General features: G+C 39.8%; 1 protein-coding gene and 1 pseudogene across 1 annotated transcript; both read right to left on the reverse strand.

Moving 5' to 3' along the window:
• Positions 1 to 24652: 24652 nt before the first annotated feature.
• Positions 24653 to 28353, reverse strand: LOC140883710 (putative disease resistance protein At1g50180; annotated as a pseudogene).
• Positions 28354 to 42692: 14339 nt separating this feature from the next.
• LOC140862642 (uncharacterized) lies at positions 42693 to 46568 on the reverse strand. The gene is made up of 5 exons (XM_073265676.1): positions 46438 to 46568; positions 44252 to 44400; positions 43782 to 44164; positions 43552 to 43663; positions 42693 to 43393 (listed from the first exon to the last, which is right to left on the reverse strand). The coding sequence occupies exons 1-5, from the start codon at positions 46566 to 46568 to the stop codon at positions 42693 to 42695; spliced, it is 1476 nt and encodes a 491-aa protein (XP_073121777.1).
• Between the last annotated feature and the right edge of the window lie 25521 nt (positions 46569 to 72089).

The following is a 72089-nucleotide window of genomic DNA, read 5'->3' on the forward strand; positions in this document are numbered from 1 at the left end:
GAAACCATTTCTTAAAACACATCATGTACTCTGGCCAGAGATTCGTCACACTAATATCTCCTCAGATTGCATAGGATATCCACACTCGCAAGTATGTGGTGAATCCTTGACAACAAAGCATCGAATCCTATATGTGTCGTAACTGTACCCAATCCCGACACCTGATGACCCCAATAGAGTCGGTAATGTTAGAGAACGCGGCGATCAGATCAATCAGGATTGATACCCAGTGCAGCGGAAGTTTAAAAACTTTATATGGAACGATTCCATAATGGGTATCAAAACCTTACGATTAAATTGTGTGTGTAAAAATTAAATAACAATTATAAATTTTTACCTCCAATCTCGAATCGAGATTATGGACACCAACAGATTGCTCTGCTCTTGTTGTATATCCCTGGAACTGATGGACGAACTGTTCTTCAATCAGGTTCACGAACGGATATTTAATCCCTCTGATAGATTGCACTAGAAAATCTATCAGAAGTTTCTACGAAGAGATTAACGAATTTGATCCGTTAAACCAGACTGTAATTCAAAATTCACAGACTGGATTTTACCGAGCAGAGGGGGAAGGGGGCGGCCACTACTGAGAGAAAATAACTAGGTTTTTCGAAAATTTGTGACCTGTTGTCTAATTTTTGTACTGCAATAACTTATTTATAATGTAGGCCACTAACAGCTTAGGGCCCATTAGTCATAAGTTCAAGCCCAACAAGCAAAGCCCGCATGTTCAGAAATTAATATAAAATTCATCATTACTCCAATTGATAAACCGATTTCACCAATGTGCACAAAAACCATTTCTGCACCTTTTAAAGTCAAGATAAATTTTTCTGAATCCGAATTCAGTGATTTCCAAAAATGCCCATCCCTATGTCATTTTAGGAAATCTTACTCCTCTACTCTTAATTAAGAAGTCCCACTTCTTTGTTCATTAAATTTAACTCTTTAAATTTAACTATCTCAACGGGGATTAAAAATCCATTACTCTGTGTGACCCTCAATGGTTCAAGGATACAGCTAGCCGTGGGCTCACAACTCCTTGTGACTCGGAACAACAATTTCCGACTTGCCCATCGAATCATGGTATGAGCGCCTAGCAACATCGCCCTATGATTCCCTAGGTATCACTGATAGTGCCTGCAAGAACCAATAGATTTTGGTTAGCGTACAGTACGGTCCCTTCATCCATATATCCCGATCGAATCAACAACCATTGGTATATCGAGAGTCGTTCGAGATTCGATAACTATGCAATACATCTTGAAGATCAAATAGTGACATCGCATGTGTTACTAAGAAACCATTTCTTAAAACACATCATGTACTCTGGCCAGAGATTCGTCACACTAATATCTCCTCAGATCGCATAGGATATCCACACTCGCAAGTATGTGGTGAATCCTTGACAACAAAGCATCGACTCCTATATGTGTCGTAACTGTACCCAATCCCGACACCTGATGACCCCAATAGAGTCGGTAAACGAGTCAAAGCACAGTACTAGCATATAGAGTCTCAATGATGTTTCAAGTAATAAGGACTAATGGTGTACAACCAAAACGCGGACTTTATCCACTTGATAAGTGATAACCACTTGGAAAGTCCGGATAGGGTAGTTCGATCATTCATCGTATGAATATCCATTTGCATGCTTCGAACATCTCTATGTTCCTTACCAATGAAACGTGGTACTCTGCATCGCAAATGCTAGTCTCAAACTCGAGCGATTCTTATCCTTATTATCGGACGGCTCAATCGACTAGGAACAGTTTAGAATATACAGTGACTATAAGATGTGTTTCATGATAGCCATCCCTATGTGCTACCACATCTTACATACACTATAATATATTCAAGGTCTTTATCAAAACAACAATAGTATATCACAATATAACAATATGAAGAAAGATAAAGTCATTGCCATTAATAAAAGTGTAAATTATATTAAACAAAAGATTGTTTATACAAAGAGTCATCAAAGCCCTTAGCCACAAGTTGGCTCACCAGGCACCCACTCTTTCAATCTCCCACTTGCCCTAAAGCCAACTAGTCATACTACGTAGACCCATTGCTTCGCGATGTTTGTCAAATAATAGTCCTGGCAAGGGCTTAGTAAGTGGATCAGCGATATTGTCTGCAGAGGCCACTCTTTCGACAGTGATGTCTCCTCTTTCCACAATCTCCCGGATGATGTGGTATTTCCTCAGTACGTGTTTGGATCTTTGATGAGACCTTGGTTCCTTTGCCTGAGCAACGGCACCCGTGTTGTCACAGTACACCGGGACTGGACCAACAACTTCAGGAATTACGCCCAACTCTTGGACGAAATTCCTCATCCAAACGGCCTCTTTAGCAGCAGTTGATGCTGCAATGTATTCTGCCTCAGTGGTGGAATCCGCTGTGGTGTCCTGCTTGGAACTCTTCCAAGAGACAGCACCGCCATTGAACATGAACACAAATCCAGAGGTTGACTTCGAGTCATCCACGTCACTTTGGAAGCTAGAGTCGATATAGCCTTTCAATTTTAGTTCTCTTCCTCCATATACCATGAACATATTCTTAGTCCTTCGTAAGTACTTAAGAATGTCCTTCACGGCTTTCCAATGCATTTGACCGGGATTAGCTTGATATCTGCTCGTGACACTCAGAGCAAATGCTACATCCGGTCTGGTAGATATCATCCCATACATGATACTACCTATGGCTGACGCATATGGTACATGTGTCATTTTCTCTATCTCTTCATCCGTCTTGGGACACATAGACTTGGATAGAGAAACTCCATGACACATGGGTAGATGTCCTCTCTTGGACCCATCCATTGAAAACCGTTTCAATATGGTGTCGATGTAGGTTGATTGAGTGAGTCCTATCATTCTCTTAGATCTATCTCTATAGATCTGAATCCCTAGAATATAGGATGCCTCACCCAAATCTTTCATCGAGAATCTACCTGATAACCATATCTTTGTTGAATGCAACATCCCTACATCATTCCCAATGAGTAGGATGTCATCAACATAAAGTACTAAGAATGTCATAGCATCATACCTTATGCTCGTTTCCCATGGATGTGTATCCCTCAGGCTGCGTCATATAGATTTCTTCCTTAATGTCTCCATTAAGAAAAGCAGTCTTCACATCCATTTGCCATATCTCATAGTCATACCAAGCAGCTATGTCAATAAGGATTCTTATGGACTTGAACATTGCAACTGGTGAAAAGGTTTCATCATAGTCAACTCCTTGTCTTTGAGTATAACCTTTCGCCACCAATCGCGCCTTGTAGGTCAATACCTTACCATCAGGCCCAAGCTTTCTCTTGTAGATCCATTTACACCCTATTGGAACAATTCCATCGGGAGGATCTACTAAAGACCAAACTTGGTTTGTATGCATCGAATCTATTTCCGACTGCATAGCTTCAAGCCATAAATTTGAATCCGCATCAGAAATTGCTTCCTTGAAGTTTCTTGGATCACATCCAACATCGGGTTCATCTTGATCCCCTTCAAGAAGAAGACCATATCGAATAGGAGGTCTAGAAGTCCTCTCGGATCTTCTAGGTACAGGCGTGTCTATCAATGGTTCCTGAGGTGTAGGATCGTTATTTTGTATTTCGGGTTCTTCTCGAATTTCTTCGAGTTCCATCATCTCGCCTTTCTTATCCAATAAGAACTCCTTCTCCAAGAAGGTGGTATTCCTTGAAACAAACACCTTTGTTTCAGCAGGATAATAGAAATAATATCCGAACATGGCTGAAATTTCCGCATTCTGGATGGAATGAACTTCATCGAAATTAATGGTCAGACAAGTCTTTTGGATAGACATTCTTGAGTTTTTCTGCAAATAAAGTATTTGATCAATAGTTTGTGAAGAATGCAGAAGCAAAAAGTGAATATGAGTTCAATTTGCAAGACAAGTTGTGAGAATTCTTCGGATACCCTACAAAATAACATAAGGTGGATCGACTATTCAACTTATCTCCCACTATCTGCTTCACGTAAGCAGGACATCCCCAAATCCTCAAGTAGGAATACTTAGGAGCTTTTCCATTCCATAACTCGTATGGTGTTTTGTCCACTGCTTTAGTGTGGACGTTGTTCAATAACAATACCGCCGTTTCAAGCGCATAGCCCCAAAACGAAGGTGGAAGCTCAGTGAAGCTCATCATGGATCGAACCATGTCCAACAAAGTTCGATTACGACGCTCCGATACACCATTCAGCTGAGGTGTCATAGGAGGAGTCCACTGAGAGAGAATCCCATTCTCTTTCAGATAGTCCAAAAACTCGGTACTCAAGTATTCTCCACCTCGATCCGATCGAAGTGCTTTAATACTTTTACCTAGCTTGTTTTCTACTTCAGCCTTGAATTCTTTGAACTTTTCAAATGCTTGAGACTTATATTTCATTAAATATAAATACCCATACCTTGAATAATCATCAGTAAAGGTAATGAAGTAGGTGTGGCCATATTGAGTACCAACTCTAAATGGACCACAAACATCTGTATGGATCAAATCCAACAGATTTTGACTACACTCAGGTTTCCCCTTAAAAGGAGATTTAGTCATTTTTCCTTTCAGGCAGGATTCACAAGTAGGTAGAGAGTTAATATCAGACATATCAAACATGCCCTCTCCCACTAGCTTGTTCATCCTCCTTGAGGAAATATGACCTAGCCTAGCATGCCAAAGGTTTTCCGGGTTTTGGCTATCGATTTTCCTTTTGTTTGTTGTTGCCGATTTATCAACATAATTTATTGGAACGTCTTTTAGTTTTAAGTTATATAGATCATTTTCAAGTTTTCCATTTCCAATCAAACATTCATTCTTGTAAATATTGCAAATTCCATTCACAAAATTCCAAGAATAACCATCTCTATCAAGCATAGAAACATAAATAATGTTTTTAATCAAATCCGGAACAAATAAAACATCTCTCAAAAGTAACTTAAAACCGTTCTGCAAAAATAAATGTCTCCTATAGCTTTGGATTTATCTCTGGAACCATTCCCGAGCCTTGACTGGGTCTCACCCATCCTTAGCCTATTACTTCTTGTCATTATTTGCAACTCATTGCAAATATGAGATCTACATCTGGTATCCAATACCCAAGAAGTAGTATTAAGAAAAACATTTTAATGTAAAACATACCCTTTGCAGTTCGCAACTGCTTGAGGTATTCCTTGCAGTTACGTTTCCAATGACCGGGTTTCTTGCAGTGATGGCAAACTTGTTTAGAATTGTCCAATTTTGCATGTAACATTTGGCCTTGAGATCATGGTCCAACCATTTCTCTAGTTCGGCCAACCTTTCGGCAGTTACATCAGCCGAGGCTGTTTTCGGAGAAGCCTTTTCTAACACTTTAGAAAATTTTTTCCGAACTTAGGACAATCTTAACTTATGGAATCATTCTGTATTGTTTGCGTCAGTAAGTTTGTTTTGTTGGAGAATAGAAACATGTGGATTACTGAGATGAAACAGACAATTATCGATGATTGTTTAATTAATTTACTAAGACATAAAATAGGCGAAATTTATTTTATGAATCTCACTCCCACTATTTTAACGATTTCACTACCCTCTAGTGAAAACGGGAAACTGTTTTCCTTAGTGAGAACATGGAGTTCAATTGACAAACTATGGTCCCGAATAATATCAGTCAACCATAATTTTCAAAAGGTAGAGCCCAATTGCTTCCAAAGCAACCTCCACGTTTTTACCTCATGTCCAATAAGGGCCCAATAATATGACGCCGTTTATTGTGACATGTCAAGATTACCCATCAATATTAAGTTGTGATGGACGGTCGCCATGTGGATCCCCCAATAATATGAGCCGATCCCATGGGAGTTCCACCCAACTTACAACATGTGTCGATCCAATGTACAGCTTTCCGACGAACGGGCCCCCCCATAATATGAGCCGGACCGTATCCGCGGGTAGCATCTCATACATTGATCGTTGATGGAAGGTAGGAACATTTAAACAAATTTAAATTTCCTTTATTTATCTTGATATCAATTTTAAATCATATTTAAAATGAGGGATTTTATTTTTTGAAAATTTGTCTCATCATTTTTAAAATTTTGTATGCTTGTCGGATTCACACAATTTTGTCTAAAACATGCATACAACTATAATATCACATATTATATAGGATGATCGATTTCATTTCTAATCGACCCGTGGTTGCCAATCACGAGTCTTAGTCAAATCCTAGGTAATATGCAGTATGCAATGCAATCCTATTACATTGAGCTTCCAATTTACATTTCTTCTGTCTTTATTGTCTGCTGGGCCCACCACCGTCTTCAAATCTTCTTCTCCCACTAAATCTAATGTATTTACAATAAATAACAATGACAAGTAGGGGATACATTTTTAAGGGGTGGGAACGGGCCATAAACCAAGCCCACTTTTATTACATATGACAATTCATATTGGGTTATAAACCAGGCCCATTAATAAATCCAACAACAATAAAAACAAATGTAAATTCCTAACATACACCTACAAAATTGGTCATGGCAATCGATCATCCTTATCCAATAACATTTAATTCAAAATTAATTTATTGGATAACATGCAATGGCAATTTAAATTTAAAAGGATAAAATCATATTCCATATATAAAATCTTATTTTACATAAAAAATCATATTTTATCTTTTTATCAAATAAAATCATATTTTATCTATAAAATCCAATTTTATATATAAAATCATATTTTACTCAATATATCCATAAGATCATATCTTATCATCAATTGTACCAAAAATAATTAATTTCAAAATTCAATTTAACGGATAAAATATTTAAATTTTCCAAAAATTCAAATTTATCCAAAAATCAATTTTAAAATTTTCGAACTCGAACAATTCGATCCGACGCCTCGTGGACCAATCAAAAACAATTTTCGATCGGACCAAAAATAGAATTTTAACATGTTAAAATTTAATTTAAAAATTAAAAAATTAATTTTTTCGCGGGCCGCCCAGGACATTCTCGGGCTGCCCGCGCCCCCTAGGGATCGGGCCGGGCAGCGACGATCGCTGCCCTGGGCAGTGCCGTGCGCTGCCCTGCGCAGCGCCCAGCACTGCCCTACGCAGCGCCCAGCGCTGCGCTGGGCAGCGCCGTGCGCTGCCCGGGGCAGCGACGATCGCTGCCACCCCCGGGCAGCGATCCAATCGCTGCCCAGGTTTTTGCCCGAAAATTTTTTTTTTATTTTTTATTTTTAAATATTTATTTTGTTTAAAAAACCGAGGCTTAAAAATTTTTGTACAATCGATTAATTTAATCGCTTGATCTGAGCAACCTGGCTCTGATACCACTGTTAGAGAACGCGGCGATCAGATCAATCAGGATTGATACCCAGTGCAGCGGAAGTTTAAAAACTTTATATGGAACGATTCCATAATGGGTATCAAAACCTTACAATTAAATTGTGTGTGTAAAAATTAAATAACAATTATAAATTTTTACCTCCAATCTCGAATCGAGATTATGGACACCAACAGATTGCTCTGCTCTTGTTGTATATCCCTGGAACTGATGGACGAACTGTTCTTCAATCAGGTCCACGAACGGATATTTAATCCCTCTGATAGATTGCACTAGAAAATCTATCAGAAGTTTCTACGAAGAGATTAACGAATTTGATCCGTTAAACCAGACTGTAATTCAAAATTCACAGACTGGATTTTACCGAGCAGAGGGGGAAGGGGGCGGCCACTACTGAGAGAAAATAACTAGGTTTTTCGAAAATTTGTGACCTGTTGTCTAATTTCTGTACTGCAATAACTTATTTATAATGTAGGCCACTAACAGCTTAGGGCTCATTAGTCATAAGTTCAAGCCCAACAAGCAAAGCCCGCATGTTCAGAAATTAATATAAAATTCATCATGACTCCAATTGATAAACCGATTTCACCAATGTGCACAAAAACCATTTCTGCACCTTTTAAAGTCAAGATAAATTTTTCTGAATCCGAATTCAGTGATTTCCAAAAATGTCCATCCCTATGTCATTTTAGGAAATCTTACTCCTCTACTCTTAATTAAGAAGTCCCACTTCTTTGTTCATTAAATTTAACTCTTTAAATTTAACTATCTCAACGGGGATTAAAAATCCATTACTCTGTGTGACCCTCAATGGTTCAGGGATACAGCTAGCCGTGGGCTCACAACTCCTTGTGACTCGGAACAACAATTTCCGACTTGCCCATCGAATCATGGTATGAGCGCCTAGCAACATCGCCCCATGATTCCCTAGGTATCACTGATAGTGCCTGCAAGAACCAATAGATTTTGGTTAGCGTACAGTACGGTCCCTTCATCCATATATCCCGATCGAATCAACAACCATTGGTATATCGAGAGTCGTTCGAGATTCGATAACTATGCAATACATCTTGAAGATCAAATAGTGACATCGCATGTGTTACTAAGAAACCATTTCTTAAAACACATCATGTACTCTGGCCAGAGATTCGTCACACTAATATCTCCTCAGATCGCATAGGATATCCACACTCGCAAGTATGTGGTGAATCCTTGACAACAAAGCATCGACTCCTATATGTGTCGTAACTGTACCCAATCCCGACACCTGATGACCCCAATAGAGTCGGTAAACGAGTCAAAGCACAGTACTAGCATATAGAGTCTCAATGATGTTTCAAGTAATAAGGACTAATGGTGTACAACCAAAACCACGGACTTTATCCACTCGATAAGTGATAACCACTTGGAAAGTCCGGATAGGGTAGTTCGATCATTCATCGTATGAATATCCATTTGCATGCTTCGAACATCTCTATATTCCTTACCAATGAAACGTGGTACTCTGCATCGCAAATGCTAGTCTCAAACTCGAGCGATCCTTATCCTTATTATCGGACGGCTCAATCGACTAGGAACAGTTTAGAATATACAGTGACTATAAGATGTGTTTCATGATAGCCATCCCTATGTGCTACCACATCTTACATACACTATAGTATATTCAAGGTCTTTATCAAAACAACAATAGTATATCACAATATAACAATATGAAAAAAGATAAAGTCATTGCCATTAATAAAAGTGTAAATTATATTAAACAAAAGATTGTTTATACAAAGAGTCATCAAAGCCCTTAGCCACAAGTTGGCTCACCGGGCACCCACTCTTTCAGGTAAACGAGTCAAAGCACAGTACTAGCATATAGAGTCTCAATGATGTTTCAAGTAGTAAGGACTAATGGTGTACAACCAAAACCGCGGACTTTATCCACTCGATAAGTGATAACCACTTGGAAAGTCCGGATAGGGTAGTTCGATCATTCATCGTATGAATATCCATTTGCATGCTTTGAACATCTCTATGTTCCATACCAATGAAACGTGGTACTTGGCATCGCAAATGCTAGTCTCAATCTCGAGCGATCCTTATCCTTATTAACGGACGGCTCAATCGACTAGGAACTGTTTAGAATATACAGTGACTATAAGATGTGTTTCATGATAGCCATCCCCATGTGCTACCACATCTTACATACACTATAGTATATTCAAGGTCTTCATCTAAACATCTTATAGTATGTCACAACATAATAATATGATAAAAGATAAAGTAAACACCTTTATGAAAAGTGTAAATTATATTAAACAAAAGATTGTTTATACATAGAGTCATCAAAGCCCTTAGCCACAAGTTGGCTCACCGGGCACCCACTCTTTCAATCTCCCACTTGCCCTATAGCTAACTAGTCATACTACGCAGTCCCATTGCTTCGCGATGTTTGTCAAATAATGGTCCTGGCAAGGGCTTAGTAAGTGGATCAGTGATATTGTCTGCAGAGGCCACTCTCTCGACAGTGATGTCTCCTCTTTCCACGATCTCCCGGATGATGTGGTATTTCCTCAGTACGTGTTTGGATCTTTGATGAGACCTTGGTTCCTTTGCCTGAGCAACGGCACCCGTGTTATCACAGTACACCGGGACTGGACCAACAACTTCAGGAATGACGCCCAACTCTTGGACGAAATTTCTCATCCAAACGGCCTCTTTAGCAGCAGCTGATGCCGCAATGTATTCTGCCTCAGTGGTGGAATCCGCTGTGGTGTCCTGCTTGGAACTCTTCCAAGAGACAGCACCGCCATTGAGCATGAACACAAATCCAGAGGTTGAATTCGAGTCATCCACGTCACTTTGGAAGCTAGAGTCGGTATAGCCTTCAAATTTCAGTTCTCTTCCTCCATATACCATGAACATATTCTTAGTCCTTCGTAAGTACTTAAGAATGTCCTTCACGGCTTTCCAATGCATTTGACCGGGATTAGCTTGATATCTGCTCGTGACACTCAGAGCAAATGCTACATCCGGTCTGGTAGATATCATCCCATACATGATACTACCTATGGCTGACGCATATGGTAAATGTGTCATTTTCTCTATCTCTTCATCAGTCTTGGGACACATAGACTTGGATAGAGAAACTCCATGACACATAGGTAGATGTCATCTCTTGGACCCATCCATTGAAAACCGTTTCAATATGGTGTCGATGTAGGTTGCTTGAGTGAGTCCTATCATTCTCTTAGATCTTTATCTATAGATCTGTATCCCTGGAATATAGGATGCCTCACCCAAATCCTTCATCGAGAATCTACCTGATAACCATATCTTTGTTGACTGCAACATCCCTACGTCATTCCCAATGAGTAGGATGTCATCAACATAAAGTACTAAGAATGTCACAGCATCCTTAACTACTTTCTTGTACACGCACGGTTCCTCCGGGTTCTTGATGAAACCAAAATCCTTTATTGTTTCATCAAATTTCTGGTTCCAACTTCTTGATGCTTGTTTGAGACCATAGATCGATCTCTGAAGCTTGCATACCTTATGCTCGCTTCCCATGGATGTGTATCCCTCAGGCTGCGTCATATAGATCTCTTCCTTAATGTTTCCATTAAGAAATGCAGTCTTCACATCCATTTGCCATATCTCATAGTCATACCAAGCAGCTATGGCAATAAGGATTCTTATGGACTTGAACATTGCAACTGGTGAAAAGGTTTCATCATAGTCAACTCCTTGTCTTTGAGTATAACCTTTCGCCACCAATCGTGCCTTGTAGGTCAATACCTTACCATCAGGCCCAAGTTTTCTCTTGTAGATCCATTTACACCCTATTGGAACAATTCCATCGGGAGGATCTACTAAAGACCAAACTTGGTTTGTATTGCATCGAATCTATTTCCGACTGCATAGCTTCAATCCATAAATTTGAATCCGCATCAGAAATTGCTTCCTTGAAGTTTCTTGGATCACATCCAACGTCGGGTTCATCTTGATCCCCTTCAAGAAGAAGACCATATCGAATAGGAGGTCTAGAAGTTTTCTCGGATCTTCTAGGTATAGGCGTGTCCATCATTGGTTCCTGAGGTGTAGGATCATTATTTTGTATTTCGGGTTCTTCTCGAATTTCTTCAAGTTCCATCATCTCGCCTTTCTTATCCAATAAGAACTCCTTCTCCAAGAAGGTGGCATTCCTTGAAACAAACACCTTTGTTTCAGCAGGATGATAGAAATAATATCCGATTGAATTCTTCGGATACCCTACAAAATAACATAAGGTGGATCGAGTATCCAACTTATCTCCCACTGTCTGCTTCACGTAAGCAGGACATCCCCAAATCCTCAAGTACGAATACTTAGGAGCTTTGCCATTCCATAACTCGTATGGTGTTTTGTCCACTGCTTTGGTGTGGACGTTGTTCAACAACAACACCGCCGTTTCAAGCGCGTAGCCCCAAAACGAAGGTGGAAGCTCAGTGAAGCTCATCATGGATCGAACCATGTCCAACAAAGTTCGATTACGACGCTCCGATACACCATTTAGCTGAGGTGTCATAGGAGGAGTCCACTGAGAGAGAATCCCATTCTCTTTCAGATAGTCCAAAAACTCGGTACTTAAGTATTCTCCACCTCGATCCGATCGAAGTGCTTTAATACTTTTACCTAGCTTGTTTTCTACTTCAGCCTTAAATTCTTTGAACTTTTCAAATGCTTCAGACTTATATTTCATTAAATATAAATACCCATACCTTGAATAATCATCAGCAAAGGTAATGAAGTAGGTGTGGCAAAATTTAGTACCAATTCTAAATGGACCACAAACATCTGTATGGATCAAATCCAATAGATTTTGACTACGCTCAGGTTTCCCTTTAAAAGGAGATTTAGTCATTTTTCCTTTCAGGCAGGACTCACAAGTAGGTAGAGAGTTAATATCATACATATCAAACATGCCCTCTCCCACTAGCTTGTTCATCCTCCTTGAGGAAATATGACCTAGCCTAGCATGCCAAAGGTTTGCCGGGTTTTGACTATCGATTTTCCTTTTGTTTGTTGTTACCGGTTTATCAACATAATTTATTGGAACGTCTTTTAATTTTAAGTTATATAGATCGTTTTCAAGTTGTCCATTTCCAATCAAACATTCATTCTTGTAAATATTGCAAATCTCATTCACAAAATTGCAAGAAAAACCATCTCTATCAAGCATAGAAACAGAAATAATGTTTTTAATCAAATCTGGAACAAATAAAACATCTCTCAAAAGTAACTTAAAATCGTTCTACAAAATTAAATAAACATCTCCCACAGCTTTAGCTTCAACTCTAGAACCATTTCCGAGCCTCAGCTGGGTCTCACCCATTCTAAGCTTGCGACTTCTTGTCATCACCTGCAAATCATTGCAAATGTGAGATCCACATCCGGTATCCAATACCCAAGAAGTAGTATTAAGTGAAACATTTATTTCAATATAGAACATACCCTTCGCAGTTCGCAACTGCTCTAGATATTCCTTGCAGTTACGTTTCCAATGATCGGGTTTCTTGCAGTGATGGCAAACATCCTTGGACTTTTCCATGTTTGAAGCCTTTGTCTTGTTCTTCTTCTCGAGTCCGGTTTTCTTGGGTGGGGCAGAACGTTTCTTACCCTTTGTACTTGGCCCCTTCTTAGCTGAAGAAGAGGAGCCCACCAAGAGAACTGGTTTATCCTTCTTTAAAGTGGCTTCATATGTTACAAGCATATTGACCATCTCTTCAAGGGAGGCCTCTATCTTGTTCATATTGAAATTCACCACAAATCCGTCAAACGAAGAAGGAAGAGAGAGAAGTAATAAGTCCACGTTGAGTTCATGCTCCAACACCAAATCAAGCGTTACCAACTTCTGTATGAGCCAAATCACTCGTACCCCATGATCACGGACCGAAGTCCCTTCACGCATGCGACACGTCATTAGCTCTTTTACAGTAGCGAACCTTTCAGCCCTCGATTGAGCCCCAAAAAGTTCCTTGAGTTGTACGTGAATGTCAGCAGCATTCACGGTATCCTCAAATCGCCTCTGGAGTTCATCAGACATCGAGGCTTGCATATAGCATTTGGCCTTGATATCATGGTCCCACCATGTATCAAGTTTGGCCAACTCTTCCGGACTTATGTCAGCTGCTGCTTCCTTCGGAGGAGATTTTTCTAACACGTAGAGCATCTTCTCCGAGGTCAAGACAATCTTCAACTTACGGAATCATTCCGTATAGTTTGCGCTAGTCAGTTTATTTTGTTCGAGAATAGAGAATAGTGGATTGCGCGAATTCATCTATATGAAATACTGAAAAGAAACAGACAATTATCAGTGATTGTTTAATTAATTTACTTAGACATAAAATAGGCGAAATTTATTTTATGAATCTCACTCCCACTATTTTAACGATTTCACTACCCTCTAGTGAAAACGGGAAACTGTTTTCCTTAGTGGGAACATGGAGTCTAATTGACAAATTATGGTCCCGAATAATATCAGCCAACCATAATTTTCAAAAGGTAGAGCCCAATTGCTTCCAAAGCAACCTTCACGTTTTTACCTCATGTCCAATAAGGGCCCAATAATATGACGCCGTTTATTGTGACATGTCAAGATGACCCATCAATATTAAGTTGTGATGGACGGTCGCCATGTGGATCCCCCAATAATATGAGCCGATCCCATGGGAGTTCCACCCAACTTACAACATTTGTCGATCCAATGTACAGCTTTCCGACGAACGGGCCCCCCCAATAATATGAGCCGGACCGTATCCGTGGGTAGCATCTCATACATTGATCGTTGATGGAAGGTAGGAACATTTAAACAATATTTAAATTTCTTTTATTTATCTTGATATCAATTTTAAATCATATTTAAAATGAGGGATTTTAATTTTGAAAATTTGTCTCATCATTTTAAAATTTGTATGCTTGCGGGATTCATACAATTTAGTCTAAAACATGCATACAACGATAATATCATATATTATATAGGATGATCGATTCCATTTCTAATCGATCCGTGGTTGCCAATCACGAGTCTAAGTCCAATCCTAGGTAATATGCAGGTATGCAATGCAATCTTATTACATTGAGCTTCCAATTTACATTTCTTCAGTCTTTATTGTCTGCTGGGCCCACCTCCGTCTTCAAATATTCATCTCCCACTAAATCTAATGTATTTACAATAAATAACTATGACAAGTAGGGGATACATTTTAAGGGGTGGGAACGGGCCATAAACCAGGCCCACTTTTATTACATATGACAATTCATATTGGGCCATAAACCAGGCCCATTAATAAATCCAACAACAATAAAAACAAATGTAAATTCCTAACATACACCTACAAAATTGATCATGGCAATCAATCATCCTTATCCAATAATATTTAATTCAAAATTAATTTATTGGATAACATGCAATGACAATTTAAATTAAAAGGATAAAATCATATTTCATATATAAAATCTTATTTTACATACAAAATCATATATTATCTTTTTATCAAATAAAATCATATTTTACATATAAAATCCAATTTTATACATAAAATCATATTTTACTCAATATTTTTATAAGATCATATCTTATCATCAATTGTACCAAAAATAATTAATTTCATAAAATCTGATTTAACGGATAAAATCTATAAATTTTCCAAAAATTCAAATTTATCCAAAAATCAATTTTAAAATTTTCGGACTCGAACAATTCGATCCGACGCCTCGTGGACCAATCAAAACAATTTTCGATCGGACCAAAAATAGAATTTTAACATATTAAAATTTTAATTTAAAATAAAAAAATTAATTTTTCCCGGGCTGCCCGCGCCCCAAAGGAGCTCGGGCCGGGCAGCCCGTCGCTGCCCCTAGGGCAGCGACGATCGCTGCCCCCCCCCCCTCGGGCAGCAATCCAATCGCTGCCCGTGTTTTGCCCGAAAAAAAAAAATTTATTTTAAAAAATTTATTTTGTTTCAAAAACCGAGGCTTAAAAATTTTTTGTACAATCGATTAATTTAATCGCTTGATCTGAGCAACCTGGCTCTGATACCACTGTTGGAGAACGGTGTTCAGATCAATCAGGATTGATACCCGGTGCAGCGGAAGTTTAAAAATTTTATATGGAACGATTCCATAATGGGTATCAAAACTTTACGATTAAATTGTGCGTGTAAAAATTAAATAACAATTAAATTTTTACCTCCAATCTCGAATCGAGATTATGGACACCAACAGATTACTCTGCTCTTGTTGTATATCCCAGGAACTAATGGACGAACAATTCATCAATCAGGTCCACGAACGAAAATTTAATCCCTCTGATAGATTGCACTAGAAAATCTATCAGAAGTTTCTATGAAGAGAATTAACGAATTTGATCCGTTAAACCAGACTGCAAATTCAAAATTCACAGGATGGATTTTCCCGAGCAGAGAGGGAGGGGGGCGGCCACTTAGAGAGAAAAACAGCTAGGGTTTTCGAAAATTGTGACCTCTATTGTGTAATTTCTGTACTGCAATAACTTATTTATAATGTGGGCTGCTAACAGTTTAGGGCCCATTAGTCATAAGTTCAAGTCTGACAAGCAAAGCCCGCATGTTCAAAAATTAATATAAAATTCATCGTGACTCAGATTGATAAACCAATTTCACCAATGTGCACAAAAACCATTTCTGCATCTTTTAGAGTCAAGATAAATTTTCTGAATCCAAATTCAGTGATTTCCAAAAATGTCCATCCCTATGTCATTTTAGGAAATCTTACTCCCACTACTCTTAAATAAGAAGTCTCACTTCTTTGTTCATTAAATTTAACTATTTAAATTTAACTATCTCAACGGGGATTAAAAATCCATTACTTGTGTGACCCTCAATGGTTCAGGGATACAGCTAGCTGTGGGCTCACAACTCCTTGTGACTCGGAACAACAATTTTCGACTTGCCCATCGAATCATGGTAAGAGCGCCTAGCAACATCGCCCCATGATTCCCTAGGTATCACTGATAGTGCCTGCAAGAACCAATAGATTTTTGTTAGCGTACAGTACGGTCCCTTCATCCAAATATCCCGATCGAATCAACAACCGTTGGTAAATCGAGAGTCGTTCGAGATTCGATAACTATGCAATGCATCTTGAAGATCAAATAGTGACATCGCATGTGCTACTAAGAAACCATTTCTTAAAACACATCATGTACTCTGGCCAGAGATTCGTCACACTAATATCTCCTCAGATTGCATAGGATATCCACACTCGCAAGTATGTGGTGAATCCTTGACAACAAAGCATCGACTCCTATATGTGTTGTAACTGTACCCAATCCCGACACCTGATGACCCCAATAGAGTCGGTAAACGAGTCAAAGCACAGTACTAGCATATAGAGTCTCAATGATGTTTCAAGTAGTAAGGACTAATGGTGTACAACCAAAACCGCGGACTTTATCCACTCGATAAATGATAACCACTTGGAAAGTCCGGATAGGGTAGTTCGATCATTCATCGTATGAATATCCATTTGCATGCTTTGAACATCTCTATGTTTCATACCAATGAAACGTGGTACTTGGCATCGCAAATGCTAGTCTCAATCTCGAGCGATCCTTATCCTTATTAACGGACGGCTCAATCGACTAGGAACTGTTTAGAATATACAGTGATTATAAGATGTGTTTCATGATAGCCATCCCCATGTGCTACCACATCTTACATACATTATAGTATATTCAAGGTCTTCATCTAAACATCTTATAGTATGTCACAACATAATAATATGATAAAAGATAAAGTAAACACCTTTATAAAAAGCGTAAATTATATTAAACAAAAGATTGTTTATACATAGAGTCATCAAAGCCCTTAGCCACAAGTTGGCTCACCGGGCACCCACTCTTTCAGATATTGATGGGCAGTCAGAACGGACGATTCGTACGTTGGAGGATATGCTACGTTCTTCTGTCATGGATTTTGGTTTATCTTGGCAGGATCAGTTACCTTTGATCGAATTTGCCTACAATAACAGTTATCATCGTAGTATTGATATGGCACCTTTCGAGGCATTGTATGGTCGACGATGTTGTACTCCGTTATTCTGGGATGAGATAGGAGAACGGCAAGTCGAGGGTCCTGATTTGGTGCAACAGATTGTAGACAAGGTAGATTTGATCAAAAGGAGGATTAAAGCTGCTCAAGATAGGCAAGCCAGTTATGCGAATATTCATCGTAGGCCACATCAGTTCGAGCCTAGTGAATATGTTTTTCTGCGAGTATCACCTTTTAGGAAGGTGATGAGATTTGGGGCGAAAGGCAAGTTGTCACCTCGTTTTATTGGGCCTTTCCAGGTACTGGAAAAGATCGGAGATGTTGCATATCGTTTGGCATTACCGCCATATATTTCCAGTATACATGATGCTTTTCATCTATCGTTACTTCGATGGTACATAGCTGATGAATCTCATATTATCCATCCTACTGATGTTCAGCTAGAGGCGGATCTGTTATATGTTTAACGACCACTCCGTATCCTAGAGAGGAAGGAGAAAGTTCTTCGGAATAAAACTATACCACTTGTGATGGTACAGTGGCAACGCCGAGGCGTTGAAGAAGAAACTTGGGAAACAGAGAGCCGTATGCAAGAAAAATATCCTTAGTTGTTTGCTTTGTACTTTTGATTACCATGTAAAGATGTAATTACAGTTCTTGTAATAAAACATGGTTTAATGTTTCATATTGTTATCTTGATTTGTCTTTAGATTTTATTTCGCGGACAAAATATCTAAAGGTTGGGAGAATGTAGTAACCCAGATTCTATTTTAAGATAATAATATGTTAAACATGATTAAGGGTTAGTAATTAACCAATTCCGAGACTTAATCGAACTTCAGAATTAAGAATTTGGCTTCCAAAGTTTTGGCTAGTTCGGACGGTCTGAAGAGGACTTCGGACGATCCGAACTCAGCAAGCCGGGGGCTCCGAAGAAGGACATGTTGACTTTGGAGTTAAGGCCAATCGGACGGTCCGAACCAAGATCGGACGGCCCGAACTCCCTTGTGCCAAGCAGGTAGGATTACTCAGCCATGGATTTTGACAAGTGTCGGATTTAGAACACTTCGGACGGCCCGAAGTAGCGATCGGACGGTCCGAACCTGACGTGTCTCGCATGCAGGAAGTGAGCTGGATCGGGCGATCCGAACCCGAGTTCGGAGGCTCCGAACTTGACCGGAAATTTTCCTATAAATAGGGCTCTTCGAAGTCATAATTTGATACGAATTCCCGAGTTTCCTTCTTCAGTTATATAAGTGTGAGATATACACTTGAGGACCCTATCGGTTATTATAGAGGTTCTAGAATAACCAAGGTAAGGTTATAGTCATCCGGGACTAGCGACTCCAAAGGGCTTACTACGAACGATGGTATGGTTCGGGGATCTATTTAAGTTTTGGGAGTATTTATTAGCTTAGTTAAGGCTTACAGAACTTGTGTAGTGATACAGTGAACTTTTAATATAGGCTTGGAACCGAGGATCCTGCTAAGACTTGAACTAGCCTAGAGGTACGTACACATTGACTGAGATTGCCAGCGAGTATACATGTTTATATTTTGCATTTTTTTGGCATTATTATGTGGCATGATGTATGTTTTACCGCTTTCTATATTCATATATCATGTGCACATACACATTGAGCCTATACCTTGTTATACCTGATTATAGAGCCGCTCAGCTCTATACTCGATAGTCTGTCACTGAGAGTACCGTGATGACGGGGACATGTATGTCTGACTACTCTGGTGTACTAGACAAGTGTGGTTGCACCTAGAGGTTGATCCGTGCGGTGGCAGCACTCATGTGGCACCGGTACTGAGCATGATTTTCCAGATGACCCTTTACCAGTCATCATGTTGCATGCATCATATGTATATGTTAACTCATGATTATGTACTGGGCGTTAAAGCTCACGTCCTAGTTATTATCTTGGACACCCTATTCCACGGGGCAAGTCGCAGGATGGACGGAGCCGGTAGCTCGAGGCAGGACAAGGGAGCCGGAGCTTTTCAGGGGATTTTATACAGCAGAATTTGTTTATCTGTATAAATGTTTAGAAAGTTTTATTTACGCTTTTCGATATGGTTGTATCACTATAGTAATAAGCCTGGATATGTTTCACTAAGCTGATATGTATATTATGGATTATGTTTCTGCACGTTTTACTCTGTTAAGCATTCTTGCTTTATTAAATTTAATGCATGCTATTAGTTGCCAGTTAGTAGGTGATTCTTCTCAGGGTCACTACAATTATACAACCAAATCAAAATATAGAGTATCAAAGCCCTAGCCACTACACTCACTTTGTAGTGCTGACACCGGCCTCACTCCTGGTGCGAACCTCCTGGACCGTCAAGCCTCAGACCTGCCCCGCCACAAGGTAAACCCAAAACCACCAAACACGGGGGCGTGAGCGACAACGCTCAATATGGAAACAATGATATATAAAAAAATATGAGCATATATAAAACCCTAGTAAAGCAGTCTGCTCAGAGGCGCCAATGAATACACAGTATCATGCCAGAGAGCGACTCCGCGGGGTACTCGTATATTCCCCTATCACTATAGCGTCTACTCCTCCGTCACGGTCGCTCCTAGTTATAGCAAAACCGAGGGCTAAGCCTCCCCAAAACAGACACGAATCCATAAGGAGAAACTCATCACATATGGAAACTGTCATGACTCACATCATATGAGATGCAGTCCAGTGTAAAAACATGCATGTGCTAACGCAATAAAAAATGAAATACAGAGCACATACAAATGCAACATATAAGCATATATATCATGTCGGCTATCTTGGTCAGTACTTACGTACCTCTAACACTGCAGGCCGAATCCTAGTCCACAGGTCTAGATCCCAAGCCTACAAGTCCACGCTACTGCGTCTACAATGCAAATGCTCATGCATCACTATATAAGCTCTAAAAGCCTTAACTAAGATATTGCATACTCCCAAATATTTTTAGGAAGCCAAAGCTTTACCTGCGTCCCTCGTCAGCCCGGTGATGACGATATTCTCCAAGACACAGCTCCGCTACTATCCCCGTAGCGCCTAGCCACTTTCGGATTTCCAATAGGACGCCTAGAGGACTATAAATAGCCTAAATATATTAAGAAGCACGAGGAGAGGAATGAGAGAGGTGCACTCCAAATGGCTTTTGGACCCTATATTTATAGGCCAAGATCGGAGCCTCCGATCTACCCCTTAGGAGCGTCCGATCTCTGCATGGCTGCCACAAGCCCTACCAACAGATCGGAGCCTCCGATCGGGACTTTGGATCATCCGATATCCCATTAGTAATGTCATCCCTTACGTCACCCTGCTGACGTCACCGCTAACATCACGTGCACAGCTGGCTGCCAGAGTTCAGAGACTCCAAACTCCGATCGGACCGTTCGATCGCACCGGAGCTTCCGATCCTCCGAACGTAGCTTCTGAACTGCCATTTACATTTATTATGTAATTAATTGTGATTAATCCCTTAATCAGCTTATTTTGGGTACGGATTACTACACTTGTCCTTCAGACCAAACCTCATCACCTTTCGGAAAGGCGATACCCCCAAGAAAACATATTCTTCTATCTCGAAATGCAGTGGTCTGCTCTTGGTATTGGCATAATTGTCATGTCTGTCTTGTGCCGTCTTGATCCTCTTCTTGATCAACTCTACGTTGTTCACAATCTATCGGATCAATTCCGGTCCTTCGACCTGTCGTTCTACCACCTCATCCCAAAACAAAGGTGTGCGACAATGGTGACCATACAGAGCTTCAAACGGTACCATGCTGATGCTACGATGATAGCTGTTGTTGTAGGCAAACTCTATCAACGGCAAATGATCCTGCCAAGATAACCCAAAGTCCATCACTGAAGTCCTCAGAATATCTTCAAATGTCCGAATAGTCCTCTCAGACTGACTGTCTATCTCTGGGTGATAAGTCGTACTCAAACTCAGAGTAGTATCCAAAGCTCGCTGAAAACTACAAAAAAACCGTGAAGTGAACCTCGGATATCTGTCGCTGACGATGCTTAAAGGAACTCCATGTAATCGCACAATCTCCTGAATGTATAACCTCGCCATGCGATCAAAAGTCAACTAGTGGTTATACGGAAGAAAATGAGCAGACTTGGAAAACCTATCCACCACAACCCAAATAGCATCACAATGTTTGGAGGTCATTGGAAAGTGGGTGACAAAATCCATCACATGCTCCCACTTCCATTACGAAATCTCCAAACTCTGCATCAGACCACCGGATCGTCGATGCTCAGCCTTAACTTGCTGAAAAACAAGACATCGAGACACAAACTAATAAACACTACGCTTCATACATTTCCACCAGAATATGGCACATAGATCCTTATACATCTTAACACTGCCTGGGTGCACGATGAATCTACTACGATGAGCCTGATACAAAATCTCATCTCACAAGGTCAGTTCATCAGGTACCATTACTCTACCAGACAAGCACAAAAATCCGTCTGTCTGATAGTGAAAACCAGATGTATTGTTTCCCTTATCAAGCCTTGCTAATTTCTGAGCTTAGGATTAGAAAAGTGTACTTCTCGTATACGAGCAAACAAAGATGGCTCAGCTAGTACTGAAGACACTAGGATTTCCTATTGTACTTTCTTATGTCGAAACATAAAGTATGAAGAACAACACTCCTAAATTGTACTAGCTCTTGCACTAGTGCGGAAAGCACTAATACTCACTTTACGACTCAGCGCATCTGCCACTGGATTCGCATTACCCGGATGGTACTTAATTTCGCAATCATATTCCTTGAGAAGATCCATCTATCGACGCTGTCACATGTTTAACTCTGCCTGAGTGAACAAGTATTTCAAACTCTTGTGGTCCGAAAGATCTCGAACCTCTCGCCATACAGATAATGTCGCCAAATATTCAGTGCAAACACTATCGCTTGGCTAATTCCCTTCGTGCATGGGTCTTCAACTGTCTAGAGGCATAGACAATCACATGCCCATTATGTGTCAACACACAACCCAACCCTTGAAGAGATGCATCTGTATAAACCACATAGCCATTGGTGCCAGATGGTAAGGCAAGAACATGTGCATTAGTCAATTGGCCCCTCAACTCGTCAAAGCTATGCTCACATTCGCTTGACCAGACAAAAGGAACATCTTTCCTTGTCAACTGTGTCAATGGTCTAGCAATTCAAGAGAAATTCTCAATAAATCGCCGATAATAACCTGCCAAACCCAAAAAGCTCTGAATCTCTGAAGCTGTAGTCGGACGTGACCAATTTATAATAGCTTCAGTCTTACTCGGGTCAACTTCTACACCCTCCCGAGAGATAACATGATCAAGGAATACCACTCGATCAATCCAAAACTCACACTTACTGAACTTGGCATATAACTGCTTCTCACGGAGAATCTGCAGTACAAGCCTTAAGTGTTAGGCATGCTCGCTAACACTGTGTGGGTAGATTAAAATTTCGTCAATAAAAACCACAAAAATCTTATCCAGATAATCGCTGAAAACTATGGTCATTAAATCCATGAACATTGCAGGTGTGTTTGTAAACCCAAAAAGCATCACTAAAAACTCATAGTGACCATATCGGATGCAAAATGTGGTCTTCGAGATATCCATATCTCGAACTCACAATTGATGATAGCCCGACCTCAAGTCAATCTTAGAGTACACAGAGGTACCCTGAAGTTGATCGAACAAATAATCAATCTGTGGTAAAGGATACTTGTTCTTAACTGTCGCTCGGTTCAACTGTATGTAATCTATACAGAGTCGCATAGAACCATCTTTTTTTCACAAAAAGAACTGGCTCTCCCCAAGGTGAAATGCTCGGTCGGATATATCCCTTATCCAACAAATCCTGCAACTGTTGTTGCAACTTCCTCATCTCTGCTGGTGCTAGACGATAAAGTGCACGAGAAATCGGTGTCTTCCCTGGCACAAGTTCAATCCCGAACTCGACTTCTCTAACTATAGGAAACCCTGGAATCTCATCCAGAAAAACATCTGGGTATTCACAAACCACTAGTAACTCCTCTACACTCATGTTCACTATGGATGTATCAATCGCATAGATAAGGTAGCCTTCCCCACCCGCGTCTAAAGCTTGACAACTTTTTCTTAAAAATAAATATCCGTGAGAAACACGCTTATCTTAAATTTGAAACTTTAAAAATAAATATCAGTGAGAAACACGCTTATCTTAAATTTCTTAAACCTCATTCACAGGCTAATCTCAATTTTCTTCGTCACTCGAATTAAACCCATACTTGAAAAATATCAAAAGCTAAATTCAACCATTAAACACCGGGTAATTATATCATAACTATTAATTTTATAACTAAAATACATAAAATCATTAAAATTATTTAACAAAATATTTAAACATATATTTTTAACACCTAAAAACTCAACTTTGAAACATAGAATCTCATTCAATATGCATAGCACAAAATATTTTAAACTTAACTTTTAAATCATGAATTTATCACATAAAATCATTTAATTAAACATAATCTTTAAATCATAAATAAATAAAATAAAATAATTTAAATTTCATTTAAAATTTCCTTAATACTCGTGACTGGATTTATGAATTTTTCGGGCGTTACAATTAATTTTTATTTTTTTAAAAAAATATAATCGGTGTAATTGAAAGTTAAAATAGTAATCCATTTTCCACTTTTAACAAAGAAAGGAGTAATCTTACTTAAATAAATAATAAAAATTTATATAAAACAATATGTCTAAACACTAAAGTTCCTAATTTTAATATAATATTAGTTTCTAAAAGAAGACCCCAAAAAAATCATTAAAACAAAAACAACTTAAAAGTCGAGATTAATGGCCACAAAACATAAAACTCACTCAACAGAGGAGATGTGAATTTGATGTTAAACTATAGTTAAAAAAAAATATGTCATGTAATTAAAAAAAAAAAACAAAGATCAATGAAGTAATTTTTCAACCATTAATGTCTACACTTTATGCCCAAATTGTTTGGTTGGAAGTCTTATTTTTGACATAACAAAAGTTGGATTATAGATCAAATAAGTTATTGTAATCCTCCAATTTGTAGAAATTTTGTGGTCAAATAAGGTGACTGTTTGGACTTTGGTTTATTAAATAATAAAGTTTTATAACCAACTCAAATATATTGATCCATGACCAAATATTGTTTTCAACTAAAATGTGTCTCACAAATTTGAAGTGATAATATAATATATATTGACAAAATAAAAGTACCAATTATTTTTATTACATATCAAATATTGACCGAGCAAGGACTCAAAGTCTCAAACATGAATAAAATAGTAAACACCACATGGCCCCTTCACTTCACAGGAGAGACAATATTACTTCATAATATGACTATGAGGTATCATCGAGCAATAATGTAGGAGCTAAATCACTCAATCAAGTTTGACCTGACGAACACGGCGAACTTTATAGAAATCTCCTTCATCACCATCCGCAGCCCGGAGCCTATCCTTGAATACCTCCGGCATCAAACGAAGGTTCACCTTCTGGAGTGTTGTGATGAATCTCAGTCCATCTGGAAGCATTTCCAGGTTCTCACAATGAGCAACAACTAAACGGTTGAGCTTTGGCATCGCTCCTTCATCAATCCTCCACATTTGCAGATTCGGCAAACGCCAGAGCTTTAGATACAAAAGCTGAGGAAAACCTTTGGCCGAACACACCATTTTCTCCCCCACGTAGGAGGAATCATACAATGTTAGACTGCTTAACTTTGGTAGCTTTTCGAGTGTTGCCATGGGATCTTCCTCGAGTGCCGAACCCTTGAATGAGATTTTAGCAATGCTTGAAGAGAAGTGATAGTGTTCTGGAAGCTTAGCTATATGTCCCCGTAGGGATAACTTGTATAGCTGCCGGCAATCCAGCAGTGTTCTCAACAGACTTAACTCTGAGTCTGAACAAAACTGTGTACAGGAAATAGACAGCGAAGTTCGTCTGGATTATTCTGAGTGAAGCTTATGTAATTGATAATGTTTGGAAGGTCATCAAGTTTATCCTTTATTGAAGCTCTTAGTTTCCGAAGATTAGTCAATTTGTCAAGATCTTTTACATCACACGAGCTGGTGGTGAAGTTCACTAGCATCTCAAGTTCATTCAATCCATCCAATCTCAACTTTGCACCATCTCGAGTACGAAAGGTACCCGGAAGATATAAATGTTTAAGTCTTTCCATTTTCCAGAGGATGTTCGGGATTTCCAGTGTAGTATCAACTTCCAAATCAAGTGTCTGCAAGAAAATTAAATTTTCCAACGAGGATGGCAACTTCTTGAACTTAGAATAGCTCAAACTCAAGTACCTCAGGTGTATCAAATCTCCAATACTTTTAGGCAACTCGTCAACATTTTGAAATCCTTGAAGTTCCAGAACTCTAAGAAATTTGAAGCTTCCGAGGTGGGATTTCATTTCTTGTCGCAAGAATTCTCTGCTACAATCATGGGCGTAAAAGAATGCTGACCTCAATTGACGATTTTCGCCCCAAGAAACCGGATCATGCTCACCATTTGGATTGAAATACACAGAAACTCTCCGTGTTTCGCAACCGGATGAATATGATTCCAATGGTTTCTTGTCGCGTCTAAAATTGACTATCTTAGCAAAGTTTTCATCTTTTGCTTTAGATATACAAAGATCCCGCATAAGATCATGAAGACGACAATTCTTGAACCCGCCTGCCGTTTCCTTCACGTTGACTTGCACCATACACCTTTGAGCCAATTCAGCTAAGTACCGTTCAGCAACATCCATCATTGTTTCTTCTTCGGCCCTCTCCTCCGGTGATATGATACCTTCGGCCAGCCATAATTGGTATAACTTCTCAGCTTCTATCTCAAAATCCTCAGGAAAATTTGCCAAGTAAAGAAAGCATTGCTTGAATCGGTAAGGCAAGTCATGGTAACTGAAGCCTAAAACCTCCGAAACGGCTTTTTGTTGTCCATGACTTCCGCCCCTAGACAAATACCAGTTGATATTCTCATAAACCATTTGCCAGTCTCTTGGTGTATGCTTCGTAATGAGAAGACCACTGAGCACGAGAATAGCTAATGGCAAACCACAACACTTCGCCACCATCTCCTTCCCTAATATCTCCATGTCTGGATCCATTCTAAATTCTGAGAAATGAGAAGAAACAAATCATGGCCTCGTCCGTAGTATTTTCTCATAGAATAATAGATAATCAGTTTTGCAGCAATGAAACAGTAGCTAATTGGTTTTATTGCAGTAACGGAAACAAATTCTAAGACATCATCGGAAAACGGACTCAGCAAAAGCATAACTACTTTTCCACCAAGCTCGAATATCATTGAAGTATGTCTCTTTGTAAAACACTCAGCTTCAAGAATAAGTGATGTTGATAGATTCTAAGGAGAGAATCGAGTTATTATGTTAGTAAATGTCTGACCAAGACTGAAATTTTCTTCTGACATAGCTAAGATGTTAAACCAGAAAAGGGGGGAAAAAGGAACATTATGCTTTACAAGAGCACCTCCATTATGATCACTACATGTAAGTTATAACAGTCAGTAGTCTGAAACGATGGCGGAACATGTGAGAGGAAACCAAGCTAACATGAGCCTACAAAATATTCCAGCAAACCAAATAAATTCTAAGCTAACTTAAACCACAAGGTGGCCACAACAAGCATCAAAGTAAAACTTCAAAACAAAGACTTGCAACATGAGCAGCATATTCCAAACTGTGAAATACAACAAATAAATCATAGATGCACCTATTTATAAACTTACCATCAGCATCATCTTGCCTTCTAGGAAACACTTTCCTGGAAAGCAGCTCCCAACTTTCATCCATGGTTAAAAATCTAGGTTCATACAACAAACCACTGGGACAGACATAAGAAGCAACTTCTCTATTGCGAGATGTAAGAAGTATTTTGCTACCAGCACCAAGTCTCGAGCTCGGAAAGGCAGGTCTAAAGCTCTCCCAAGCTTGGCTAGACCAAATGTCATCAAGAACCACTAAACATCTCTTCTTCATCTGCACATCATGTAGCTGCCTCACTAACTCCTCATCCCTCATACCAAGAATCTCTTTTCTCTTCTCAGGGACAAGTTTTATCAACAACCCTTGTAAAATATCCTTCTTATCCCATTGCTGAGATATACAACTCCAAGCAAATCCATCAAAATGCCGCCTCACAATCCTATGATTATACAACTTCCTAGCTATTGTTGTCTTCCCCAAACCCCCCATCCCATATATAGAAACAACTCCATCTTTTTGCTTATCAATCAAATGAGCAACCAAAACATGTATATCCTCCTCCAATCCGACTATATCTTCGTCCACCACATGAGAATAAGACCTCATCAAATCACCATTTCTTGCATTTCTAACACCAAACCCATCTCCCCGATCACTCGTGGGTTGTATCCCATAAGTATGCAAGCTCTCTCTTAGCCCAATAATCTTGCTCTTAATATCAGCAATCTTGTATCCAACCCTGTGGGTGGTAACAAATTCCTTGAAGAAAAAACTCATTTTCTTGAAAACATTGAACCTCGACTTTCTCGAGCACTTTCGTGACGCAATCTTAACGGCAAAGAAAATAAGAATGTTGTCTTCGATATCGTAAGCAGCTTCTCGAACTTCAGCGACACAATTGCGGACACGCTCGTCGGTTTCTTGCTTTGAATCGGCATCTTTCAAGAAAGATCGCATGCGCTGCAGCTCTTGCTGGATCTCCTCCACCTGGGACCTCACTCCGTAATAAAATTTAACTTCTTGTACGAGGAGACTGCGGATTGTTTCGAGGGCAATGGAGACCACATGCTCCGCCATTTGGAGTTGGGCCTTCGAAATTGATGACGGAGAAAAGCTTGACTCCGTGCGTTGAATTCAAATCCATTTATTTAACGAAAAAGTTCAAGTACGGAATGGAATTGGAGACTAGTCCATAGAGTTGTTGAAATTTAGAAAATAAATAAAATAAATAAATAAAACACCTCTGTTTAGGCTTCGAAATATCAAAATCGCCCATAGATGTTAAAGATAATGCTGCCATATAGGCTTCTTTTTTTAACAATTATTTTCTCAAAATTTTTCTACATACGAGTTACATTGCGCGTGTGTTGTTAAAATATAAATATTTATTATTGTTGTTGTTGTTATATTTTTATTTTGAATATATTTAAATTTAAAATAAAATCGAAAGCACGAAAAATGAAGAAGATCATAAACATACGTGAAGTTCAAAATAGAGAAAGTGATTTTTGTTATTTTTGCTTTGATTTTTTAAGAGTATTTTATATATTTCGTATCAAATATGTTAGGATCGAAAATACGTGTAGAGGGGGTTGAATACACTATTTAAAATTTAAAGTTTTTTCGATCTGATTTGTGAAAATCAGACAAATGTTTTGTTGCTTAAGACTTTGATCTGCTCGAAAGATCTGAAGTTATCAGACGGAAGAAATCTTCCTTGCAGATTGAATAATTATAAAGCTAAGGCAGATAAGATAATGTAAGTGCAGTATGTAAAAGAGATAGAGTTGTTTCTGGATGTTCGAAAACGAATTCTCCTACGTCTTCCCTTCTTCTGTTTTCAGAAGGATTCCACTAGAAGACTTTGATTTATACAACGCTTTCTACAAATCCAATCCAATCAATCATTTGAGAGGAATTCCTAGCAATACTTTCTCTCGAAGCAGAACAAACTCTCTGCTTTGAGTTACAAAATGAAGCTACAGACAGAATGTGCTTCGGTGATTCGATCTGGATAGCTGTGAATGACTTTGATCTAGATCGATTTTGTATGTGTTTCTTTGAACTTGATCGATATTTAAAATGTTCTCTAACTCAAAATATCGAGACTTTGATCTGATGATATGGGTATCTGAGTAAGTATACTGAGTGAAGGCTTTTTGACTTGAATGAACTTTGATTTCAATAGCTTTTAATTTTTACTCTTGATCTGTACTTGAATTTTTGAGATGCTTGAGTATTTATATCTTTCAAAAGTAGCCAGTGAGCCGCCAACAATCTCTAAGATTGAGCCGCCAACATATCTCATAAATTGGCTCACAAATCTTGACTTTGATGGAGGCCGATCAACGTTCAATATCTCAATAAATGTTTTTGTCGTTTACTTCAACAACCTCAACAACGGTTACTTCAAAGTGAGACTTTGATCTGGTTGATAGCTAGTTGGTTTGTCTTGATCGATCTGATTTTCCCAAGTGAAGGTCTGATGAATTTGATCCGTTGAAAGACATTGATCGCAAAGTGACGTGGATTGAATACTTGATTCATCTGGAAATCGGACAATTGATTTGGAAGCTTTAAGCTTTGATCTTGATGAGTCCGAATAGATTAGTCCTTAAATTATTTTATTACTTGGTTTTGTTTTGACTTGTTATCACCGAAACTTTAGAGTTTGATCTCCAACAATTTTTCCCTTTTTGGTGATGTCAAAACCAAGTTAATATTCGGATCAAATTATGATAAAGACGATAGATCGATAGATCAAAAAGCTTTCTAAAAGTGTTCTGTCATAGATCTAATAATAATTTTAGACAAAATAAATTTCAAAAAATAATTTCCCAAGAAAATTTTTGCATTGATCTGATCTAGTCTGCTCTTCTTCTGATCTGATAATCTTTACTTCTTTCCTTTGCCTTTGGCTTTAGATCAGATAGCCTTTTTCCCCTTTTTGGCATCACCAATCTCAGATAAAAGATCTAGAATAACGGTGAGTTGGGTACCAAAAGTATCATGAATTTGCTTGTTGTGGGCTTCAGTGGAGGCTTCTAGACTATCAAGTTTCCGAATAATGTTCAAATATTCTGCTGTATGTTGCTTTCGAACATTCAATACAGATTCACTGATATTATTGACCATGGTGAATATGTGAGACTTGAAATCTCGAAGCTCTGTAGAAGTCTGTATTTGATTTACGTTAAGTTCGGATACCAAAGCAGATAGGTGAGAAAGTGATTCAAACAAAGAGGTATCTGAACTGACATTAATCGGATGAGAAGTAGAAGGAGAAGCATCTTCAGAATGAGTAGATTCACATAGTTGAAGTAATGGAGCAGTAACGGCAGGAGGCTCAAAAACAACATCTTCCATAATTTTGGATGATTCATGTGAATCTAAGATAGATATCTCCGAGAGAGTTGCAGATGGAAGAGCCAACTTGTCCTTGAACATGATAGTAATAGGCCTGAATATACTGTGAATTAGATCAGTCCTAACTACTTTGAAGATAGGAGGCAGATCCATTACTAAATTTTCGGACGAAACTGTTTCCATTGATCCTGCAGATGATACTTGAGTTTGTTCTACAACTGGAACAAAAGGAACAATTGATGTGTTCAGATCATCAGTGGAGGTCAGCATTTGTTCTGGTGGTTCAATCAAAGTTTCTTCTGCAAAGAAGTCCTCAATAATAGTATTGTCCATCTGTGGTTCATCCATGGTTTGATGTTCGGATGAAATTTGATGCTCAACCAGTAATTCGTCAGGAACAGCTTGTGCAACCAGTGGTTCTTCAATAGCTACATCAGTAACCAAATGTTCTTGAGAACCAGAGGGTGTATTTTGATGTTCATCCAAGTTTTGATCACTCGATGGATTTTCATGGTGAAGTGTGATCATTGGTTCCTCAGATAGGAATTCCATTGCAGACTATTCTGTAGGAATAACATCAATAATCATAACTTCCTTTGGAGGAGAAGTAGCTCTAACAGGTGAGACGGACGATGAGATTGTATCAGCAGACAAAATAAGTTCATCTGATAAAGTTAGTTCATCTGTAGCAGAGTGAGTAGCAGATGAAGAAGACTGTGCTTTGTTTCGAGCTTTCAGAGGAAAATCTTGTCTCATTAATTGAGCATTTGCAGTCAACAGATGAGCGTCATTCTCCAGTTGATTAAGTGCGGCAGTTTGATCAAAAATATCCAAACTCGTGGGATTGAGCTTTGCTCTCTGTACCCATATATGAGCTCGAAGAATGCTTTCCTTAAGCCTGAGTTTTACAAACTCTCTCCTTTCCAGAGCTCGAGAGACAACTTGAGTCTCAGCCCACTCAAGGATTCTATTCTCAAGAGTTGCAATGCTTTCCAGCTTTACTAAATTCTTGATATTTGAAAAATGGTCCTCAGTTCAATGAAATGCCCATCTGTCAAAAAGCTTCATCTTTAATTTTGCATTTTTGATGATGCGATCAGCAGTCAGATCAATTATCCTTTGAGCATTATAGAGTGGATCCGATACATCATCAGGCTTTTTGAAAAATCCAGACTGAAGAGTTTTAATGTTTATCTGAGTCAGTGGAGGAACAACACTTTCCACCATCGAAATAGGGATAGCTGGGACTGGTGCAGATTGAATAGGCAGAGGAATCCGAGGAGGAAGTGTGAGACCTCGGTTCTAAACATCTAATTAAGGAGTAAACAATAATTAAGCAACCAAGATCTAAGAACTAAAAGCAAAGCAAAGCAAAAGAAAAAAAAAATTTTTTTTTTTAGAGGGCCGCGCTCGGGCGGCCAAAAACTACCGCTCGAGCGCGCCCTGGACAGTGGAGCTACTGGATTCTCAGAGTGGGGTGCGCTTGGGCTGCTAAAAAATGCAGCTCGGGCGCCCCCTGCAGCAGAAACAGAACAGCAGAAACATGCTTGGCAACTCCAACTAAAACTATTCCAATGCAATCCAAATCAACACATACATTATAAATACAGTTCCTCCGATTAATACATGATGTTCTAGAGTTTAACAACTAATCCAAAATAGAACATGCCACGATAACAATACGGCAAAGCTTGCATGACAATACAACACAATAACGAAGTTCGATATCTAAACATGTTCTAACAACACTAGGTAGACATGCTGACACGACTTCTAAACCGAGTCTCACTGCTAAAACTTTTCCTCGGAGCTAACCATGCCTCTTCTGACTTGATCCTGCCCCACCTGTTGCCAAGTACACATACAAAACAAAGCAACAGCCGGATAACCAGTGAGAACGACATTCCCAGTAAAAGCAACATAACAATTAATACAACAATCAACATGCTTTCAATACAACAAAGAAATCAATAATAACATAATGAATGCATGTCTTTTAAATCGGGATATCAATCTGATAAACGAGGGATTGCTGCTGTGCTTTTGGGATCCCGAGGATAAGATCACGTAACAACTCACCGACTCTCCCAATCGAGGTGGTGCCATGTATCTCACTCCTCTAGACTTTGAGCAACTATAATGAGTATGCTAGCACTAGGCGAAACGACTACGACCTAGGCCACTCAATCATAGTTCCCAAACGTCTAAACAAAAAGGGCGGTTTTGCCCGCTGAAAACAAGATTGGCTCAAGATGAATGCATAACATAAACATAACACATAAGCCATTTAACAAAAGCCAATACAATCAAACAAGACACAAGTTCCTCATGCTAGAACAAGTGTAAATGCAAGTATGTTATTTCAAAGGGGAAACTCAAGAACCACAGTCCCGAGTATGCTATCCCGCTACGATGACTGCTTTTACCTTTAAATGTAGTAGCTCCCAACTCTGGATACGCTACAAAAGAGATTGTATCAACAACTATACAATCTAACAACAACGAGGCAATGGTTCAAGGAAATTCTCTATACCGTTCTTCGTTCAAATCTCGAAAATGATCAAACAGCTGCTAACTCTGGTCTTGGTACCTCCAAACGAATCTGTTACGGAGACAAAAGAATGATCAATAACCACGATCAACTTACAAGTCTAGTTCAACAACTCAAATACGGTTCGAAATCCCCAAAACTCAAACCGACGGCATAACGGTTATAAACTGAACAAACCGGCAACGCAGACAGCAGTTCAATACCGATAACAACTCAATTCAATGCTAATACAACAACAACAAGGCAAACCCAACACATATCAAAACTCACATTTTCGAAAATAGCTTCCAAAAATCATAACAATTCCGAACGTCGCTCTAATTCAAAACCGACAGATAATAAACGATCAGAACTCCGCCAAGAACAACATACTGGATTCTAAATCGATTCTAAGAACCTCCGAAAAATAAAACATATCCGATCGGAGAAATACTTATGGTATAACGGAGCTCTCACTGCTGTGATCACTAATCTGCCTTCAGAATTAATTTCCAACGGACGGATCGAGTTCGGACTGGATTTTAAGAGCTTGGAGAAAGCTTTGGGCGTCTCTAATGGAGAGAAGCCGGTGAAGAAGAAGAAGATAAGGCAAGGAAGACTTGGTCAATCCAATTCCAAGAGTAGATAATATAACAATCTCAAAATTTGCGTTTTAGTCCCTGAAATTTCCAAAATTTACAAAATAGACCCCGATCAATAAAATGTTGGCTCATTAACTCTGGAAACTCTGATTATCTCAAATAAGCTCAATTAAGATAAAAACGGGGCTTTACAATTCTCCCACACTAAGAAGAGATTTCGTCCTCAAAATCAACGAGAACCACAACTCATAAGATAGAATAAAGAACTAAAGATAGTAAGAAGAACTCACGTCAACTGAATAACTCTGGAAAACGCTGTCTCATGTCAGACTCTGTCTCCCAAGTCGCTTCCTCGACTCCGTGACGGCTCCACTGTACTTTCACTAATGAAATCAACTTGGTTCTGAATTGCTTCTCTTTCCGATCAAGGATCTGAATCGGTCGTTCAAAATAGCTCAGAGTCTCGTCTAACTCGGCTTCGTCAGGCTGAAGGATGTGAGTAGGATCTGGATGATACTTTCGCAGCATAGAGACGTGAAAAACGTCGTGAATACCAGATAAAGACGGAGGAAGTGCAAGTCTGTAGGCAAGATCGCCTATCTTCTCGAGAATCTCGTACGGACCGATGAATCTCGGAGATAACTTTCCTCTCTTACCGAATCTGATGGTGCCTCTGAACGGAGAAATCTTAAGGAAAACACGGTCTCCCTGCTCAAAACTCAGAGGTCGACGTCTGACATTCGCATACTTTGCCTGTCTATCTTGAGCTGTCTTCATTCTGGTCTGAATGATCTTAACCTGCTCTGCCATATCTCTAAGCATATCCGGTCCCAAATCTGGTGACTCGGACAAATCATTCCAAAACAACGGAGATCGACATTTCTTACCATACAATGCCTCAAAAGGCGCCATACCGATACTTGCTTGGAAGCTGTTGTTGTAAGAGAATTCGACAAGAGGCAAAGAATCCTGCCAACTAGTGCCAAAGTCTTGCACTACCGCTCGCAGCATATCCTCTAACGTATGGATAGTCCGCTCTGACTGCCCATCTGTCTGAGGGTGGTAAGCTATACTCAGGTGCAAACGAGTACCAAGTGCCTCTTGCAAACTGTGCCAGAAGTGCGAGGTGAATCTAGGGTCTCTGTCTGAAACTATCGACTTCGGCACTCCATGCAATCTCACGACATTAATAACATAAATCTCAGCCATCTGATCGTGATGATACGTCATCCTGTACGGAATAAAACAAGCAGACTTCGTCAATCGGTCGATCACTACCCAAATATCATCGCATCCTCGAACGGATCGTGGTAGCTTCGTGACGAAATCCATAGAAATGTGATCCCATTTCCATTCAGGAACAGATAGACTGTGCAACAGACCTCCTGGTCGCTTCCGTTCTGCTTTCACTTGCTGACAGTTCAGACACCGAGATACAAATCTCGCAACATCGCCCTTCATTCTCTTCCACCAGAACTGACTCTTCAGATCGTTGTACATCTTACGACCTCCAGGATGAACACTGAACCGACTGCAATGAGCTTCTCGGAGAATATGCTGTCTCAAATCCAAAATATCAGGCACAACAATACGGTTATTCACAAATAAGACGTCATCTCTAACCTGGAATTCTGACTGATGCCCAGATCTGACTTTCTCTACTGAAACCTGAATGCTCGGCTCAGACTTCTGTGCTTCTCTGATCGCAACAAACAACTCCGGCTCGGCTTGAATAGCAAACACTCTGATAGTCTTCCTATCTGTTTCAAACTCTAAACCAGAAGTGCAACAATCATCGATCAACTGAGAAACACCGATAGTAGAAAGAGATAAAGCACACAGCTTTCGGCTCAAAGCATCTGCAACTGCATTTGACTTCCCGGGATAATACTTGATTTCACAGTCGAAATCCTTCAACAGATCTAACCATATTCTCTGTCTCATATTCAGCTCTGCCTGTGAAAACAAATATTTAAGGCTCTTATGGTCATAAAAGATCTCGAAAGACTCACCATAAAGATAGTGACGCCAGATCTTCAAAGCAAATACTATCGCAGCTAGTTCCAGATCATGAACCGAATAACGAGTCTCATGCGGTTTCAGTTGCCTCAATGCATACGCTATCACATGCTTATCTTGCATAAGAACACAACCCAAGCCTCGGTTAGAAGCATTACAATAGACTGTGAAACCCCCAGTACCTTTTGGAATAGAAAGAATCGGAGCACTGGTCAGTTTCTTTTCAACTCAACAAAACTAGCCTCACAATCTGCAGTCCAGACAAAAGGCGCATTCTTCTGAGTCAGCTGGGTAATAGTCTTGGCAATAGACGAGAAACCCTCGATGAAACGACGGTAGTGACCGGCTAAACCCATGAAGCTTCGGATCTCAGGTACTGATGTTGGTCTAGGCCAATTCATAACCGCTTCGATCTTGCTGGGTCGACAGAAATCCCATCTTCAGAAATAATATGACCGAGAAATACAACTCGATCCAACCAGAATTCACACTTAGACAACTTGGCAAACAACTGTTCAACTCGTAAAATCTGCAATACTGTCCTCAAGTGCTCTGCATGGTCAGTACGGTTCTTCGAGTAGATAAGAATATCATCGATGAAAATAATGACAAACTCATCTAAATAACGCTGAAAGATACGGTTCATCAAACCCATAAAAACCGCTGGAGCGTTAGTCAAACCGAACGGCATGACTATAAACTCGAAATGACCATACCTCATTCTGAATGCGGTCTTAGGAACATCTTCCTCTCGCACTCTCAGCTGTTGGTAGCCTGACCTCAGATCAATCTTAGAATAGACAGAAGAACCCTGCAGTTGATCAAAAAGGTCATCTATTCTGGGTAAAGGATACCTGTTCTTGACTGTAGCCTGATTCAACTGGCGGTAGTCGATACAGAGTCGCATAGAACCATCCTTCTTCCGTACAAATAGAACAGGAGCACCCCAAGGCGATACACTGGGTCTGATATATCCCTTGGGAATCAAATCTTCAAGCTGTTCTTTCAATTCTCTCAATTCAACAAGTGCTTTACGATAAGGAGCTTTTGAAATAGGTTGAGTACCTGGCACTAAGTCAATACTGAATTCGACTTCTCGAATAGGCGGCAATCCAGGAACATCTTTCGGAAACACATCCGCAAAATCTCTAACCACTGGTATATCGACCAAAGCTGGGCTAGATTTCAGCACATCAACTGCATATAACAAAAATCCTTCTGCACCTCTCTGTAGCAAACGAGTCATAGATAACACTGAAATCAAAGGAATTCTAGATCGAGAACCCTTACCAAAGAATTTCCACTAGTCTGCCATTTTAGGTCTGAACCTGACAACTTTCTGAAAACAATCGACTGTTGCCCTATACTTGGTTAAAGCATCTATACCGACAATACAATCAAAATCTGACAGTCCAAGCACAATACAGTCGAATTCTAGAAAATTTCCCTCAAAATAGAGCTCACTGTTCCCGAATAATCTGACAGAAACAATTCCTCCACCCAAAGGTGAAGTAACAGCTACTACTGTAGGCAACAATTCAGTTGGCAAAGCATGCAATAATACAAATTTCTCAGAGATAAAGGAATGGGAAGCACCTGTATCTATCAAAACATGAGCAGAATGACCAAAAATCGAACAGTTACCTGCTATAACATCATCAGGTGCCGCCTGGGCCTGATCCTCTGTCAAGGCAAAAACTCGTGCCTGCTGTCTCGGAGGCTGGTTCGCACTAGAATTACCTCCCTGTCTGTTCTGCTGCTGAGGCTGGAAAGAGTGCACTGCAGACGACTGCCTCTCCGGCTGAACTGCAGGTCTAGACGAACTCCCACTCTGAGCTCTGTCTTTGTTACGTTGAGGGCACACCTTAGAGAAGTGTCCCGGTTGCTGACAGGTGTTACAATTACCGAAGACTCCCACACACTGATCCGGTGAGTGTCTTCCTCCACACTTGCTGCAGTACAAGGTTGATGATCCAGAACTCTGCCCTGAACCAAACTATCGGGAACCACTGGAACTAGACGAACTGTTCCCTTGCCTTTTGAACTATTTACCTCTTGCCTTGTACTGATCTTTTCTGTTTCCACCACTGCTACCACCTTCATACCTCTGCTGCTAGTTCTGATGCTGCTGTGGCTGATTCTGATACTGAGATGGTGGGTTCTGATACTGCCTCTGTTACTGAGGTGCTACCTGGTTACCTCTTTGCCTCCACAAGCCTGCTTCTGCTCCCTTTGCGTGATTCATGACATCCGCAAAGTTGTTAGGCCTGTTGGTGTTAACCAACGTGAAGATGTCGGGGTTCAAACCATTGATGAAATGATTTTCCTTAGCTTCTTCATCTCCGGCAATTAGCGGTGCAAAACGCAACAGACTATCGAACTTAGCCACGTACTCTTCAATGTTCAGATTCCCTTGCCTCAGATTGGCAAACTCTGCTCCTTTATCTTTGCGATACGAGATAGGAAAAAAATGCTTATAAAATTCAGATTTAAAAAGAGTCCAAGTAACCTCTGTACCTCTACTCTCAAATGATTTCTTTGTCATGATCCATCAGCTCTTAGCACCACCACGCAGCTGATGAATTACTAACCTGATTCGGCGGTCATCTGTGTAGTCAATGGAATCAAACAATTGATCCATATCATCCAACCAACTCTCACAGTCAACTGGATTTTCTGAACCCATCAAAAACGGCGGATTGAACGACTGAAACCTCTTCAGCAAGGTTTCCATAGGAGTCGCTGAAGCATCCAACTGATCAACTTCAGTGCTAGCTTGCTCAGTCCTAGGAATAACTGGCGGTGTGTTTCTGTTTATCACTCGACGAGGACCCATCTGATAATCAAAGGTTAGGACACGAGATATCTCAATCGCTACAATCAGTGCCCTTACAACCGCTTGGAATACAGGATACCAGTCGATAACAGAAACAGTTATATCTCAAGTAGATCATGCTTTATAAATTAAATCACACAACCATGTAATTCAATAATTCTCAATAATAAAGCATGCTCGCATGGAATTAAGTACACAGTTAAAATAATTCAAACACATGCGAGGAGCCAATACACGCAGACTCGATCTACCCGCTCACTCTAGTTCAACCAAGAATCTTAACGCTTTGATACCACTTAATGTGAGACCTCGGTTCTAAACATCTAATTAAGGAGTAAACAATAATTAAGCAACCAAGATCTAAGAACTAAAAGCAAAGCAAAGAAAAAGGAAATTTTTTATTTTTTTTTTAAGAGGGCCGCGCTCAGGCGGCCAAAAACTGCCACTCGAGCGCGCCCTGGACAGTGGAGCTACTGGATTCTCAGAGTGGGGTGCGCTTGGGCTGCTAAAAAATGCAGCTCGGGCGCCCCCTGCAGCAAAAACAGAACAGCAGAAACATGCTTGGCAACTCCAACTAAAACTATTCCAATGCAATCCAAATCAACACATACATTATAAATACAGTTCCTCCGATTAATACATGAAGTTCTAGAGTTTAACAACTACTCCAAAATAGAACATGCCACGATAACAATACGGCAAAGCTTGCATGACAATACAACACAATAACAAAGTTCGATATCTAAACATGTTCTAACAACACTAGGTAGACATGCTGACACGACTTCTAAAACGAGTCTCACTGCTACAACTTTCCCTCGGAGCTAACCATGCCTCTTCTGACTTGATCCTGCCCCACCTGTTGCCAAGTACACATAAAAAACAAAGCAACAGCCGGATAACCGGTGAGAACGACATTCCCAGTAAAAGCAACATAACAATTAATACAACAATCAACATGCTTTCAATACAACAAAGAAATAAATAATAACATAATGAATGCATGTCTTTTAAACCGGGATATCAATCTGATAAACGAGGGATTGCTGCTGTGCTTTTGGGATCCCGAGGATAAAATCACGTAACAACTCACCGACTCTCCCAATCGAGGTGGTGCCACGTATCTCACTCCTCTAGACTTTGAGCAACTATAATGAGTATGCTAGCACTAGGCGAAACGACTACGACCTAGGCCACTCAATCATAGTTCCCAAACGTCTAAACAAAAAGGGCGGTTCTGCCCGCTGAAAACAAGATTGGCTCAAGATGAATGCATAACATAAACATAACACATAAGCCATTTAACAAAAGCCAATACAATCAAATAAGACACAAGTTCCTTATGCTAGAACAAGTGTAAATGCAAGTATGTGATTTCAAAGGGGAAACTCGAGAACCACAGTCCCGAGTATGCTATCCCGCTATGATGACTGATTTTACCTTTCAATGCAGTAGCTCCCAACTCTGGATACGCTACAAAAGAGATTGTATCAACAACTATACAATCTAACAACAACGAGGCAACGGTTCAAGGAAATTCTCTATACCGTTCTTCGTTCAAATCTCGGAAACGATCAAACAACTGCTAACTCTGGTCTTGGTACCTCCAAACTAATCTGTTACGGAGACAAAAGAATGATCAATAACCATGATCAACATACAAGTCTAGTTCAACAACTCAAATACGGTTCTAAATCCCCAAAACTCAAACCGACTGCATAACGGTTATAAACTAAACAAACCGGCAACGCAGACAGCAGTTCAATACCGATAACAACTCAATTCAATGCTAATACAACAACAACAAGGCAAACCCAACACATCTCAAAACTCACATTTTCGAAAATAGCTTCCAAAAATCATAACAATTCCGAACGTCGCTCTAATTCAAAACCGACAGATAATAAACGATCGGAACTCCGCCAAGAACAACATACTAGAATCTAAATCGATTCTAAGAACCTCCAAAAAATAAAACATATCCGATCGGAGAAATACTTACGGTATAACGGAGCTCTCACTGCTGTGATCACTAATCTGCCTTCAGAATTAATTTCCAACGGACGGATCGAGTTCGGACTGGATTTTAAGAGCTTGGAGAAAGCTTTGGGCGTCTCTAATGGAGAGAAGCCGATGAAGAAGAAGAAGATAAGGCAAGGAAGACTTGGTCAATCCAATTCCAAGAGTAGATAATATAACAATCTCAAAATTTGTGTTTTAGTCCCTGAAATTTTCAAAATTTACAAAATAGACCCCGATCAATAAAAAGTCGGCTCATTAACTCTGGAAACTCTGATTATCTCAAATAAGCTCAATTAAGATAAAAACGGGGCTTTACAGGAAGTCTGATTATTCTCCTTTTCTTCGGTGGATGAGGTGCAATGATTTATGCAAGAGTTACTTGATCTGACTCTGATGTTTCTGAATCAGATGAATAAATCAAATTCTTTCTTTTTGCTAAAGTCTTTCTTCATGGTGCAGCTGGTTTGGAAGATTGAATGACATTTGCAGCTTCAATTGCTAGAGGCTTGGGTTCTTCTGGTACGGTCAAGTCTTCAATCTAATCTGGATTGGGTGTACCATGCTTGAAGACAATTAGTTGTTTTCCCTTGTACACCTTAATGGCCTTTTCATTCAAAGTCTTGTGCGGATGAAGATTAGATGGAGGTCCCAGATGGACATTCAAGTCATTCAATATTTCCACGATTTGAATTGCAAAGCCTTGAGATTGTTCTGTTGAGCAGTTATCATTGCAGATAGAATATCAAACAGAACAGTAGACCAATTCACAGTAATACAAGAAGAAATAGCAACCATAAAATCAAATTTTTCAGGTAATTGCATCGAAGGAACCTGTTTTGGCCAAAATGTCGTGCAAGATTCTGAACTCCATCTTTAATTCTTTCTTTTTGCAAGGTATTTTGATTGGTTTGTTTGTCAAGGAGTACATGCTTTTCATCTACTTCTTTGTTTCGGCAGGTATTTCCGAGAAATCAGTGATCCCCTGTCTTGGCAGATCAAAAGAGGAAGTGAACATAGTAGATGTAATCCGGATTGATTCTCCAACCAGAGTTGCAGAGATAACACCGTCTTCAAATTTTGCTGTCTGAAAGAACTTGGGTAGTGCCTGCTTATAAAGTGATTTCCATCCTTCGAGAAATTTCCTTAGCCCAGAAGCTTCAATCGTTCTGAACATATCCACCATTCCTTGATCTGTAAGATCGAACACGGTGTGGAAATCAATAAGAAGAACATTTTGGGTGATTGGTGTCATTTGTTCCTGCAAAATGGAAGGAAGAATGCGAGTAATTTGTTCTTTTGGAAGACGTAATTAGGGCTTAGAAATGTTTAAGTATCGAAGAAACAAATATTAGATAAACTATAAGAGCTTTTTGCCCAAATACGTGGCTTTTTGACGTAAACAACTATTCAAATTCAAAAATATGTGGATGATAAGAAATGTCAAGCACGCGGTAAAAATAATAATATTTTAATAGAGTCTCTGGAATGAAAAACGACAAACAACCCTTATAAAAAGGATACTCGGATGAAAAGTTCGATTAACTTTTCATTTGCAAAACCAAATATCAGATAAAATATACATGAGTTCTGATCTGTCTGGAGGAGCTTCAGGAGTTCATCCTGAAATGGGTGTTGAGGCTTTGGTTCAAAGTCGAAGAAATTAGGATGTATCACCAGGCTGCATTCCCTCCACGTAAACAAGAGAATGTATGCGAGCTTGAGGATCGTAAGGAAAAGTATATGGATTTGCTGGGTGCAAAGAGGGTTGAGGATATTCTCACTCATCAGGGCGTGTCCTTTTTGATGTACAAGAAGGAGGTGAAGGTCCTTACTCATCTTATCGATTCAGGTGAGTTCAAGGGTAGGCGCTTTGATCCGGAGCTGCTGGAGTGGTTGAACAGGTGGCGCTTGATGCTGATGTGAGAAAGAGGGTTTGGGCTCCAGAGAGAAGGTCTCTAAGTAATTAAGTTATGTATGCGTGAGGTGTAGAGGGATTTTGTATGCACCCTAAGTTTGTGAAATGAAATATTTTGCCTTATTCTCTGTTTTTTTGTGTTCGTGGTGTGCAGATGAAACTAAGTGAAGTAAGCACATATAATTTAAAATAAGGCTTAATCAACATTTAAGATCAAGAACTTTCTGCGGCTAAGTATTCTGATTCAGCTGTAGATGTAGCAATAGATGTTTGTTTCTTACTAAACCAAGAAATAAGCATGTCTCCAAGAAATTGACAAGTCCCACTTGTGATTTTACGATCAATTCTGCAACCTGCATAATCTGCATCTGAGTAACCAATTAGATTAAAACTTGAATCCTTTGGATACCATAATCCAACATTCTGAGTTCCTTTAAGATATTTTAGAATCCTTTTGGCAGCAATGTAGTGAGATTGCTTCGGAGCAGATTGAAATCTTGCACACAGACCGACTGAAAACATTATATCTGGTCTGCTTGCTGTCAGATAAAGTAAGGATCCTATAAGTCCTCTAAATAGAGTTTGATCTACTGAGGGCCCAGCTTCAGCTTTGTCTAGTTTGATTGAAGCACTCATTAGAGTACTAGCAGCAGAACAATTCTCCATTCCAAATTTCTTCAGAAATTCCTTTGTATATTTGACCTGATTTATAAATATCCCTTTATCTATCTGTCTAACTTGTAATCCTAGGAAGAATGTCAATTCTCCCATCATACTCATCTCGAACTTGTCATGCATCATCTTAGAAAACTTCTTGTATAATTTGGGGTTAGATGAACCAAATATGATATCATCAACATATATTTGAACTAATAAAGTATGATCGCCTTTGACAAATTTGAAGAGATTTTTATCTACAGAACCAATAGTAAAACCATGATTATTAAGAAAAAGTGAAAGCGTACCATACCAAGCTCGTGGAGCTTGTTTCAACCCATAAAGATCTTTATCCCGCTTAAACACATGATCTGGATATGTTTGACTTTCGAATACTGAGGGTTGTTCAACAAACACTTATTCTTGGAGAAGTCCATTGAGAAATGCACTCTTAACATCCATCTGGAATACTTTAAAATCATTGAAAGCAGCATAAGCAAGAAATATTCTAATAGCTTCAAGTCTAGCTACAAGAGAAAAGTTTTCATCAAATTCAATACCTTTTTCTTGTCTGTAACCCTATGCTACTAAGCAAGCCTTATTTCTTACTACAGTACAACTTTCATTGAGTTTATTTTTAAATACCCATCTAGTTCCTATTATAGATTTATCTGAGGGTCTAGGAACTAAATGCCAGACATAGTTTCTTTCAAATTGGTTCAATTCATCTTGCATAGCTTCTATCCAGTTGCTGTCAAGAAGAGCTTCTTCTACTTTCTTAGGTTCTATATGAGAAATAAAAGCAGCATGCATTAACTCATTAATCATCTGACCTCTAATTCTCAAAGGTGCAGATGGATTACCTATTACCAAACTTGGTGGATGAGTCTTGGACCATCTGTAATATGGACCAAGTTGATATGTGTTTTCTTGTTGATCTTGAACATCGTGATGTTCAATATGATCTGTGTTTGTTGGAATCTCATTGTCAATTGGTGGTTCTTCTAGTCTCTGTTCTTCAACCTGATCTGGTTCACATTGAATTTCTCTATTCCGTCTGATCTAGATCTCTTCTTCATCATCTGTGTCAATCTTTGAATCTTCTATACTATTACTAAGATCATTTAAGCTTGGAGATTCATTAGTGATAGATGTTTCATAAAAAACAATGTGAACTGATTCTTCAACTGTTAGAGATTTAGTATTGAATGATCTATAGGCTTTAATAACAGATGAATATCCGAGAAATAAACCAGCATCTAATCTGACATCAAGTGCAGTCAGATGAGTCTTACCATTGTTGTGGATGAAGCATTTACAACCAAATACTTTGAAGTATGATATCACTGGAACTTTACCATACCAGATCTCATAAGGTGTTTTTCCAACTTTTTTATTAATAATTGATCTGTTCTGAGTATAACAAGCTCTGTTTACAACTTCTGCCCAAAACTTTTGTGAAATACTTGATTCAACAATTATTGTTTTAGAAGCTTCCTTTAGAGTTCTATTCCTCCTTTCTGCAACACCATTTTGTTGTGGCGTTCTAGTTGCAGAATACTCATGCTTGATTCCATGATTTTCAAGATAAGTAGACAGAGTTTGATTTGTAAACTCGGTTCCTCTGTCACTTCTAATTTTATCAATCGTTTGTGACTTATCATTTTGAAGTCTTAAAAGGAGTTTAATCAATTGGGTGGCAGTTTGATCTTTGAATTTTAAAAATATTACCCATGTAAATCTCGATAAATCATCAACAATAACCAGGGTATGCTTCATTCCCCCTAAGCTTGTTACTGGTATAGGACCAAAAAGATCCATGTGCAATAGTTCTAAGATTTTGGAAGAAGATTTACATCCTTTTTTTTTTAAAAGTTGATCTAATCTGCTTACCTAATTGGCAGGCAGTACAAACTTTATCTTTTGAAAACTCGATTTTAGGCAGACCTGTAACCAATTCATGTTTAATCAAATTGGCTAAAGCTTTGAAGTTCAAGTGATTGAGTTTCTTGTGCCATAACCAATTTTGGTTCATCTTTGTTGCTACCAGACAGACTGAAGTGAGTTGTTGATCTCACCAATTTACTTTATAGGTATTTCCACTTCTTTCTCCCGTCATAATTATTAGTCCAGATTGATCTTTTACAGTGCAAGTGTGCTTTTGAAATTCCACACAATAGTCATAGTCACACAATTGACTAATACTAATCAGGTTATATTTCAAATTCTCTACAAGTAATACATCTTTAATGCGAATATTTCCATGGATAAGCTTACCCTTACCCATGGTTGTACCTTTAGAATTATCTTAATCTTGGGTCCTGGTCCTGGTCCTGGAATGTAGTCAGATAACATTCTTCAGTCTCTTGTCATATGCCTTGAGCATCCACTATCCAAGTACCAGACTGCTTGTTTAACGAGTTCGCTTTTGTTTACCTACAAAAGTAAAATAAAATAACTTTTGTCCCCATTCCTACTTGGGTCCACGCTGGATTAATCCCTTTGGAATCCATACTTGGATTATCCTTACAGACTTTCCATGATGTTGTCCTTTGGTAATAACAAATTTATCTGATGATCTTTGTGCATTGTGTTGTGTGTGCCAAGTTTAGTGATCAGATCGATTGTTCCTGTTTGACTTCCAATGCTTTCTATAAGAGTCATTAGAATGTGGTTTATGTTGAGTTGATGAAGTTCTTTGTCTTTCAAGACCATATCCAAACCAATTTGATCTAGGTTTAGTCCATCGAGACTTAGATCTGTCTGGCTCAACATATCCCAGCCCTCTGTGTAAGAGTTTACTCTGTTGAGGTATTGAATATGTCATAGGGATCTCTGGTTCATATATCGTGCTGGATCTCACAAACTTCATATATTTAGAGCTGTTATTTTCCAGACAAGATTGAGTGGTTGAGATAGATGAACTTCCTTTATTTATGATGTAGCCTAAGCCAGATTTATCTCCAGCTTTCTTTTGCATTCCAGTAAGTTTATCTCAGGATATCGATGCTTTATTCCAAGAGTTTACTAGATCTGTTAATCTCTGATTTTCAGATAAAGTTTCTTGAATCTTATCTCTCATATCATTGTTCTCAGTCATTAACAAACTTATCTGAGCATTTAGACTGTCTGATCCAGTGTACTCATCTGAGTTACTTTGATCTCACTTATCTGTTGAGTTTTTTTTATTTGTTCTGACTTTATCAAACTTATGAGATAGCATGCGATATTCAATAACCATTTCATTTAATGCATTAATAAGATCTTCCTTACTAAATTCATCAGAAGTAAAGTCAAGTACCTCTCCATCATCTGGAATGTCGGAGTCGTTAGGCATAAGACATTTGACAGCTTCTTCTTCATTTTCACTTGACGATGTCTTTGAGTCAGATGAAGTGGAGTCTGATTCAGCCCATTTGCTGTTGCTTTCATCTGCTAATAGAGCCTTTTGTTCTTTCTTCCTGCTGAATCTCTTCCTTTCTTGTAGTAGCCCGGTTCCATTTTACAAGATTAAGTGATTTTAAACATGTTAGAAAATGACATATAATTTTAAAAGTGTCAAAAAATGTTTAAGGAGTCCTTATTTGGTCAAAATAAGTGGAAAATCAGATCCGAAACGTCCAAAAATGATAGGGTAGGTCCCGGGGGTCCAAAAATGGTAAAGAAAAGGGTATTCACTTCGGAGCCACCGTTGTGCAGATCGAAGCTGCCGGTACGAACGGAAGTTCCGATGCAGCAACAGAGCTTTCGATGTACTGTCTAAATACGTGGCGATGATAATTGTACACGTAGCTGCATGCAACACATCAGAGCTACCGATGGCACATCGGAGCTTCCGATCTCAACCAGTTGCAACGTGGATTCCATGCACAAATCGGAGCTTCCGATGGCACTATCGGAGCTTGCGATTGTGCTCTATAAATAGTGGCGGAAATGGCTCATTTTGAATGTCCAAAATCCTCTCCTTAACCCATGTTAGTTCGTTTTACGAGCTTTTGGGTACTCTTATTTTAAGAGTTGGAGTAGGTAGTAATTTTTATTTAGCGGACAGTGTCCGCAGTAGCAGCCAGGCGACGGAGCTCTGGCGAGGTGTCCAGGGTTCGTAGACAGTTTTTATTTATGCACATGTTGTATGTCTAAATAAATGTTTTAATCGTACAAAATTTTTTAATTTTTTTGCATGTGTATCCTATTTTTTTTAAGTGTTAAGTAATTTACTGTAAAATATTTTACAAGGCTATATTAAAATTAAGATTTTTAAATAATTAAATATTTGATTAGAATAATTTTTATTTTTAAAATTACGGTTTTCTGTTTATATAATATTTATTTTATAATATTTAAGATTAAAATAATATGATTATATCATAATATGACGTTTTTGCTATTTATCATAATAATTTGTAAACCGTTAAATTGGTGTCTGAATTGTAGCTCCAACCCAGTGTTATTATTAGCGCTGGGATGGTGTAATGCTACAGTATTGTACCAATTGTAAAACTGTAACAACTCTATCGTAGAATAATTCTTTATTTTTTATTATTCTAATTGTGTATTATAATATTTTGAAGTTTTATGACTAACAATTTAATTATATTATTGTGTAAATTTGTAACTATTTATTTTAAAAACTCTATTTATTATATAAATAACTAAATTTATGTTTTGAATTATATTATTAATTGAATAAAGTAATCAAATTTTAATTTCATAACTATGAATGTTTATATATAATTATTTTTATCTTACTATTATTTTAATGTGTAATATATTTTAATATTAAATTTTATAATTAAAATTAAATCAAGAAATAAGTTTAATTATTTAAATTAATAAAATTTCATATTTTAACTAATTAAAGTAATAATTTTGATCACCAGCACCCTAGGGTACATGAAATCTGTGTGCGACTACTAAAATCCGATATCACCTTAGGGTGCAGGTGATCAAAGTTATTAAAGTAATCGTTAGAATTATATACATTATGTAATTATAATTTAATTAATTAACATTGAATAAAAATATAAAAATATAAAAAATTAAGATTACAAACGCTAATTTTTTGAAAATCAAATAGAATGATACCAAATGAATAATGAAACATAAAAAAAACACTAAATTATTGAAATAAACATTACAATACAACACAAAAATAATATAAGATGTCAAACATTAAAATCAAATATAATGATACAACATAAACTTAAACAAGATAATAAACAATAAATAATTAAAAACCAAACCAAAATACAACAAAATAAATTAGGATGACAAGTACTAAAATTTTAAAAAGGCGGTAAGTGAGATCCGGATCTTCCAATGTCTCCAAAATATTTGCCACAATTGAGACTATCACGTGCACATTTCTTTTCTTCCCTCTCATTAAAATATCTTGATTGTTCGGCCCAAAAGTTTTTCACACAAAGATGTATCTTGAATAGAGTTGAGATCGATTACTAAAATTTTATTTTTTTTCTTGAAACCTAGTCAAATCCAATAGTTGTCAATTTTTTTCTATTTTTGTTCGTTTTGTTCCAATTTTTGTTTAGTTTGTTGCATGTGTTTTATCTGTAATTCGTTGTTATGTTCATGATAAGAATTTTCGTGTTGGATTATTCAAGATTTTTTTCTTGTCCTAATCTCATTGATTCAATTGTTTGTACCATATATTCATATTTTTTTCTTTTTCAATTTTGATTTTTTCACTCGAAGTGGTCGTTGTGACGAAGTACCACCAATATTTTCATCACTTAAGTTAATCTCAAATGGTGATAATCCAAGGGAGGCTGATTTGAGGGAATCTGTTGCTTGTGTGGCTGATTGTGGCGATTCAAAAAAAAAAATCAATACATCTTTGAATGGGTGCCCTTGAGGGGTTTGATGAAGCATGAAATTTCTCCATATCTTTCATAATAGACCATATATGATCAAACTAAAAACCTTTATTGAAATTAGCATCTTGTTTCATTAACTCTTTTTCACAAATTATCTTACATAAAATTAAAGTATAGTCAAATAATATAAAGTAATTATAGTAGCATAGAAGTGTAGAAATTAAGTGAAACAAAACTCACAACATCCATTTCTTAAGCACCGCTTGGATGTACTTGTTCAAACTGTTGGATGCATGCTTTTAATCATATCTTTTGTTGGGAACTTATGTCATGTCGGTTGCTCTAGAATTATTGTATCTTTGCTCGACACGAGCCCAGAATGGATTTCAAGATTGGTTTATGACTATGATAGGATTTTGGGAAATGTTAATATAAACATGACAAATGTGTATGTCTTCTTGATAGGAATAAGAAGTCGTTCGTGCATTGGAAGCCATTGAAACTAAAATATATTGGGAGATAAATATAATGTTTATTATAGAGAGAATGACAATTGTGACTCGAAAATAAATTATGTTATATATATTTATTTATTTATAGAATGAATAATTCTACATGATAATAACTTGATGGTTGTGATTGAATGTAATATAATCCAACGGTGGAAAAATCAGATCAAATTTCCTACATATAAGATCAAGATCATACGGTTCCGATTGAATAAAATCTAATCCGACGATGATTAAATTGGATCTGATTTGTTGGATAAAGGATAAAGATCATATGGTTCTGATTGAATGAAATCTTGTAGTAACCCGTATCCGGAATTAATAATTAATGGATAATTAATCGAGTGATCATGTTTAGATTAAGTAAAACATGATTAAAGAAATTCCAGAGGGATTAACGGAGTCCGAAAATAAATCCAAAACGCTCGGAAATAGGATGGTAGGGTTTCGAGTCAAAGCAAGATTGGACGGTCCGTTTGCAATATCGGACGCTCCGTTCTGCTAGGGCTGACTTCATCCATGATGTCAGCATGTTGATGTCACTGCTTACGCATGCGAGGTGACATCGGACGGTCCGTTGGTCAGGATCAGACTCTACAATCATACGTCAGGACAGGTGTGTGGTTGCATGCGATTGGATGGACGCGTGGCGGAGATCGGATGCTCCGATGGCGTGATCGGACGGTCCGATCGCCGTCCATAAATATGGGGTTCAAGAGCCTCATTTGGTGCTCATTTCCAACTTCTTTCTTTCCCATTCTAAGCTCATTTTAGGGGCTTTGGGGACTCTTATTTAAGAGTAGGAGTTGGCGGACAATGTCCGAAGAAGTAGCGGAGCTATTGCGAGGTTGTGCCCAAGTTTTGGTGTAGTCGCCATCAGCAGATATAGCTATTGTATCCTTAAATTATTTTGGACTATGCAATAGCTTAGTTAAGGCTTTTAGAGTATAAATAATGATGCATGGGTATTTGCATTGTAGAGCTGATGATAGGCTTGAAACTTAGAGTGGGACTGCTAGGACTGCTTTTAGTAAGGTACGTAAGTTGTAGCGACCCTACCCGGATCCACTACCTAATCAGAGTGATTAGCGCAAGCAATAATAATTAAAGCGTTAAATAGCGAATAATTCCAAAGTACAACAAATACAATCGGCAGAATACAACCGACGATAGAAACAGTGTATAATTATTTATACAACCAAATCGAAATTAGGGTATCAGAATCCCTAACAAACTACCTCTGCACGGTAGCAACCTCAACCCTGCTGGGGACCACCGGGACCATCCAGCCTCAGACCTGACCCGCCACAAGGTGTCCCTAAACACGAAACATAAAGGGCGTGAGTGACTACGCTCAATACTGAAGCAATGATATAAATACAAATATGAGCATGCACATGACTTTAAAAATCAGGGTTAAATCACTTTACTCATGGCACCTGGAATACACAGTACCGGGCAAGAGAGCGACTCCGCGTGGTACTCGTATATTCCCAAGACACAAATCCTCAGGAAGAATCGCCGCGACTGATAGAAACTGTCATGACTCACATCATACCCGATGCAGTCTCCGTAAAAACATATGCATGTGCTAAAAACAGTAAAACATAGCCAATACAGCACATACATCATGCATCACACACATATGTATAAATATCATGCCGGCTATCTCGGTCAGTACTTACGTACCTCTAACACTGCAGGTCAACTCCTAGCACACCCGTCTAGGTCCAAAGCCTACAAGTCTGCTCTACTGCGTCTACACATGAAAAAGTCCATGCATTACTATAAACGCTCTAAAAGCCTTAACTAAGCTATTTCATACTCCTAAATATTTTTAGGAAGCCAAATTATACCTTCGTCTGTCGTCAGCTCGCTGGTGTAGAATCGTCTCAAAACCTAGGCACACCTCCGCTACGACGCCGAGATCGCTAGGCAACTTCCGGACTCCCAATAGGATGACTAGAACTCCGTAGATCTAAGTAAGAAGGTTCGAAAACCAGAGGAAAGGAGGGGAAATCGGTGCACAGAATGAGGGCTCGGACCCCTTATTTATAGACGGCGATCGGAACGTCCGATCCCTCATTGGAACGTCCGATCGCGAACGGAGCGTCCGATCGTGACATCGGAATGTCCGATGTCACCTCACGTGCGTAAGCAGTGACGTCATCTTGCTGACGTCGGTGATGACGCCAGCCCTAGCCAGAACGGAACCTCCGATCCCTTAACGAAACGTCTGATCCCGATCGGAGCTTCCGATCCGTGCTTCGGAGCTTCCGATCCACTTCGAATATTTTTAGGCAAAATTTAGTAATTAATTTCCTTAATTACCTTGATTAATTGCGGGTCACTACATTCTCCCCCACTTAAGAAATTTCGTCCTCGAAATTACATCTTAAGGAAAACATAGTACGCAAAATCAATGCTCTTATTACAACTGAACAATATACATTCGATACAACAGAGTACAAAATATTAAAACAACTCGGGGTGCTCGGCTAACATCCGACTCTCCAACTCCCAAGTAGCTTCCTCTGTACCTCTACGTTGCCACTGTACCATCACCAACGGTATGCGCTTGTTACGAAGCACCTTGTCCTCCCTGTCGAGAATCCTGAGAGGTTTCTCCACATATGACAAATCGTGGTCTTGTTGCACCTCAGTCGGACGCAAGATGTGGGTTTGATCCGCCACGTACTGTCTCAACAAAGACACGTGAAACACATCATGAATCTTCGAAAGATTCGGTGGCAAGGCTAGACGATAAGCCACATCTCCAACTTTCTCGAAAATCTCTAAAGGACCAATAAATCTTGGTGACAACTTACCCTTGAGACCAAACCTCATCACCATCCGGAAAGGTGATACACACAAGAATACATACTCTCCTTCTTCAAAATGAAGTGGCCTGCGGTGAGTGTTCGCGTAGCTAGCCTGTCGATCTTGGGATGCCTTAATCCTGCGTCGGATCAATTCTACTGCATCAGTCATCTGCTGAATCATCTAAGGACCCTCCACCTGCCGCTCACCAACCTCGTCCCAAAACAAAGGTGTACGACAACGATGTCCATAAAGAGCCTCAAATGGTGCCATGCCAATGCTGCTATGGTAGCTATTGTTATAAGCGAACTCCACCAATGACAAATGATCGTGCCATGCTGGGCCAAAATCCATTACGGTAGCTCGAAGCATGTCCTCGAGAGTACGGATAGTCCTCTCCGATTGTCCATCAGTCTCTGGATGATACGCTGTGCTCAAACTCAAAGTGGTACCAAGAGCACGCTGAAAGCTCCCCCAAAATCTTGAGGTGAAATGAGGATCTCTGTCGCTCACAATACTCAGTGGAATACCATGCAAACGGACAATCTCTTGCACATACAGCCGTGCCATCCTGTCAAAGGTGAAATCCCGGTTATATGGTAAGAAATGCGCGGATTTCGACAATCGGTCAACAACAACCCAAATCGCGTCGCAATTCCTGGAAGACATAGGCAAGTGGGTGACAAAGTCCATCGTCACATGCTCCCACTTCCACTCAGGAATATCGAGATTGTGAAGTAGACCTCCGGGTCGACGATACTCTGCCTTGACCTGCTGACACACAAGGCATCGGGACACGAACTGATAAACGCTGTGCTTCATTCCTTTCCACCAAAATCGAGTACGTAGATCCTTGTACATCTTCATGCTGCCAGGATGTACTGAGAACCTACTGTGATGAGCTTGCGATAAGATCTCATCTCTAAGTGTGGAATCGTCAGGCACAACCACACGGCCAGAAAGACACAACAAACCATCCGCCTGAAAATGGAAACCAGCTGAATTCTCACCCTCAGTGAATCGGGCTAATCTCTGAATCTTGGGATCAACACCCTGTGCCTCACGAATACGTCTATACAAGACTGGCTCGGCAAGCACAGACGCAACACAAACTCCCTGTTGTTCCTTCTTATGACGGAAAGTGAAACCCAAGGAACAACACTCTTCGACCATTCGTGACACTGCACTGGTACGAAGGGAACTCAAATAAATCTTGCGACTAAGCGCATCAGCAACCGGATTAGAAGATCCTGGATGGTAATTGATTTCGCAATCATAGTCCTTCAGCAAGTCCATCCAATGGCGCTGTCGCATGTTCAACTCTGCCTGAGTGAACAGGTACTTCAAACTCTTATGATCAGTAAAAATCTGGAATCGTTCACCGTACAAATAATGACGCCATATCTTCAGAGCAAAGACAATGGCTGCAAGCTCTAGATCATGTACGGGATAATTCCCCTCGTGAGTCTTTAGTTGCCTGGAGGCATAGGCAATCACATGCCCATTTTGAGTCAACACACACCCCAAACCCTGAAGAGAAGCATCGGTGTGGACTACGAAACCACCAGATCCAGTCGGCAAGGATAGTACTGGAGCAGTCGTCAATCGACGTCTCAACTCACAAAAACTCTCTTCGCACGCGGAAGACCACTCAAAAGAAACATCCTTTCACGTCAACTGTGTCAAAGGCCTGGCTATCTGAGAGAAATTCTCCACGAATCGACGGTAGTATCCGGCCAAACCCAAGAAACTACGAATCTCAGATGCTGTCGTCGGGCGCGACCAATTAAGAATAGCCTCTGTCTTGCTAGGATCCACTGATACTCCATCTCTAGAAATGACATGACCAAGGAACACAACTCGGTCAATCCAGAAGTCACACTTGCTGAGCTTAGCATACAACTGATGCTCTCGCAAGGTCTGAAAACAGTACGAAGATGAAAGGCATGCTCATCCATGCTACGAGAATACACAAGGATGTCATCGATGAACACTAAAACAAACTTATCCAAGAGCTCTCGGAAAAACCTGTTCATCAAATCCATGAAAACAGCTGGAGCATTCGTCAGACCAAATGACATCACTAAGAACTCATAGTGCCCATATCGAGTACGAAATGCTGTCTTCGAAACATCCTCGTCTCTAACTCGCAACTGATGATACCCAGAACGCAAGTCGATCTTGGAATAGATAGTAGTACCCTGCAATTGATCAAACAGATCGTCAATCCACGGGAGAGGATACTTATTCTTTACTGTCACTTTTTTCAACTGACGATAGTCAATGCACAAACGCATCGAACCATCCTTCTTCTTGACGAATAGAACCGGGGCTCCCCAAGGTGAAACACTGGGTCGAATGTAGCCCTTATCAAGAAGATCTTGCAACTGCTACTGCAACTCTCGCATCTCAGATGGAGCTAATCGGTACGGTGCTGGGGAAATCGGCGCTGTCCCTGGCAACAAGTCAATGCCAAACTCGATCTCTCGCACAGGTGGTAACCCTGGAATCTCGTCGGGAAACACATCCGGGAACTCACTGACTACTGGTATCTCCTCCATGTCCGGACCCTCTAAGGATGCATCAATCGCATAGATCAGGTAGCTTTCCCCTCCAGACTCTAAATCACGTCGGGCTTTCAGAGCAGAAACCACTGGCATCGGGGGTCGCTCTCCCTCACCATAGAAATACCAAGCATCCTCAGCCTTAGGGCGAAACTGGACAAATCTCTGGTAGCAATCCACTACCGCTCGATACGAAGTCAGAAGATCAATCCCGATGATACCATCAAAGTCATCCATCGCTAAATCCATCAGGTTAGCGCTCAACAGATGTCCCTCAAATCCCAAAATACAACCCAAAACAAGACGCTTAGCTAAGACTTCCTGACCCATCGGAGTCGAAACCGCTAACAAGACGTCTAAGGATACAAAAGGTAATCTATGCCTCTTAACAAACCGAGCTGATATGAATGAATGCGAAGCACCAGTATCGATCAAAAGATAAGCAGGAAAACCGCACAAACTAAAAGTACCTAAAATCATGTTCTCACTGTCTGCCTAAGCCTGCTCCTGGTTCAGCGCAAACTGTTGGAAAACGCGGCTCTCTGATCAATCACGATTGATACCCGGTGCAGCGGAAGTTTAAAATTTTCTCATGGAACGATTCCATGGTGTGGGTATCAACCATTCAACGATTAAATTATTGTGTGTGTAAAATTTAAATAACAATTAAATAAATTTTACCTCAAATCTCGCAACGAGATTAATGGACACCAACAGAACAATTCTGCTCTTGTTGTCTCTCCCTGGAACCGATGAACTCCTTCAATCAGGTCCACGAACAGAGGTTTAATCCCTCTGATAGATTGCACTAGAAAATCTATCAGAAGTTTTCTGCGAAGAGATTACACGAATCTGATTCGTTATTCCTGACTGCGATTCAAAATCACAGACCGGAATTTTCTCTGTCAGAGCAAAAGGGGACGGCCGAAAATTCTTTGAGAGAGAGGGTAGGGTTTTCGAAAATTGCTCTCAAAAATAATGACCTGTTGTGTCTAATTTCTGTACTGAAATAACTTATTTATAATGCAGGCCACTAACACCTTAGGGCCCATTAGTCATAAGCTGGGGCCCGACAAGCAAAGCCCACTCGTTCAGAAATTAATATAAAATTCATCGTGACTCCGATTGATGAAACGATTTCACCAATGTGCACAGAAACCATTTCTGCACGTTTTAAAGTCAAAATAAATTTTCCTGAATCCGAATTCAGTGGTTTCCAAAAATGTCCATCCCTATGTCATTTTAGGAAATCCTACTCCCTTACTCTTATTTAAGAAGTCCAACTCCTTAGTTCATTAAATTTAACTCTTTAAATTTAACTATCTCAACGGGGATTAAAACTCCATTACACTGTGTGACCCTCAATGGTTCAGGGATACAGCTAGCCGTGGGCTCACAACTCCTTGTGACTCGAAACAACACTTTCCGACTTGCCCAACGAATCATGGTAAAGCGCCTAGCAACATCGCCCCATGATTCCCTAGGTATCACTGATAGTGCCTACAAGAACCAGTAGATTTTGGTTAGCGTACAGTACGGTCCCTTCATCCATATATCCCGATCGAATCAACAACCATTGGTATATCGAGAGTCGCTCAAGATTCGATAACTATGCAATGCATCTTGAAGATCAAATTAGTGACATCGCATGTGCTACTAAGAAACCATTTCTTAAATCACATCAAGTACTCTGGCCAGAGATTTGTCACACTAATATCTCCTCAGATCGCATAGGATATCCACACTCGCAAGTATGTGGTGAATCCTTGACAACAATGCATTGACTCCTATATGTGTCGTAACTGTACCCAATCTCGACACCTGATGACCCCCTCAGAGTCGGTAAACGAGTCAAAGCACAGTACTAGCATATAGAGTCTCCATGATGTTTCAAGTCGTAAGGACTAATGGTGTACAACCAAAACCGCGGACTTTATCCACTCGATAAGTGATAACCACTTGGAAAGTTCGGATAGGGTAGTTCGATTATTCATCCTATGAATATCCATTTGCATGCTTCGAACATCTCCATGTTCCCTACCAATGAAACGTGGTACTCCGCATCGCAAATGCTAGTCTCAAACTCGAGCGATCCTTATCCTTATTATCGGACGGCTCAATCGACTAGGAACGGTTTTAGAATATACAGTGACTATAAGATGTATTTCATGATAGACATCTCCATGTTCTACCACATCTTACATACACTATAGTATATTCAAGGTCTTTATCAAAACAACAATAGTATATCACAATATAACAATATGAAGTAATGTAAAGTCATTGCCATAAAAGTGTAAATAATATTAAACAAAAGATTGTTTATACAAAGAGTCAACAAAGCCCATAGCCACACAGTTGGCTCACTGGGCACCCACTCTTACAATCTCCCACTTGCCCTATAGCCAACTAGTCATACTACGTAGACCCATTGCTTCGCGATGTTTGTCAAACAATGGTCCTGGCAAAGGCTTAGTAAGCGGATCAGCGATATTGTCTGCAGAGGCCACTCGTTCGACAATGATGTCTCCTCTTTCCACAATCTCCCGGATTATGTGGTATTTCCTCAGTACGTGTTTGGATCTTTGATGAGACCTTGGTTCCTTTGCTTGAGCAACGGCACCCGTGTTGTCGCAGTACACCGGGACTGGACCAACAAATTCAGGAATGACGCCCAACTCTTGGACGAAATTCCTCATCCAAACGGCCTCTTTAGCAGCAGCTGATGCTGCAATGTATTCAGCCTCAGTGGTGGAATCCGCTGTGGTGTCCTGCTTGGAACTCTTCCAAGAGACAGCACCGCCATTGAGCATGAACACAAATCCAGAGGTTGACTTCGAGTCATCCACATCACTTTGGAAGCTAGAGTCGGTATAGCCTTCCAATTTGAGTTCTCGTCCTCCATAAACCATGAACATATTCTTAGTCCTTCGCAAGTACTTAAGAATGTCCTTCACGGCTTTCCAATGCATTTGACCAGGATTAGACTGATATCTGCTCGTGACACTCAGAGCAAATGCTACATCCGGTCTGGTAGATATCATCCCATACATGATACTACCTATAGCTGACGCATATGGTACATGTGTCATATTCTCTATCTCTTCATCAGTCTTGGGACACATAGACTTGGATAGAGAAACTCCATGACACATGGGTAGATGTCCTCTCTTGGACCCATCCATTGAAAACCGTTTCAATATGGTATCGATGTAGGTTAATTGAGTGAGTCCTATCATTCTCTTAGATCTATCTCTATAGATCTGAATCCCTAGAATGTAGGATGCCTCACCCAAATCCTTCATCGAAAATCTACCTGATAACCATATCTTCGTTGACTGCAACATCCCTACATCATTCCCAATGAGTAGGATGTCATCAACATAAAGTACTAAGAATGTCACCGCATCCTTAACTACTTTCTTGTACACGCAAGGTTCCTCCGGGTTCTTGATGAAACCAAAATCTTTTATTGTTTCATCAAATTTCTGGTTCCAACTTCTTGATGCTTGTTTTAGACCATAAATTGATCTCTGAAGTTTGCATACCTTATGCTCGCTTCCCATGGATGTGTACCCCTCTGGCTGCTTCATATAGATTTCTTCCTTAATGTCTCCATTAAGAAAAGCAGTCTTCACATCCATTTGCCATATCTCATAGTCATACCATGCAGCTATGGCAATAAGGATTCTTATGGACTTGAACATAGCAACTGGTGAAAAGGTTTCATCATAGTCAACTCCTTGCCTTTGAGTATAACCTTTCGCCACCAATCGCGCCTTGTAGGTCAATACCTTACCATCAGGCCCAAGCTTTCTTTTGTAGATCCATTTACACCCTATTGGAACAATTCCATCGGGAGGATCTACCAAAGACCAAACTTGGTTTGTATGCATCGAATCCAATTCTGACTGCATAGCTTCAAGCCATAAATTCGAATCCGCATCAGAAATTGCTTCCTTGAAGTTTCTTGGATCACATCCAATGTCGGGTTCATCTTGATCCCCTTCAAGAAGAAGACCATATCGAATAGGAGGTCTAGAAGTCCTCTCGGATCTTCTAGGTTCAGGCGTGTCCAGCAATGGTTCCTGAGGTGTAGGATCGTTATTTTGTATTTCGGGTTCTTCTCGAACTTCTTCGAGTTCCATCATCTCGCCTTTCTTATCCAATAAGAATTCCTTCTCCAAGAAGGTGGCATTCCTAGAAACAAACACCTTTGTTTCAGCAGGATAATAGAAATAATATCCGATTGAATTCTTCGGATACCCTACAAAATAACATAAGCTGGATCGACTATCCAACTTATCTCCCACTGTCCGCTTCACGTAAGCAGGACATCCCCAAATCCTCAAGTACGAATACTTAGGAGCTTTGCCATTCCAAAACTCGTATGGTGTTTTGTCCACTGCTTTACTGTGGACGTTGTTCAACAACAATACCGCCGTTTCAAGCGCATAGCCCCAAAACGAAGGTGGAAGCTCAGTGAAGCTCATCATAGATCGAACCATGTCCAACAAAGTTCGATTACGACGCTCCGATACACCATTAAGCTGTGGTGTCATAGGAGGAGTCCACTGAGAGAGAATCCCATTCTCTTTCAGATAGTCCAAAAACTCGGTACTCAAGTATTCTCCACCTCGATCCGATCGAAGTGCTTTAATACTTTTACCTAGCTTGTTTTCTACTTCAGCCCTGAATTCTTTGAACTTTTCAAATGCTTCAGACTTATATTTCATTAAATATAAATACCCATACCTTGAATAATCATCAGTAAAGGTAATGAAGTAGGTGTGGCCATGTTGAGTCCCTACTCTAAATGGACCACAAACATCTGTATGGATCAAATCCAACAGATTTTGACTACGCTCAGGTTTCCCCTTAAAAGGAGATTTAGTCATTTTTCCTTTTAGGCAGGATTCACAAGTAGGTAGAGAGTTAATATCAGACATATCAAACATGCCCTCTCCCACTAGCTTGTTCATCCTCCTTGAGGAAATATGACCTAGTCTAGCGTGCCAAAGGTTTGCCGGGTTTTGACTATCGATTTTCCTTTTGTTTGTTGTCGCCGGTTTGTCAATACAATTCACTGGAACGTCTTTTAGTTTCAAATTGTATAGATCGTTTTCAAGTTGTCCATTTCCAATTAAACATTCATTCTTGTAAATATTGCAAATCCCATTCACAAATTACAAGAATAACCATCTCTATCAAGCATAGAAATAGAAATAATGTTTTTAATTAAATCTGGCACAAATAAAACATCTCTCAACAATAATTTAAAACCATTCTGCAAAATCAAACAAACATCTCCAATGGCCGTAGCTTCAACTCTGGAACCATTCCCGAGCCTCAGCTGGGTCTCACCCATTCTAAGCCTGCGACTTCTTGTCATCACCTGCAAATCATTGCAAATGTGAGATCCACATCCGGTATCCAATACCCAAGAAGTTGTATTAAGTGACATGTTTATTTCGATATAGAACATACCCTTTGCAGTTCCCAACTGCTCAAGATATTCCTTGCAGTTGCGCTTCCAATGACCCGGCTTCTTGCAGTAATGGCAAACATCCTTGGATTTTCCATTGTTTGAAGCCTTTGTCTTTTGCTTCTTCTCGGGCTCGACTTTCTTGGGTGGGGTAGAACGTTTCTTGCCCTTCATACTTGGCCCCTTCTTCGCAGAAGATGAGGAGCCCACCAAGAAAGCTGGCTTATCCTTCTTAAGTGTGGATTCATATGTAACGAGCATATTGACCATCTCTTCAAGGGTGGCCTCTATCTTGTTCATATTAAAATTTATCACGAATCCATCAAATGAAGAAGGAAGAGATAGAAGCAGCAAGTCCACATTGAGTTCATGCTCCAACACCAAATCAAGGGTCGCTAACTTCTGTATGAGCCAAATCACTCGTACCCCATGATCACGGACCGAAGTCCCTTCACGCATGCGGCACGTCATCAACTCCTTAACAGTAGAGAACCTTTCAGCCCTCGACTGAGCCCCAAAAAGTTCCTTGAGTTGCGTATGAATGTCAGCAGCATTCACCGTGTCCTCAAATCGCCTCTGGAGTTCATCAGACATCGAGGCTTGCATATAGCATTTGGTCTTGATGTCATGGTCACACCATGCATCAAGTTTGGCCAATTCCTCCGGACTTATGTCAGCTGGTGCTTCCTTCGGAGGTGCTTTCTCTAACACGTAGAGCATTTTCTCCGAAGTTAAGACAATCTTCAACTTTCGGAACCATTCCGTATAGTTGGCGCCAGTCAGCTTGTTTTGTTCGAGGATCGAGAATAAAGGATTTCGCGAATTCATTGTATGAAATACTGAAAAGGAAAACAGACATATATCAATGATTGTTTAACAATTTACTAAGACATAAAATAGGCGAATTTAATTTTATGAATCTCACTCCCACTATTTTAACGATTTCACCACCCTCTAGTGAAAACGGGAAACTTTTTCCTTAGTGAGAACATGGAGTCCAATTGACAAACTTATGGTCCCGAATAATATCAGCCAACCATAATTCTCAAAAGGTAGAGCCCAATTGCTTCCAAAGCAACCCCCATGTATTTACCTCATGTCCAATAAGGGCCCAATAATATGACGCCGTTTAAAGTGACATGTCAAGATGACCCATCAATATTAAGTTGTGATGGACGGTCGCCATGTGGATCCCCCAATAATATGAGCCGATCCCATGGGAGTTCCACCCAACTTACAACATTTGTCGATCCAATGTACAGCTTTCCGACGGACGGGCCCCCCCAATAATATGAGCCGGACCGTATCCGCGGGTAGCATCACATACATTGACCGTTGATGGAAGGTAGGAACATTTAAACAATATTTAAATTTCCTTTATTTATCTTGATATAAATTTTAAATCATATTTAAAATGAGGGATTTTATTTATAAAAATATTTGTCTCATCATATTTAATTTATTGCATGCATTGCCGGATTCACGCAATTTATGTCTAAACATGCATACAATCATAATATCACATATTATATAGGATGATCGATTCCATTTCTAATTGACCCGTGGTTGCCAATCACGGGTCTTAGTCCAATCCTAGGTAATATGCAGTATGCAAATGCAATCCTATTACATATGCTTCCAATTTACATTTCTTCAGTCTTCATTGTCTGCTGGGCCCACCATCTTCAAATCTTGATCTCCCACTAAATCTAATGTATTTACAATAAATAACAATGACAAGTAGGGGATACATTTTTAGGGGGTGGGAACGGGCTATAAACCAAGCCCACTTTTATTACATATGACATTCATATCGGGCCATAAACCAGGCCCATTAATAAAACCAACAATAATAAAGACAAAATGTAAATTCCTAACATACACCTACAAAATTGGTCATGGCAATCGATCATCCTTATCCAATAACATTTAATTCAAAATTAATTTATTGGATAACATGCTGTGGCAATTCAAATTTAAACAAGATAAAATCATATTTTATATATAAAATCTCATTTCACATATAAAATCATATTTTATCTCTATATCAAATAAAATCATATTTTATCTATAAAATCCATTTTACAAATAAAATCATATTTTACTTAATATATCATAAGATCATATCTTATCATCAATTGTACCAAAATAATTGATTTCAAAATTCAATTTACGGATAAAATATTAAAATTTTCCAAAAATTCAAATTTATCCAAAATCAATTTTAAAATTTACGGACTCGAACAATTCGATCCGAAATCTCGTGAACCAATCAAAAATAATTTTTGACCGGACCAAAAATAAAATTTTAAATATTAAAATTAATTTTTAAATAAAAAAATATAATTTTTCCCGCGGGCCGCTCGGGACACTCCCGGGCCGGCCCGCACCCGGGGCGCGGGCCGGGGGCAGCCCGGCTGCCCCCTTAGGGCAGCGCCTGGCGCCGCCCCTGGGCGGCGCCGAGCGCCGCCCCTGGGCAGCGCCGAGCGCTGCCCTGCGCAGCGCCCAGCGCTGCGCTGGGCAGCGCACAGCGCTGCCCTGGGCGGCGCCGTGCGCCGCCCGGGGCAGCAACAATTGCTGCCCCACCGGGCAGCGATCCAATCGCTGCCCGGGTTTTGCCCCGAAAAATTTTTATTTTTTTTATTTAAAAATATTTATTTTGTTTCAAAAACCGAGACTCAAAAATTTTGTACAATTGATTAATTTAATCGTTTGATCTGAGCAACCTGGCTCTGATACCACTGTTGGAAAACGCGGCTCTCTGATCAATCACGATTGATACCCGGTGCAGCGGAAGTTTAAAATTTTCTCATGGAACGATTCCATGGTGTGGGTATCAACCATTCAACGATTAAATTATTGTGTGTGTAAAATTTAAATAACAATTAAATAAATTTTACCTCAAATCTCGCAACGAGATTAATGGACACCAACAGAACAATTCTGCTCTTGTTGTCTCTCCCTGGAACCGATGAACTCCTTCAATCAGGTCCACGAACAGAGGTTTAATCCCTCTGATAGATTGCACTAGAAAATCTATCAGAAGTTTTCTGCGAAGAGATTACACGAATCTGATTCGTTATTCCTGACTGCGATTCAAAATCACAGACCGGAATTTTCTCTGTCAGAGCAAAAGGGGACGGCCGAAAATTCTTTGAGAGAGGGTAGGGTTTTCGAAAATTGCTCTCAAAAATAATGACCTGTTGTGTCTAATTTCTGTACTGAAATAACTTATTTATAATGCAGGCCACTAACACCTTAGGGCCCATTAGTCATAAGCTGGGGCCCGACAAGCAAAGCCCACTCGTTCAGAAATTAATATAAAATTCATCGTGACTCCGATTGATGAAACGATTTCACCAATGTGCACAGAAACCATTTCTGCACGTTTTAAAGTCAAAATAAATTTTCCTGAATCCGAATTCAGTGGTTTCCAAAATGTCCATCCCTATGTCATTTTAGGAAATCCTACTCCCTTACTCTTATTTAAGAAGTCCAACTCCTTAGTTCATTAAATTTAACTCTTTAAATTTAACTATCTCAACGGGGATTAAAACTCCATTACACTGTGTGACCCTCAATGGTTCAGGGATACAGCTAGCCGTGGGCTCACAACTCCTTGTGACTCGGAACAACACTTTCCGACTTGCCCAACGAATCATGGTAAAGCGCCTAGCAACATCGCCCCATGATTCCCTAGGTATCACTGATAGTGCCTACAAGAACCAGTAGATTTTGGTTAGCGTACAGTACGGTCCCTTCATCCATATATCCCGATCGAATCAACAACCATTGGTATATCGAGAGTCGCTCAAGATTCGATAACTATGCAATGCATCTTGAAGATCAAATTAGTGACATCGCATGTGCTACTAAGAAACCATTTCTTAAATCACATCAAGTACTCTGGCCAGAGATTTGTCACACTAATATCTCCTCAGATCGCATAGGATATCCACACTCGCAAGTATGTGGTGAATCCTTGACAACAATGCATTGACTCCTATATGTGTCGTAACTGTACCCAATCTCGACACCTGATGACCCCCTCAGAGTCGGTAAACGAGTCAAAGCACAGTACTAGCATATAGAGTCTCCATGATGTTTCAAGTCGTAAGGACTAATGGTGTACAACCAAAACCGCGGACTTTATCCACTCGATAAGTGATAACCACTTGGAAAGTCCGGATAGGGTAGTTCGATTATTCATCCTATGAATATCCATTTGCATGCTTCGAACATCTCCATGTTCCCTACCAATGAAACGTGGTACTCCGCATCGCAAATGCTAGTCTCAAACTCGAGCGATCCTTATCCTTATTATCGGACGGCTCAATCGACTAGGAACGGTTTTAGAATATACAGTGACTATAAGATGTATTTCATGATAGACATCTCCATGTTCTACCACATCTTACATACACTATAGTATATTCAAGGTCTTTATCAAAACAACAATAGTATATCACAATATAACAATATGAAGTAATGTAAAGTCATTGCCATAAAAGTGTAAATAATATTAAACAAAAGATTGTTTATACAAAGAGTCAACAAAGCCCATAGCCACACAGTTGGCTCACTGGGCACCCACTCTTACACAAACACCTGCCCTTGAGCACGCGGGCGCGATGATTGTCCTCTCGAAGAAGACTGAGAATGATGTCGCTGCGATGGCTGCGACTGCTGATGCTGCTGCTGCGAAGGCTGTTACTGATACTGCGGTGGCTGATAGATAGTGGTCTGAGAACCACCAACACTCCCCGAACCACTCACTGTACCGGCCAAAGTGGGACAATCTCTTTTCATGTGACCCTCCTGGCCGCACTGAAAACAAACACCAGTGATATGAGGACACGGTCCTGGGTGATGCTTTCATTTGCACTGACGACAACGTCGTGAATCACCAAAACGATGAACACTGCCAGATCCGAAAGAAGAAGAAGAAGAAGTACCACCCTGTCTCTTAAAAGACTGGGCCCTTGGACCCAAAGAGCTAGATGGTCTGGATGCAGAAGATCCGAAAGTCCTGTTCCTCTGCAGACTGTCCTCTGCCTGGTGACAATTGTTCACCAAATTCTTGAAGTTCCTCTCTCTGCCTACGGCAACCAACTGATGAATGTCAGGGTTAAGGCCCTGAAGAAATAGATCGTGCATCGTCTCTGAGCTACTCGCAATATGGGGACTGAAAGAAAGAAGCTCAAAGAATTTCTGCTGGTACTCATCAATGGTCATAGTACCCTGTCGCAAACTCAGCAACTCGCTCGCCTTCGTCTGACGCAAAGCTGGAGGAAAGTAATGCTTCTCGAAGGAAGACTTAAACTCAGCCCAAGTAGCGGTACCCTTGGCGGCAATAAACGGAGTAGAAGTAGCTCTCCACCACCTCTTCGCATTTCCCTCTAGAACAAAAGCTAAAGTCTCCATCTTCTGGGCTTCAGTACACTGATACTCCCGAAAACAACTCTCCATACGCTCCAACCAGTCCTCAGCAACTGCAGGAGCCTCGCCACCCACCAATGGCTTAGGAGCCATCTGAATAAAACGGTTCATACTAAAACGCCTATGATCCTCATGATGATGTCTACGGTGATGTCTCCTTGGTGGATCACCCCAACGACCACCGCTAGCCTGACTCTCGTAATCATCATCTGCCATCTGTCAATAACAACAGACAACTCTTAAAATCCTCTTTACTAATTCCCATTTGCAATGCGCTCTGATACCAATGAATGTAGCGACCCTACCCGGATCCACTACCTAATCAGAGTGATTAGCGCAAGCAATAATAATTAAAGCGTTAAATAGCGGATAATTTCAAAGTACAACAAATCCAATCGGCAGAATACAACCGACGATAGAAACAGTGTATAATTCTTTATACAACCAAATCGAAATTAGGGTATCAGAATCCCTAACAAACTACCTCTGCACGGTAGCAACCTCAACCCTGCTGGGGACCACCGGGACCGTCCCGCCTCAGACCTGACCCGCCACAAGGTGTCCCAAAACACGAAACATAAAGGGCGTGAGCGACTACGCTCAATACGGAAGAAATGATATAAATACAAATATGAGCATGCACATGACTTTAAAAATCAGGGTTAAATCACTTTACTCATGGCGCCTGGAATACACAGTACCGGGAAAGAGAGTGACTCCGCGTGGTACTCGTATATTCCCAAGACACGAATCCTCAGGAAGAATCGCCTCGACTGATAGAAACTGTCATGACTCACATCATACCCGATGCAGTCTCCGTAAAAACATATGTATGTGCTAAAAACAGTAAAACATAGCCAATACAGCACATACATCATGCATCACACACATATGTATAAAAATCATGCCGGCTATCTCGGTCAGTACTTACGTACCTCTAATACTGCAGGTCAACTCCTAGCACACCCGTCTAGGTCCAAAGCCTACAAGTATGCTCTACTGCGTCTACACATGTAAAAGTCCATGCATTACTATAAAAGCTCTAAAAGCTTTAACTAAGCTATTTCATACTCCTAAATATTTTTAGGAAGCCAAATTATACCTTCGTCCGTCGTCAGCCCGCTGGTGTAGAATCGTCTCAAAACCTAGGCACACCTCCGCTACGACGCCGAGATCGCTAGGCAACTTCCAGACTCCCAATAGGATGCCTAGAACTCCGTAGATCTAAGTAAGAAGGTTCGAAAACCAGAGGAAAGGAGGGGAAATCGGTGCACAGAACGAGGGCTTGGACCCCTTATTTATAGACGGCGATCGGAACATCCGATCCCTCATCGGAACGTCCGATCGCGAACGGAGCATCCGATCATGACATCAGAACGTCCGATGTCACCTCACATGCATAAGCAGTGACATCATCTTGCTGACGTTGGTGATGACGCCAGCCCTAGCCAGAACGGAACCTTCGATCCCTCAACGGAACGTCCGATCCCGATCGGAGCTTCCGATCCGTGCTTTGGAGCTTCCGATCCACTTTGAATATATTTAGGCAAAATTTAGTAATTAATTTCCTTAATTACCTTGATTAATTGCGGGTCACTACATAAGTACTGACTGAGATTTCCAGCTGGTATGAATGCTTATATGTTGCATTTATGTGCCATGTTTTTGCATGTTATTGCATGGATTATTTATGCGGCATGTGCAAATCATATTGTGCCTGTACAACTTTTGAGATTAGCCAGTCTTAGGGCCGCTCAACCTTGTTGGACAGTTTATGTCGAGGGCCCTGCTAATCGACGGGTCTACCCGGCACTGACATCTAAGGGACACGCTCCATGTCCGGTTAGGAGTGAGTGGAAGTACCCAGTGGTTTGATTTCCCGTTTGGTACTACTCATATCTTAGGCACCAGTCTGAGCAGTTTGGATACAATTATCCCAGATATGATTACCTGATCATTTCATTCTGCATGCATCATGTTTGTATGTTTACCCGTACTAGCGTATTGGGCTTTAGAGCTCAAGTCCAGTGTTTTTTATTTTCTGTACACCCCATTCGACGGGGCAGGTGAAGGTAGTGCGCCCAGTAGCTTGGAGAGGCCAGAGACCAGTAAAGACAACAGGATTAGCTGTAGGTTTTTATTTAAATTCGATTTTGTTGTATATCGAATTTGTTTAGTCGGTTGTATTCTGCCGACCAGCATTTATTTAAGTCTTCTGTAGCAAATAATTTAAATACATTTTTAATTGCATGCTTAATTATGCTCTAACTTTGATTAGGTAGTGGATCCGGGTTGGGTCGCTACATTTATTGGTATTAGAGCTCATGCAAATAGACTTTTGGGACTTAGTAATGAGACTTTGGGTTATCCATGTAGGGATGATGAGACCATTAAAAGAGATGATGATGAGGCGTTTAAGTTGACCAAAAACTATCAACATCGGCAGGATTTTTAAATATTTGGTTTATGGGATACCAGCAAGTATGGACAGGAGCGAAAGATTGTGTCCGAGTTTTTGATATTTCTACTCATGTGGATCCTAGATTTGGATCGAGTACCAGATGTCAGAGGCAGTGGCAGAGGATTGGTTGGGACACACTTGATGCTTGCGTCTATGCCGTTCGGCCGTGATGACACTACTCTGAATATTATCCACTAGCAGTTGGAGAGATTTTCATGAAGACCTTTACCAGGGAATGCCTCGAGTGACTAAGGCATGACTGGTAAATCGGGCAAGGTCTATAAATTCATGCATAACATGATCCTGCCTGTATGCTTGTATCGATACTTTCGGTAGGCAGAACGGGAAACTTCATGTTCAAAAGCATGTGATGGATGCAAGAAGAAATCTTATGTTAGATTGTGAGCAGAAGAGGTCTACTGACATGCACTGATGCAGAGCATAGCTGGTTAGCAAGAACAAACTGTTTCTCCAGAGACCTTGTAGGAGACGTTGTAGAGAGATTTGGCCAGGAGTATGCTAGCATTGTTGCATATGTCTATTAGAAGCTTCATGCTCAAGAAATCAAGATTAAGTACGATGATTTAATACTGTGTTGTTATAAGCAGTATTTCAGTTGTAATAAATCATCGACACTGGTTGTATCATTTCAAGTTATTGATTGTACATATTTCCTTGTATTTTGGATACTGAAATTGTATTACATGAGATTGTAATAAGAAATTGTACAAAACTTGAAAACGATGATACATGTATTATCTTTGAGATTAATCCTATGATTTGTGTATGTCGACTGCAGTAATTTTGCTAAGGTTTAGCAGGGTTCTTGTTGATTGGTTCTAAGTGATTTCCTAGGATGATCTAGTTAGTTGTTAAACTATAGATAGTGCCAGTGATGAGATGATTCATCAGAGGCATGTGTTTTGTTCTAGGTTGTTTTCCTTAGAGCATTGGGTGGTTTGAGTCTTAGGTTGTGACCTTGTGATGACAAATTTTCATCAGGATACCAGGTATAGTAATATCAAGAGTTGTGAACTGTGGCCATGATTAGACGTGGGGAGGCGCGACCTTATGCCGGTATTACATGGGAGACTTTGTGCTTCAGGAATGGGCGGTTGGAAGGCTACTCAGTCTAGGGATTTGGTAACAGTCGCAGCAGGGTATGACCTTGGATTGGATTGATACCAGGATTGGTATTAAAAGTTTTAGTTATCGTCTGGCTTTTGTCAGAGATATTGGTTTGGGATTTTGCTGTCAGAACCAGTCATGGAGGGATTTCCTTGACGAGTGAGTGCTCTGAGCAGATAGGTTATGACCTATGAGTTATTGCTAGACGAGTGTATCTAGTAGGTAGTTGGATTTCTACCAGTGATGGCGTGAAGTATCGTCTGATTTTTTCAAAGATTAAGCATAGGATTTTCCATGGGATGGAAATGATCTAGGTTGATAGATCGAGGGAAATTCATTGGGTTTTAGTTCGCCTTAGTGATTCGCTGTGAATAAACAAGGTAGCGGTTAGTAGTTCTGAAATGGCGCAAGATGAGTGCCAGTGACTACTCTTAGCTATTGCCTGATTCTGTCAGGGATAGATGTGTGGAACCAGCGATTGTTGTTATTCCAAGTGTTTGGGAATAATAGTCTTGTGGCAATTGGGTCAAGGTTATTGGTCGAGCCTATGTAGGTTTCAAGGATCAGTGGTTGTATGACTTGATTATCAATGACAAGCCTAGTATGAGCCACAGTAGATCAGCATGGTCGACGAGTAGGTTCAATCAGTGATGATTAGGATATACTAAATCAAGGGTACTTGGGATAGCATTTTGACACATTATGCTTAGGATATTGGTACTCGGTACAGTCTTAGAGCAGTTGGTGATTAGGGTATAATTGGAATCTCTTGGAATGCCAGAGACATATCTTATTTTTGGGGTATGGTGATCGAAGACGATTACGAATTGACTGTTATGGTTAAATTTTGGGTGATAACTTGGTTATCAGCAGTAGTAAGAACAGGCATGAGGGATTAAAATTACTCCAGGATAGTACCTTCTTGTTAAGAAGAGATTGATTTGATCCGAGTATTCCTTAGTATTAGCAATAGTATACTCAGAATGAGTAAGGAAGGGATCAAGTGGTTGCTCCATGTCGGTGGTAAATGATAATTCTCGAGGAATGTCAACCGAACATTTTATGAAGTGTTCTTGTGGTGACGTCTAAGTATACCGTTGGGTTTAGGTCCAACAAGTATTGTGGATTATAATAGGCATCAGCGAGTGAACACCAGTGGTCTGATCGTGGAATAAAACAATAGCTGAGACTTGATTTCCAGGGTCTAGCAGGATTGTTGTCATTAATCTTCCAGCGTGTGATGCGCGATGCCATTGAGATGATCGAATTAGTAGTCAACAAGATTGCCGTTGGGATTGAAGACTTCGTAAGATCGCAATGAAGCAACTTTGTTCTTTCCAGTTAGCAAGTCATATCAGTGTAGACTAATTATCGAGGATAATTGTGTTCCAGCAGGAAAAAACAGTTGATTACGCGACGTGTCGTGAAGGTTATTTCAAGCGTGTTAACGCTAGGAGTGTTCTTAGAATGCCTAGGTAACTATGTGCCTTACGCTAGTGCCAAGAGTGATGTGTTTGTCTAGAACCCTAGTCCTTTTCAAAATCATGTTAGGACATGCATTTCAGTAGGGACATGGGTTACTATGAATGATTGAATCTGTTGGGACTAGTATCCTTTAAGATCAGTTATTTCGAACTTGCGAGGTTGTGAGTAACAATGGTAGTATCATTAGAGACTCCGAGATGAGTTACACCAGGTTCAAATGACTGTAAAGTTTCAAGATGGGAGAGGAATCGTTTCCATATGCCGGTGTACTATGGAATGTCCCAGTCGAGCATTTTGGTGGAGATTGATTTAGTATTGATGTGTGTACAGTGATTGAAAGTGTTTATAACTATCATGAGGATGTCCAAAGTAAACTGAATCTTGTAGAGATATTTGACTAGCCCATCGATTGAAATTCGTCGGTAAGTATCCTGTGGTCGAGACAATGTAGTTCTTCAGAGATGTAATGATTACCCTTGCAGTATGCGTATGAATTTGCAGACCAATGGTTAAGGAAGGACTTTGTGACATGATTGTCATGTGACTAGTATTTCAGCATGAAACATTGTTGAGTTATACTAAGAAACGTGGACTGTGATTCGTAATAGACATGGTGGATTGAGTTCCCTGTATTGCGCGAGAAGCTTGTTTTGCTTCAGGGGAGCATGGGAAGAATAACCAGTTTGGAATTTGTGTTAAGCAGTTACGTTGAAGTATAGCTCAGTTCCAGCTGAATTCTCTTAAAGAGAGATACCGATTTGGATTTTGGTGGAAAGAACGGTGCTAGAATACGCGTATCCTAACTATGAGTATTCTGCACCGAGATTTTTTGGGGATTACTAGATGGATAAATCTAGTTAATGATTTGGAAGATTCCATGAACCAGCTAGGGTATAGCTTGAAATTGACTGTATGAAATTCACTTGCCATAGTGAATATGAGCGGACAAGTTTTGTTTGATTTGAACATCGTAATCATGATTAGAATGGTGCAAGATTCGTGCCCAGTAGATACGCAAAAACTGTCAGCTGAGATTATCAGAGATAGATATGATGGATTTCAGTGTGGGAATCAGATACTGTTGATCAGTAGGCTCTCCAAGATGTCTTGAGATTGCGAGATATGATCGTACGAGTGTCAGATCGATGGAAGAATATTTAGTGATTCTAGTTGAGGTTGGAAGGTGTATCAGTTTGAAGATACTGAAACAGTTTGGCCAGTGCCAATA

The sequence above is a fragment of the Henckelia pumila genome, chromosome 1, assembly GCF_033568475.1.
Source record: "Henckelia pumila isolate YLH828 chromosome 1, ASM3356847v2, whole genome shotgun sequence".
NCBI classification, from domain to species: domain Eukaryota; kingdom Viridiplantae; phylum Streptophyta; class Magnoliopsida; order Lamiales; family Gesneriaceae; genus Henckelia; species Henckelia pumila.

Coding starts and splice junctions, on each gene's coding strand:
- LOC140862642 (XM_073265676.1), bottom strand. CDS start 46,568: ATGAAAGCAACAGCAAATGGGCTGAATCAGACTCCACTTCATCTGACT. Junction 43,664..43,781: donor CTATAATAGGAACTAGATGG/GTATTTAAAAAT, acceptor TTTCTCTTGTAG/CTAGACTTGAAGCTATTAGA. Junction 43,394..43,551: donor GGACTTCTCCAAGAATAAGT/GTTTGTTGAACA, acceptor TTGGTTCTGTAG/ATAAAAATCTCTTCAAATTT.